At 35.9% G+C, this 72089-nt stretch overlaps 2 protein-coding genes across 2 annotated transcripts; both read left to right on the forward strand.

Annotated features, from left to right (window-relative positions):
- Positions 1 to 13477: 13477 nt before the first annotated feature.
- LOC123536937 (uncharacterized) lies at positions 13478 to 43027 on the forward strand. Its single transcript, XM_053528110.1, has 6 exons — positions 13478 to 15755; positions 25132 to 25228; positions 25574 to 25662; positions 26321 to 26522; positions 28631 to 28831; positions 40110 to 43027. The coding sequence occupies exons 1-6, from the start codon at positions 13695 to 13697 to the stop codon at positions 40193 to 40195; spliced, it is 2736 nt and encodes a 911-aa protein (XP_053384085.1). The 5' UTR covers positions 13478 to 13694; the 3' UTR covers positions 40196 to 43027.
- Positions 43028 to 66765: 23738 nt separating this feature from the next.
- On the forward strand, positions 66766 to 67819 carry LOC123537040 (uncharacterized). The gene has a single exon (XM_053528872.1). The coding sequence runs from the start codon at positions 66880 to 66882 to the stop codon at positions 67366 to 67368; it is 489 nt and encodes a 162-aa protein (XP_053384847.1). The 5' UTR covers positions 66766 to 66879; the 3' UTR covers positions 67369 to 67819.
- Positions 67820 to 72089: the final 4270 nt, after the last annotated feature.

A 72089-nucleotide genomic window follows, 5' to 3' on the forward strand; every position in this document is an offset into this window, starting at 1 on the left:
AGGGGTCAAAACTGGGCCAGTAGGAAAAAAAAAAAAAACCTTGGACCTCTTAAAGGGCCATTTTTTAAATGAGATCTTCATGAAAATTAGTGAAAATGTTCACCTTGATGATATCTAGGTAAATTTTAAAAACGGGGTCACATACCTCAAAAACTAGGTCAAAGGAAAAATAAAAAACCTTTGTTACCTTCTCTAGAGCCCATTTTTTTTTAAAATGGGTCTTCATAAAATTTTGGTCAAAATTTTTTATCTTGATTACTTTGGTAATTCAAAACGGGTAATGTAGTAAAAAAAAAAACACGCCCCATACCAAAACGGGGTCTGTGAGAAGAGGTGAGCGTTTCAGGCCCTTCAGGTCCCTTGTATTCTTTTATGGGAATGAAGAGGGATGCCTAAAATTTTTTTTTTTTAAAAAACACGGTGGTTGTTTCAGTGTAAAATGCATGACACAATGTCAATGATATGTTTTATGGAAACTGTAAGTGAATTTTTTAAAATTTAGCGAAGTCAAATTTTCGCGCTGTTGGGGGGAACGGCTAAAAAAATACTGAAAATGAAGGTTTTTCAATAAAAAGTAACTTTTATCGTTTTAAAAAATACCTTAATTGCAATGCACAAACACAGAAAATCTATTTACTTTTAAATAGACGTAACTGCATTCCATCTAATATTTCGCAGAAAGTTTGAAAAGAATAAAAACCCGTTTGAACTTGTGCAAAAATCATCTATTTTTTAAATTTTAAATTGCATTTTTTTATCTTTGCCTTGTCCAAACATCTATTTAACATATTTAAAACCTTTGATATATGGGCATTTGTCTGGTCGCCTAATTTTGAGGCCCCAACATTTTTCTGCTTTTTAAAACCATGTGGGACTTGAAACACACAAATTATCACCATTCCCACGTATACACATTTGGAATATTTTTTCTCAGGCAAAATCCTGTAAATATTGTCCTGAAGAATTTTCTCAAAATTTCCAAAGATCGCGTCAAAAAAGTGGAAAGAAAAAAAAGGGATAATAAAATTTATTTAATATAGTACGAGATTTTTTCCACAGTAAAAAGAAAGAAAAAAAAGTTTGTTCAACAGCATAATATATCTTTTTTTTTATTTTAAAAAAGACTTTAAACATATGAAACTTTATTAAGCAATTTTTTTTAAAGAAAAAAGGTTTTTATTAGTCCCGGGGAGAACTGTTTTTATACAACCGGTCCCAAAGTTCGGGCCATTCCCTATTTGATCGGTATTTGGTGTTTCAGATACTGCCAATTGTCTATTTTAGCGCTGCTGATACTGCGCTAATACAAGTACAGCATCTTGTTGAGAAATTAAGTTTATTCTTCTGAACACATTTTTAATGTCTTTACTTCAATTTTGATTAAACATAGTAAGGTAATATCATGATAAAATGTGAATCTGAAAAAAAAAATGTTGAAAATATAATCAGCTTATCCTTATGGTGATCATTCCTTTCAGATTTCATTGAATCAACCTCATCATGTCACTTTAGAAGATAAGAAGTGAGGGAGGCAACCATTATGCCTGCAGGAGCCATTCCATTCCCATTTGGTATTTGCAGGATTTGTAAGGACAGGGGGAACAGGGGTTCACTATGGCAGCCCCGGGGGAAGGTTGAAAATAGGGAAAAAAATCCTTTTTCACGGTAAGCACAACCTGTTCAAAATGAGCAATTTGATACCCATGTGCAGTAAAAAAACAATTTTTTCTTTTAAAACTGGTCACATTTTTTCCCAATCATATTGCAACTTGGGGCAGAATGATCGCTCGATGTCCGGCGTCTGTCTGTCGTCTGTCAACATTTTGCTTTGTATGTGAAGGCCTGTATTTTTCATTGATCTTTTTGAAATTTTGTCAAATGATTGCCTTATGAATTCTAGGTCAAGTTTTAAAATTGGGGGATTGGGTTCAAAAACTAGTCACAGGTCAAATCAAAAAAAACCTTTTGTAGGCATAGAGGCTGTATTTTTTTAATTGATCTTCATAATTGTGGTCAAATGTTGCCTTGTGAAAACTAGGTCGAATTTGAATTGGGGCATCGTGTCAAAAAGAGGCACAGGTAAAAACAAAGAAAACTTGTGTATGCTTTGAGGGGTTTATTTTTCAATTGATCTTTTGAAATTAAGTCAGAATGATTACCTTTAGAGATCTAGGCCAAGTTTGAATATGGGTCATCTGGGGTTAAAACCAGGGCCTAGGCAAATCAAAGAAAAACCCTTTTTAGGCGAAGAGGGTGTTTTTTTCAAGACTTTATGAATTGTGGTCAGAATGATTGCCTTGATGAAATCTAGGTCAATTTGAAATTGGGTCATCTGGTGTCAAAAAGTAGGGCACTAGGTCAAAACAAAGAAAAAAATTTTTGAAAACATAGAGGCTTTTTTTTCAATTTAACTTCAGAAATTAATCAGAAAGAATTTCCTTTTAAGACTAGGCCCAAATTTGAATAGGGCATCGGGATTAAACCCGGTCACAGTCAATCAAAGAAAAAACCCGTGTAGCATAGAAGCTGTATTTTTCCCCTTGATCTCATAAAATTTTGTCAAATGATTGCCTTTAGAAACAGGGCAAATTTTAATTGGGTTTTTGGGGTTAAAAAAATAGGTCCTAGGGGAGACAAAGAAAAAAACCTATGCGCGAATACTGTTTTTTTTTAATTGATCTTTTTGAAATTTGGTCAAAATATTGCCTTGATAAATCAGATTGAGTTCGAATTGGTCATCTGGGGTCAAAAAGTATTCACTAGGGCAAAACAAAGAAAAACCTTTTGTTGCGAAAGGCGTATTTTTTCCAAATTTAAACTTCAGAAAATTTTAAAACAGAAAAATTGCCTTGATGAAATAAGGTCGAATTGAAATTGGGTCATTGGGGTCAAAAATAAGGGCACTAGGATAAATCAAAGAAAAACCTTTTGTAGCATAGAAGGGGTTTTTTTTCAAATTGATCTTATGAAAATTTTTCAGAATGATGCCTTTATGAAAACAGGGAAAATCAAAGAAAAAAATTGTAATGCGATAGAATGTATTTTTCAGTTGATCTCAGAAATTTGGTCAGAAATTTCCTTGATCAAATTAGGTCAAGTTTGAATGAGGGCATCTTGCTCAAAACCCCAAATTTTTGTCCAAAATTTTTTTTTCCATGAAAACACTGGGCAAAAAGTTCACACTGTTTTTGGTGTGTTTCTCAAAGAGCGCCTAGGCCATTTTGGCCCTCCTTTTTTTATATTTGTGAGGGGGAATTTTAACATCAAAACTTTTAAGGACAAAATAAGGGGGATAAATCACGTACAAAAATCATGAAAAATTAGTGGTTTTTCGCTTGCACATTACGTGTGACAGTAAACTTTAATCTGACAGAAAATAACGGGTTTTAAAACACCAGAAAATTTGAAAAATTTTTAATTTTTGATAATTTTTACAAAATCAAAGAGGGAATTGAATCCCCCCTTTTATGTAGCAAGATTTTTTGAATTTTTGGGAAATTTAACTAACTGCAAATTTTAAACTATAGCTGTAAAGCGCGGCGGAGAAAATTTCTGGGGGGTTTCCCTTTACTATTTTGTTTTTCGGTGTTTTCACGATGGAGGTATTGTCATATAAAAAATGTCTCAATATTTCCTTTGGGTCGCGTCAATTATTTACTATCCCAAATAAGAATGATAAAAAAATTTTTTTGCACAAAAAACATGGGGGACCAATCTATGAACAAGTCCGCCTTTTCAAACTAGTGTTAAGGGGACAAAGGTTGCATATACTTATGCATCCCTTCAGAAATGGGGGTATTTTTGTTTTTTTTGGTTTGTGAGTCGGTTGGTCGTGGTCAATCTTTTAGGAAGGCCATTGGCAATTTTAAGGCGCAAACCTAAAACTGAAAAAGGGATTTTTTCCTAGACATGGTCGGAATACCTTTTTTTGAATCTATGGTCAAGAAATTTAAAGGGCATTTTTTAGACCAAAATGTTTATCACTTTTATTTAAAAACATAAAAAGCTCTACAAATTTTCTGTGGTCAGTAAATGCCCCCCTTATTTGGGGGGCAGGGTAAAGGTCAAGTCAAAGTGACCTTGCAAATTAAAACTTTTCTGATCCTTAGCTGGGGGTATCTTTTTTTAACTTATTTTTTTAGCTCATTTTATTTTTTTAAAAAAAATGAGAGTTTATTTTCATCACTTTAGGGTTTTTGGCGTCGGGGTCTGCGTCGGCTTTTGCGTCGGGGTTGCCTGGTTAAGTTTTATGTTTTGGTCCTTTTCCCTAAACTTTTCAAAAGCATTGCTTTGAAACTTGAATATTTTTTTTTTCCCCAAAGTACCCGTATAGCAAGAAACATAACTCCATCTTGCTTTTTGCAAGATTTATGGCCCCTTTTGTACTTAAAAATATCAGATTTCTTGTTAAATTTTTAGTTTAGGGCAACTTTTCCCCCCTTTAAAAATCAAAGCTTTTGCTTTTAAACTTGGAATACTTGTTCACCATCATAAGCAAACCCCCAAAATCAAGAAACATAACTCCATCCCGCTTTTTTCAAGAATTATTTGCCCCCCTTTTTGGGCTTAGAAAATCAGTTTTCTTGGTTTAAATTTTTTTGTTTAGGTCATTTTTTAACCTAACATCAAAGCTTTTTCTTTAAAAAAATTGCAACACTTTTTTCACCCCCATAAGCTCCCCGAAAAAGCAAGAAACATAACCCAACCTGCTTTTTTCAAATTTTTGGCCCCCTTTGGACTTAGAAAAAAATCAGATTCTTGGTTAAGTTTTAGTTTTGGGCAACTTTTTTTCTTAAAAATACAAAGCATTGCTTTAAAACTTGCAACTCTTTTCCCCTATAACTGACCCTGACACAACAACAAATTTTTCCCTCCTGCTTTTTGCAAAAATTTTTTCCCCTTTTGGACTTTTGAAAATCATTTTTTTGGGGTTGAATATTATTTAAAATCAAAATTTTTAAAACTATCAAAGCTATTGCTTTTAAAAATTTCAACAGTTTTTCCCCATCATAAGGGACATGTACATCAAGAAACTAACTCTTCCCGCTTTTTGCAAAGTGATGGCCCCTTTTAGACTTAGAAATCTGGGTAGGGCAATATTTGTTAACCAAAAAAAAATCGATGAGCGTCAGCACCCGCAAGGCGGTGCTCTTTTTAAAATTTTTCACTTAGTTTTTTAAAAGTTGCAGGGCTTTTTTTAAGCGGCATACTAGGGGGAGCCCAAATAAAAATGCTTCTTTTGGGGGGATTGTGATCTGACTCCGAAAAATCGAAATCGTTGCAAGTCATGCCGCTTCAAAAGATGCCTAGATGTGGGCATGTCTGTTGAAGGTAAGGGTATTTTTAAGGTGACTTTATATTTTGGAGAAATATACCAAGTTTGTTTGGAATATACATTCCTCAATGCCCTTTTTCACAAAAAGCTACAAAATTTTTTTAAAAGGGGGCCTGAAAAACCCGTTTGAGATGTTTAAAGCATCTTTTTTTTTATGTTTTTTAAAAAATTCAGTCAATGATAGGGATCAAATCCCGTTAAAAACCCCTCCAAACTATTTTTAGGGGGGAATTAGGAATCAGCCCAGTCCATCGCATTCTGTCAACATTCTTTCCTTTCATATCAATTCAGAGCTTATTTTGAAACTAAAAGCATGTTTGAGGATCATATAAGTCTTGTATAATGTAATAGAATAAGACAAGTCAACATACTAGACTTGTTTTGACAAATCTGTTTCCCCTTTTCACTTGGAAAAAGTCCCAAAATTTTCTGTTTTTATCAACTCCCAAAATTTTATGGAACCCAAAAGGTGTTATACAGATTTAAACCTACCCTTCATACTAACTTTTCTTAGTTTACCAGTTATTTGGCAGTCCTATCAGTCACAAATGGGGGTTTTGCATAACTTTAAAAGTAAAGAAATTTTTTTCCATGAAGGTTAACATGGGTAATTGGCAGTTTAGAGAATAAGTGATTTCTTTGTTTGTTGCTGTGACAACAGATGGTTGCATGGCAAAAATATCCCAGGTTTATGAAAAGAAATGTAGTTTTACTTAAAAAGTACAAAATTTTTTTCAGAAACCCGATTATATTGGGAGGATTTAGCGAAAATATGCAGGTTCTTCTATGAAATTTCAAGATAAACAATATGGTTCTTATAGCAGCAAATATACAAATCCTCAACTGGTGAATTGCTTAAAATTACATGGGAGAAAATTTTCATTTTCGAAAATTTTTGAAAATTTTTTTTCAGACAGTCAGGAAAAAATCAAGCACACACCCTTCCCTTTATGTGCTGAATTTTTAAAATAATTCTGAAGTTTTGAAAAATGAAGGTTTTTAAACAAATTCAAAATTGTAGAAAAAATTGATCCAAATTTCAAACTACCCTTAAACGCCCGGGGAGCATCCCCTACAGTTGTCCCTCTCTTAAATTTAGCAATTCTTTTTCCAATGTTCACAATACTGGGGTTTCAAATTTTAAGGGCAAATATCCACCAAATGGGTGAAAAAACGGGATTTTTCCCCCATTCTCATGTTACTGTTGAATTTAAAAATTTTTGAAAAATTGATAGTTTTTGGGAAATTTTGGAAAGTTTGGCCCCCTTGTTGTACTAATTTTTTCCAGTTACTTTTAAAAAAAAAGCATTAAATCCAGTGAAAGGGGGTTCTGTAAGCTTTTTGAATTCATAAAAAAGCCCAAGAACCCTCACTATTTATTAAATATAGTAAATAATAGGTACAGTAAGAAAACTTCAAGGGGGGACAAAAAAAATTATTATTAAATCAAAATTTAAAGCCCTTTCCTTGGTCTAGATGATCACATGATCAAGAAAAAAATCGTATTACCAAAGGCAGCCAAAAAAAACGTATTGCCTCCATCGTAGCATACGGTTTGACGTCAAAAAAATGTAATCCCTCACAATTTACCCGATAAAAAAATGACCAAAGGGGCAGATATTGTATTTAAAGTTTATAATTAAAAGGGGATTTAATAATAAAAATTGTTGCCTTTTGGTTGGTAGAATGTGGATTTTATCGACCCGATAAAAACAATACGACCTGCCCCTCGGGCTTCACTTTTTTTACACGTAAATCCGCATATCGACCTCAACAAAGGCAATTTAAAGAAAGTATGATTGTAATATTTTTTGTGGGATATGTATCAACTTTGTTGATTTGTTTCAACTGCTGAATGTAAAACAATTCTGCGGAAAAGCCAAATTTTTATAACCTTGGGGTTTTACCTTTGAAATGAATTGATTCTTTGTTTTTCCACATTTAACCCCTTGTCGCTGGCGGCAGATATTCGCCTTTGCGACCAGTGCAACCAAGATCAGCCTGACATCGGCATTGATCTGGCTGCACTGTTCGCTATTCGTGTAAATTTTTCGTGAAAACTCCTTTGAAAATAAGTAGTACTTCCCCAAATTGAAAAATGGACCAGTCCAATATGGGAAAAAAAACAGGGAAAGGGGGTTAAAGGGTCTATAAGTGAAAAAGGGAAAAAACATTTAAATTTATAAAAAGTTTATGGTCCATTTTATTTGGTGATATAAAATTTTTTTTGACTCCCCAGGGGAAAATTTTAAATACCCTTTTTTTCAATCATTTGGGCCCATTGTTACCCCCCAGATCTTTAATCTTTTTTATTTGCTGGTGAAAACTGCCCATTTAAAAATATTGATCTTTTAAGATATAAAAAACAATTTTTCAATTTTCAATGCCTATTATGATCTTTAAAGGCAAACCAAAAATTATCAATTATCGTGTTATTGCGGGCTGTACAGAATGTAGTTTAAAAAAATCCCAAGAGCTTTGCTTTTAAAATCACGGGGCATTTATAGTAAAAAATTTTGATATTTTGTTTTTTGTGGCCAGTATTTAAAAAGGGAAAAAAAAAAAAAGGGTGAAAGTGATCTTCCCTTTATGTTTTATACTTTTATTTGACCCGTCCCATGGGAAAACCAACAAAAGGGGGCTTTGCGACCAGCTTGGACCAGACCAGCCTGCGCATCCGTGCGTCGGGGTCAGGCCCCATGTTGTTCGTTTTTAAAACCTATTAAAAATTGGGAAAAAGAAACTGTTAGTGAACGCATGGTCCTGCCCCGACTGCGCGGATGGGGCAAGGCTGGTCTGGATCCTTTGCTGGTCAAAAAGCCACTATGTTGGTTTTCCAATGGCAGGGCCCAAAAATTATATAAAAAAATTGAAAAATTTAAAATGATTTTATCATGAAAAAAGGGTTTCCACTGTTAGGGGAATTAAAAAAATGGGTAAAAAAACATTTTATTGTGTTTCTTCTTTTAAATACTATCTCACGCTTCCAAACAAAACTATAATTAGATTTAAGGAAAACCCAGGGTTTTGAAATTCCCATTTTTCTTTTCTTGTAACTGGGATGGAAATAATTAAAATGAAATTTGGTCTTTTTAAAGACATTAAAAATTTAAAAACGTTTCCCCGAGAAAATTTTTCGAATTTTATCTTTTTTTTGGGGAGAAATCGGTTTTAAAATTTTAACATTGTTTGGCCTATGGGAAATATAAAAATTTCTTTGATTATGAAAACCTAAAGTTGGGGTTTCGAGAAAATTTTGGGGTTTAGAAAAGCGGCAATTTTTTTTTTCTGTAAAAATATCAAAAAAAATTTTTAAAAATTTCCCCCGTAGGGAAAGGAAAAAAATTATTATTTTCTAGTTTTAGGGGGGGAATACTATGAAAAAACCCAAAAGTTATCAGGGGAGGTAATCAAAAAGGGAAATTTTTTGGGGAAAAACTTTGTAAACTATTAATTTGCCCAATTAAAAACCAAATTTTCTTTGGTTTTCACATTTTCAAAGCTTACTTTATCAAGTTGTTTTGTAGCTTTTGGTGAAATTGAGGTATTCCCGGGTGGGTCACCCTTTAAAAATGAAGCTTTTCCAAAACAGGGCGTATTATAAAATTTGGCTTTGTGCCGGACTTCCATCCGTCCGCCCCCGTACATCTTAATCATTTTCGGGAGCAGGATTAAATTAATAACCTTGAGGTATTGACTTTAAATTGAGTTTTGGTAGATGGTGATGAGACTATGTGCAGAGCTTTTAAACCGTAAGTAGGTCAAAGATAAAGGTCACAAATTGAGTTAAAAGGGCCCCCAATAGTTTGGCCCCAAACTTTATTTTGTGGTTGAAGTTAATAAATTTAACCTTTTGAAAAGGTATTTGCCTTCAAACTTGGCCCCCCTTGTAGGGTAGGGTGGCGATGGAGGATGTGAAATGTGCATAAACTGGGGGAAGGGTTTTAAAGGTAAAGGCCAAAAATTGAGCTAAAGGTAAATTTTTTTCCCTTCTTTTAGTGTCTGGGAAAAATTTAAATTGCCTTCAAGATATTGTTTTTCAAACTTGGGTTTTTTGGTTTGGGGTGGTTGATGAGACAATATGCGAGTGCTTAAACCGGGGGGTGGTGGGGCCAAAGGTCAAGGTCACGAAAAAATAAATCTGCCTTAAATTTTTCGGTCCAGAGCACAATTTAAAAAACTTTTAAAAGGTATTGACTTGAAACCCTTTGGGAAAATGGGCTGGTGGGGGATTTTTAAACGATGTGCAGACTGCAACAATCTACATTAACTTCCCCCCCCACCCCTTTAAACCCCCCCCCCCACCCCCATCCCCTCCAAAAAAAATTTATTTAGTTTTTTAACCCTTTTTTTTTCCTGTCAGTACCACCATCGCAAAAAAAACCCATTTTTTTTTTTCCTCCCCCCCCCTCCGTTTGGTTTTTTATTCGGGTTTTTTGTCTCCCCCACCCCCTCCACCCCCCCAGGTGAGTTATTGTAATTTGCTCGATGTCCGGCGTCTGTCGTCCTTTTGTCTGTCAAAAATTTTGCTTGTTTTTTGTGACAGGGGCTGTTTTTTTCAATTGGTTTTTCATTTAAATTTTTGGGCAGAAATTATTGCTTTTTTGAAAATTTAGGCCAAAGTTTTAAAAAATGGGGCCCGGGGTCAAAAAATTGGTCACTAGGGGAAATTCAATGAAAAAACCTTGTGGATGCAATTTTTGGCTTTTTATTTTTCAATTGGTTCTTTATGAATTTTGGGCAGAATTTGGGTTTCCTTTTATGAATAATAGGTCAAAATTTGAAAAATGGGTAATCTGGGGGACAAAACTGGTCACTAGGTCAAACAAAGGAAAAAAAATTTTGTATGCGATAGGGTTGTATATTTTAAGGGTTTCATGGGAAAAATTTGTCAGAATAATTTTCCTTGATGAAAATTTAAATCGGCCCTTTAATTTTGGGTCATCTGGGTTTTAAAAACTAGGTTTCAAAATCAAATTCCCAAAAAAAAACCCTTTTGTAGGCCCTAGAGGCTTTTATTTTTCAATTGATCTTCATGAAATTTGGTCAGAATGATTGCCTCCCAAAGAAATTTTAGATCAAATTTGGAATATGGGGCAAACTGGGGGCAAAAAGAAAGGGCTAGGTCAAAAAAAAGAAAAACTTTGTGTATGCAATAGAGGGGGGTTTTTTTTCAAATTTATCTTCATGAAAAATTTTAAGAATGAAAGCCCTTTATGGAAAACTAGGTCCGTTCGAATATGGGTTTATTGGGGTTTAAAAACTAGGTCACTAGATCAAATCAAAGAAAAAAAAAAGTTTTGTGGAATAGAAAACTGTATTTATCAAATTGATCTTCCCTAAAAATTTGGTCAGATTGTTCCTTTATAAAATCTAGGTCAAGTTCGAAATTTTGGGTTTATTGGGGGGTTTTAAAAAAAGGGCACTAGGTCAATTTAAAGAAAAAAAAAAATTTTGTATGCGATAGAGGCTGTATTTTTTAATTTATCTTCATGAAAATTTGGTCAGAAAAATGAAATTTCCTTGATGAAATCTAGGTTTAAGGGTTTTAATTTTGGGGGCATCTTTGGGGGCAAAAAAATAGGTCATAGTTATATTTAAAAAAAAAAGTTGTTTAACTCAAGGACCACTTTTTTGGGCCAATTTAATTTAAAAATTGGCCGGATATTTGTTTCCATGAAATTTTATAGGTCCCAAACTTTTTTTACACGTTTTTGGTGGGGTTTCTCAGGTGAGGGGGCCCAGGGCCTTTTGGCCCTTTGTTTTTCATTAGTTTCTTGGGCCTTTTTGTTCCCCCGTCACCCCCCACTGAAAACAAAAACCAACCCCCCCCTTTTGCTTCCCCCTACCCAGGGTTTCCCCTGGCCCTAATTTTTTTTTCCCCCACAAAATATCGATGGCAGCGACAATTTTTAAAGGGGGAGGGGGGGGGATGTGTATTTTTCAACGTTTTTTACGATGAATTTCAAAAATTTTGGGCCTTTTTTAGTGTTTTTTTTTTTAATTAAAAATTAAAATTTTATTGGGGTGGGGGGGGCGGGGGCTCTCCCTCTGGGAAAATTTTTTAAATATTGGGATTTAAATCATGACCCCTGGTGCCAAAATTTTTTGGGCCAAAAATTTTTTGTACCCTCTTGATGGGGGGAGAGGGGGTTTAGGGAGAAAATCTTTAAATTTAAGGGGATGGGGAAAGGTGACCTTTGGGGCTTTTTTTGGTCCAAAAATTTTTAAATACCCTCTTGAAAGAGGGGGGGAGGGGGGGGCAGGGAGGGAAAAACATGAAATATAGGGGATGGGGAAAGGTGACCTCTGGTGCATTTTTTTGGGCCAAAATTTTAGTACCCTCTTGATGAGAGGGAGTGGGGGGGGCAGGGAAAAATCAAGAAAAATAGGGATGGGAAAGGTGACCTCTGGTGCATTTTTTTTGGGCCAAAAATTTTTTGTACCCCCTTTAAGAGAGGGAAGGGGGGGAGGGGGGAAAAAATCAAAAAATATTGGTATGGAAATGGTGCCTTTTGGGGCATTTTTTGGGGCCCAAAATTTTTGGTACCCTTTGATGGAGGGAGAAGGGGGGGCGGGGGGAAAATCATGAAATATTTGGTTTTGGAAAGGTGCCTCTGGTGGGATTTTTAGGTCCCCAAAAATTTTTTTTACGTCTTGATGAGAGGGAAAAGGGGGTCAGGGGGGGGGAAAAACAAGAAATATAGGTATGGAATTTGGGGGGGCCTCTGGTGCTTTTCCCGGCCCCTAAATTTTTGAAAAAAAAAACCCTTTAAAAAAATTATTATTAAATTTTTCCTTTGCCAAAACGTTTGGTGCATCCTAACTAGGGGAAAAGTGGGGGGGGTTGGGGTGGGTGGCGGGGACCGGGCCTGAAGCTGGACCTTGAAAAAATATTTCCATTAAAAAAGGGCTTTAAAAAATCAAACAAAAATACACAAATAAATTTTATTTTGCATTGGCAAATTTTATTTAAAATCGGAATAACCCATTTGCATTTTAAACGGAAATTTTGGGGCCCCGAAAAAAGTGTGACAAAAAAAAAATAAAAGGGAATCAAAACTGCATTAATTTATAAAATTAAAAAAAAGTAAATTTTTTTCTATGACCCGAGTTTAAAATTTTTACTATTGATTTTGCTTGTTTATCCCCAGTTTTTCTTGGAAATTTTCCAAAATCAAATTTCGATCATGATTTTTTTAAAAATTTTTGGAATTTATCGCCCGGGTGTCCCCTTTAGTCGTTATTCCAAAAATTTTTCTACAAAATATGGGCTTAGAAATGGCTACTTTTGGAAAACTTTCTTTTGTGATTCCACTTGTTAAAACTTGTTTTAAAAACAGCTGGCAGAGCTTTTAATTCAGTCCCCGAAACATTTTATTTTTATTTGGGGTTTTTCTATAAAAAGTAAACTTTCCTTGCCAAATTGCTTCAACAACGATGAAAGTTTGTTAAAAGGGGGGCTTATAATTTTGCCCCCCTTTAAAAAAAGTCCGCGTTCTACATCCAAACTGTCATGGGTTTTTCTCGTGTTTAAATTGAAAAATCAAAGATTTGAGAGGCAGTGGGGGGATGTTGGGGTAATTTTTTGCCCCAATCGCTTAAACCATCGGGTTTTTGACAGCTGTGTATTGTGTACATGAAAGGAAAAAGCCCACGGGAATATTGATTTTTTAAGCAAGAAAGAGGAGTACTTAAGACAGAGAAAAACAAATTTTAGGAAAAACTTTTTCGGCAAAAACTTTTTTCGGCCCAAATTTTTTTTTTTTTTACCATTTGGGGCTTTGGCGTTTGCGCGGGGAAAAAACCCCGCCCCTAACCCCTTTTAACCCCCCCCCCCCCACACGCAAAAGCCTCCCACCCCCAAAAAAAACTTTTTTAAATTTTTTAGCAGCTTGAGGTATGGAGTAAGAAAATTGTACAATAATGTTATATTGCTTAAGAATGTTTTGTATTTTCTGACAAGTATTAATACATAAATAAATTAAGTTATTTGGAGAAGTCTTTGTTTCTTTCAGCTGTGAGAATGGGAGTTTTTCCAAAAAATTTTTTAAAAAGGAAAAAACCCCTTTGAAGTAAATTTTACCAGGGCGGGGTCCCGATTTCAAAAAATTAGGTTTTTAAGTTGAAATGGGCTGGTACTGGGACTTATGATTTCAAAAAAAGTTTTAAAGAAGGAGATGCAAAATATACTAACCAGACTGCTTTACCAGACATAGAGTCAGAAAGGTCAATACAACAGGAACCCTCTTGGAATCAGACTAGAATTTCCCAGAGTGTGCCTAATAAGTTTGAATCTGATACACAAAAAATACTAAATGAAGGAAACAATAACCATTCATTACAAAAAGGTACTTCAATGCAAATGTCGAACTTTGCTAGACAGCATGCAGTCCAGGGATTTTCTAGAATTCATCCAGACTTAAGATTGTACCCAGCCCATCAGATGATGCCTGAACTGGTCCGAATCCCACCATGTAAAATGTCATCAGATAGTTCAGCAACAATTTCATCCTATGATCTCGCCAATTCTGATAAAAATATGTGTGCAGGAACTAACACAGAGGATAATTCAGGTTCAGTTTCAAAACATAACAGTTTTAGACAGCCTAATTGTGAAAATTTCAAAGTGCCTTTTGCTCCTTTTAAAACTTGTGTTGACCAACGGAACTTAGAAAGAAGTTTTCCTCAGTGGCATTCAGATGATAAAACTTTAGATAGACATCAAATATATCATCAAAATTTCAATTCAGATATCACGCAGTCATCTCATCTTTCACAAGATTTCAGTTCTTGCTCTACAGATTCTAACTGCAATGGAATTCAGTGGAGATCAGATCAAGAACCTGTGAAGCACATAGCTGATGGAGCTTTTAGCTCGCAGTCTGTGCAACAATTTTATTCCCAGACACAGCATCAGTTTGAACCTGCACAAAACCAGTCAACTTCACATTCAGACATGAATATGCGTTTTCAGCAGAATGTTCAGCCAGGAATTGAGGAAAAATTTAGACACTTTTTAGACAAACATAATCCTGTTGGTCCAAGTCAGATTAAGCACCAGATGCCGTCTGCTACTCAATCTAATGAGGCTTCAGAACAATGCTTTGGGTTTACATCAAGCAGTTTTTCAGCAAGGGAGCATGTTGCCATAGATACTGTAATGACACCTGAACAGTTGAGTGATGAAAGCACATTCCAAATGAGTGGAAAAAAATCAGATGAAATTTTGGATTTGACTTGGGCTGATCATTCTTCAGAAGCAAAAAATATAGTTGGAAATGGAACAGCAGAAGTAAAGAAAGCTGAGAATGAAAATGAAACAGTCATGTCATCTGCACTTTCATTAGATCAGTCAGATAATAAGTCCTTTGAAAATTTAAGGTGCTCTTCCCCAGGAAGTGTTATAAGTCGTGAAGGAAGTAACTCCAGTCAAAAAAGTCAATATAGTCCAGCTATTATTCAAATCCTTCTAGATCAAGTGCTTGACTCTAATCAGGGCTTTTTGTTTGCAGAAAATTTGAAACAGAAATTGGACCAGTCTAAAACTAATCATACTGTTCTTCAGCGAGTTTTGAATCTTATACACCAAGCCTCTGAAAGGCGAAAAAGCTCATCAGAATTGCCTGGAACTGGTGATAGTAACTTTGGTTTAAGCAAATTACCTGAAAATAGGTCAGAAGGTTTGAATCGTTTCCTTAATGATTTAAATGACAATTGTAATGAAAAAGAACCACCTTTACTGAGGAAAAAACGTTGCATAGAAGAAATGAATTTGAAGGAATCATTTGAAAATTTGGATGTACAAAGAGCTGTTAACGTTGATGTTCTTACTGAAATTCATGGACTTAATGACTCTTGTAACAATGCAAGTAGAAGTCCGCATGCATCCATGCCACAGCCAGATGGAAGTAGTCATGTTCACAATTCTTCTCAAGAGAATTCAAGGTCTTGTTATCCAGAAGTTCCAACTACGAAGATTTCTGTTAACCATAGTAATCAAACTGGGTCTCACACTATTTCAAGAATTCCAACAGTTCAAATTGCGTCATCCTCAGTTCAGAGCCCATCTCAACAAATTTCATCCAATCAGAATTTTCATTCCAACTCTCAGTGTATATCAACTAATAGAAATGCCCAGTACAATTCTCAAACTGCTTCAGACAACCAAAATGCACAATCAGTTCCAATTCAGAGTTGCTCTACAATGTCAGACATTGACATTCTACAACAATCAGGACTGAAAAATATGGAAGTATCAGACAATCTTGTAACAAGTACTGACTTAGTAGAAGAAGGAGGAGAAGAAAATGTGGAAGAAATGTTACAAATAATTGATTGTATGAACTTAGCAATGAAGATTCTCAATCGCTTCAAGCCAGAACATCGGGAGAAAATCCGCCTCTTTAAACAGGGACAGGTAAAATTACATGAAAGGCTTGATGACTCTACATCAAACTTGGTCTGTAGATTCATTATAAGGTCCTCTCCCAATCTTGTTCAAATGGGAACAATAGGCCCCTGTTTACCAGAGCTAAAATTTATAAGAAATGCCTTTAAACAACTCATAAACCACTTGATGGGTCTTCATCAAACTTGTTTTGTAGCATCATTATAAGGCCCTTCACCACCATTGTTCAGTTGGGAGCACTTCGCCCCATTTAGGGGCTGCTAGAGTTAAAAATAGTAATACCTTTAAATAACAGCTCATAAATTGCTTGATGGATCTTCATCAGATTTATTCGATTTGGGGCACTTTGCCTCTTTTAGGGGCCACTAGAGCTAAAAATAGCTTTGAAAGACTTGTTCTAATGAACTACTTCTCATGAAACCCTCAGTGGTTTATCAAACTTATTGGTCTGTTACTAAGCATCATTATAAGGTCCTCCCCAAAATTTGTTCTTGTAGGGGGCTCTTGGACCCTTTTAGGGGCTGTAATAGTTAAAAATAGAAATGCCTTTGAAGAACTTCTTCTATTGAACTGCTTGATAGGTCTTCATCAAACCTTGTCTGGGGCATCATTTTGAGTTTATTTACCATGTTTGTTCAATTATGGACATGCTGCACCACTAGAGCTTAAAAAAGAAGTCATTTACCTTTAACCCTTAGCCTGCTGCAGGCGAATTTAACAGCCTTTGCAAACAGCTTGGAACCAGATCAGACGCCGATTAAATCGGCGTCTGATCAGGTTCCAAGCTGTTTGCTACTCTGACAATATTTCTTCCAATTTTGGAGCAAATTGAATGAACTTTACAATTTTAGCAGACGACATTGCCAGCAGACGACAATTTATCTAGCATGCTAAAGGTTAAGGCACTGCTTCTCATGAACTGCTTGATGGATCTTCTGAAACTTTGTCTGTGACATCATTATAAGGTCTTATGCCAAATTTGTTCAGTTGGGGGCACTTAGACCCTTCAAGGAACCACAAGAATTAAAACAGAGATACTTTTAAAATGATTTCTTCTGAAGGTTAATTGTTTTTGGTGAGTGACAACAAAATATAGAAAAACCTTAAAATGACTTTTGTATTAATGAACAGCTTTAAAGGTTTTCATCAAGCCTAGTTAAAAGCAAAGTCAGATGGTTAAGGCTTTTTATCAGGTTAGCAACTTGGGGACCATTTAGGCCTCTTGTTTTGAGATTTCACTCAGCCAAACCAGAGTTATGGCACTGGACTTAGTCAAAATTATGTACAAAAGGTCATAAAGTTCGTGTTGCCAGCATCTCAAAATGTATTTGGCTTAGAGTCTTAAAACATTACATGATTTTATATAGCATGTGAGTACCTGGTGTATTTTTTGGGATTTCACTCAGCCAGACCAGAGTTATTGCCCTTGACTTAGTGAAAAATACACATTAAGTGCTTATTAGTTTGTGTTGCATATATCTTTAAAAGAATTGACCTAGTCATGAAACCTTGTAGGAATGTTATTCAGCATGTGAATTTGCATGTGAGTTTCGTTTTTGATTTTACTATGCAAGACCAGAGTTATGGCCCTTGACTTTGTCAAAAGTATGGAATAAGGGCATAAAAGTTTGTGTCACGTGTCTAAAAATGTATTAGAGGATTATTATATAACATTGTTGTGCACCTGGTGTTCTGTGTGGAATTTCACTCAGCCAGACCAAGGTTATGGTCCTTGACTTAGTTAAAAATACACTTTAAGTGCTTTAAACATTATGTTGCAGTTGTCTTAAAAAGTTTCACCTAGAGTCATGAAACTACGTACAGTGACAGGACGGATGAGGGGGTGTTGCAGGCACCACCAGTAACCTATAAACACCCAAAGTCATCTAGTTTATGAATACATGGTTATATCTTATATATGTTATAAATATCTTATCACAGCCATCCACCAAAACATGTCGCATACTGTGAAATTATTATTATTCGTGGGGGATTAATTTTCGTGGATTTCGTGGTTCAGCTCAACCTTGAAATTAAGTCCCAACGAACAAATGTCCACGATAATGTAAATTATACTCAATGTCGCAAAAAAAAGACACCATAGCCGTCCGCTCTGGTCCTTAGTTGTGTGCATGTGGCAGTAATAACCTGCAGTTTTCGTGTAGTTTATAGAGGCTCTATCAACAACAAAACATAGGTATGCATCGAAACAAAAACGACTATTTTATTAAGACATTTACCCATGGTTTGTGTATGACATTCACGTCAAAGTAAAAGTAGATACTAAAAACAGAAGTTTGACGTAGCGTCATGTGCCAGCCACACTATGCTGCGGCTGTTATTTGATTTTTAGCTCACCTGTCACAAAGTGACAAGGTGAGCTTTTGTGATCGCGCGGTGTCCGTCGTCCGTGCGTCCGTCCGTGCGTCCGTCCGTAAACTTTTGCTTGTGACCACTCTAGAGGTCACATTTTTCATGGGATCTTTATGAAAGTTGGTCAGAATGTACACCTTGATGATATCTAGGTCAAGTTCGAAACTGGGTCACGTGCCATCAAAAACTAGGTCAGTAGGTCTAAAAATAGAAAAACCTTGTGACCTCTCTAGAGGCCATAATTTTCAATGGATCTTCATGAAAATTGGTCAGAATGTTCACCTTGATGATATCTAGGTCAAGTTCGAAACTGGGTCACGTGCCTTCAAAAACTAGGACAGTAGGTCTAAAAATAGAAAAACCTTGTGACCTCTCTAGAGGCCATATATTTCACAAGATCTTCATGAAAATTGGTCAGAATGTTCACCTTGATGATATCTAGGTCAAGTTCGAAACTGGGCCACGTGCCTTCAAAAACTAGGTCAGTAGGTCAAATAATAGAAAAACCTTGTGACCTCTCTAAAGGCCATATTTTTCATGGGATCTGTATGAAAGTTGGTCTGAATGTTCATCTTGATGATATCTAGGTCAAGTTCGAAACTGGGTCACGTGCGGTCAAAAACTAGGTCAGTAGGTCTAAGAATAGAAAAACCTTGTGACCTCTCTAGAGGCCATATATTTCATGAAATCTTCATGAACATTGGTCAGAATGTTCACCATGATGATATCTAGGTCAGATTTGAAGGTGGGTCACGTACCATCAAAAACTAGGTCAGTAGGTCAAATAATAGAAAAACCTTGTGACCTCTCTAGAGGCCATATTTTCCATTGGATCTGTATGAAAGTTGGTCTGAATGTTCATCTTGATGATATCTAGGTCAAGTTCGAAAGTGGGTCACGTGCCATCAAAAACTAGGTCAGTAGGTCAAATAATAGAAAAACCTTGTGACCTCTCTAAAGGCCATATTTTTCAATTGATCTTCATGAAAGTTGGTCTGAATGTTCATCTTGATGATATCTAGGTCAAGTTCGAAACAGGGTCATGTGCGGTCAAAAACTAGGTCAGTAGGTCTAAAAATAGAAAAACCTTGTGACCTCTCTAGAGGCCATACTTGTGAATGGATCTCCATAAAAATTGGTCAGAATGTTCATCTTGATGATATCTAGGTCAAGTTCGAAAGTGGGTCACGTGCCATCAAAAAGTAGGTCAGTAGGTCAAATAATGAAAAAACCTTGTGACCTCTCTAGAGGCCATATTTTTCATGGCATCTATATGAAAATTGGTCTGAATGTTTATCTTGATGATATCTAGATCAAGTTTGAAACTGGGTCAACTGCGATCAAAAACTAGGTCAGTAGGTCTTGAAATAGAAAAACCTTGTGACCTCTCTAGAGGCCATACCCTTGAATGGATCTTCATGAAAATTGGTCAGAATGTTCACCTTGATGATATCTAGGTCAAGTTTGAAACTGGGTCACGTGCCTTAAAATACTAGGTCAATAGGTCAAATAATAGAAAAACCTTGTGACCTCTCTAGAGACCATATTTTTCAATGGATCTTCATGAAAATTGGTCAGAATTTTTATCTTGATAATATCTAGGTCAAGTTCAAAACTGGGTCACATGAGCTCAAAAACTAGGTCACTATGTCAAATAATAGAAAATACGACGTCATACTCAAAACTGGATCATGTGGGAAGAGGTGAGCGATTCAGGACCATCATGGTCCTCTTGTTTTTGGCCCTGCTCTGCAATGTTTATATTTACGGACATGTAGTAAACTACCACTATTTTGGAACTATTAAATATTATAAATTAATTGCTAGATTTACGTCCGATGCATTATTACCCAATTTACATCACACATTTCTCGGCAGAAAACATGTTCAGCAGCTTGTAAATCTAGATGCAGACGCGCATTCAACAACAGGCATGTACGGAACTTTCTTTCATGATTTGAAACCATTTATATTTTATCAATCATGTGCAAAAACACATTTTAGCAACATAAAATCAGTAAATCTATAATAGTTTTTAGCTCGACTATTCGAAGAATAGTCTAGCTATTCTACTCAACCTGGCGTCGGCGTCACACCTTGGTTAAGTTTTTGCATGCAAGTACATACAGCTATCATTTAAAGGCATATAGCTTTGAAACTTATTTATTCTTTTTCTAGGTCAATTACTAACCTCACTGGGTCAAGTTCCATAACTCTGACATGTATTTTGAGCAAATTATGCCCCCTTTTGCACTTAAAAAATTCTGGTTCAAGTTTTACATGCAAGTTGCTTTCTCCAAAACTAATGCAGATATTGAATTGAAACTTCACATGTGTCTTCGGGGTTATAAAACTAGTTGATAGCAGCAAGTCCCATAACTCTGACCTTCATTTTGGCCAAATTATGCCCCCTTTTGGACTTAGAAATTTCTGGTTAAAGTTTTGCGTGCAAGTACATACAGCTATTACTAAAAGGGATATAGATTTGAAACTTATTTTTTCTTTTTCTATGTCAGTAACCAACCTCACTGGGTCAAGTCACATAACTCTGACATGTATTTTGGGTAAATTATGCCCCCTTTTGGACATAGAAAATTCTGGTTAAGGTTTTACATGCAAGTTACTATCTCCAAAACTAATGCAGATATTGAATTGAAACTTCACATGTGTCTTCGGGGTTATAAAACTGGTTGATAGCAGCAAGTCCCATAACTCTGATATGCATTTTGGTCAAATTATGTCCCCTTTTGAACTTAAAACTCTTTTAATATTTAACATTTTGGGTAATATTTTCCTGCTTCTGGGACAATATTTCGAATAGTAGAGCTTGGCTGTCTTACGGACAGCTCTTGTTTAATTTGCAATACAAAAACCAGTTCTTGTTTGAAACACGATCAGATGATCAATGTGATGAACTTTATATTTGTTTCGGTTATGAATGCTTATTGTGCAAGACTATATCTCAGGTGCTACAGTTTTGACACTTTAATTGGTGCTGAATTTTCTTATTGAATATTTTACAGTTTCATTAAGTTTTGCAAATTAGGGGACTTATAATTATAGATAACGCGGTCAATGGTTAATTGGCACATGATCACTCACTAATATCCCGCGGCGTAGATTGCAGTTTCGGTAACCATGGTAGCGCTGTTCAACATGTGTAGGTTTTACATGTTAGAACAAAATGATATACTAGATCTATTCCTGTGGAAATTATGAAAAAAATTGAAAATCCATGAATTTACGTCCCCACGAAACAGCAGTTTCGCAATATGACCTATAATTGTGTGTGTGCAATGTTAAACCCATTCAGCTTGCTTACAGGTCTGTAGTTTAACCAGGTGCCCACCCATTATGAAATAATGCCTGAAGCTGGAAAGTAGCTGTATGACCTGTAATTGTCGATGTGACATTAAACCCAACCGAAACAGTGTTCTCATGAACAACATGATGAGTCTTCATCAAACTTAGTTTATAACATCATTAAAGGTCCACTCCACATTGTATTTAAATGGAGGAACTTGGCCACTTTTAGGGGCCACTGAAGCTAAAAATAGAAATACCTTTAAATGACTTATGAACAGCTTGATTAATCAGCTTCAGACATGGTCTATTGCATCATTATAAGGTTCTCTTAGAAACTTCTTAAAATGGGGGCACTTACCCCTTTTTAGCAGCCATTAGAGTTAAAAATAGAAAATTTCTACATGAACTGCTTTATGGATTTTCATCAAACTTGGTCTTTAGAGTCATTATGAGGTCCTCTTCAAAGTTTGCTCAAATGGGGTGTGCTACTTTTCTGTGGTACAAAATGGATGGTACCTCCAATTTTTAGGTGTATTTTGACATATCTGTACCTTGTAAGAATTTTTTCTTTTTGTTTTTGGTTAAAGCAGTGGTACTCAGTTGAGCGATATAGGGCCATCATGGCCCTCTTGTTAATGGTAAAACTTGTTTTCAGATCCTTTACATCATTTTGATTGTAAATGTTACTGTATATATTTATGTACATGATATATCTAATAAATACTGTTTAAACCAATGGTAAAGTGAACAAGTCGCTTCAAACAAAATAAAAGACACATCACTGTGACGCAGATTTAAGATTATGGTAAACAGATGATGATCACAGTGGTCTATTTAAGTTTCATTGATTGTAAATGGTAGATTTTGATTCAGGTGACACATGTTAGTGTAGTGGATCATATTCAATATGAATCGCAATTTTTAAGTCATTGATCCATGACTTTAACCGCAATTTAGCTTGATTTTTAAAATTAATAAATAGGCCTGAAAAGGTTTTAATGTATGTTTATACACCTGTATTACAATGTATTAACTAAGTCATGACCTAGAAAGCATTATACACATTCATCATTATTATTCACTATTATGAATATATATCAATGAAAATGGCATTGGTACATATCAGATGTCTCTATTTCAGTCAAAATATAAAAAATATACACAAAGTTTATTTCATAAAATTCATATATGTTTTGACAGCAAAGTGCTAAGGCACAGACGGACAAGCATGCTCTCATAGGTTAATTTAAAGGAAACCCCATTGCTTCATTGGCTATTTATGATGTGGTTTCCAAGGAAATCCATGTCATGTATGTAATTTTCAATTCAATGACCACAATACCAGTATAGCATTGATATTGTTTACAGCAAAACTAATGCATTGGTTGCTATAGCCCAGTTGTATTATGTTAGTAAGAATCTCTGTCATAGAAAGACATTGTTTACACTCAAAAGGCGTCACATTCTACCTGATCTTCATGAGACTTAATTAGAATGGCTGTTTAAAATCTAGGTTAAAATTGTATCTGGGTCACCTTGGAAGAAACTGTCATTTGGTCAAATGATAAAAAATCTTTATTATAACACTTTAATGACCCCCTTTATAGATCTTTGTCAGAATGTATGAAATCTGGGTCAAGTTCAAAAGTGGGTCACCTGAGGTCAAAAACTATGTCACTATGTCAAATCATTAAAAAAAACTGGTTAATGATCTGCCTGATTTACTTAAAACATGGTCAGATGTTTGTCTTTATCAGATCTAGGCCAACTTAGATACTAGATTATCTGGGGTAAGAACTAGGTCAGGTGAGCAATACAGGGCCTTCAGGGCCTGCTTGTGTTGTGTATTGACCCGCTTTTTATACCCCCACAAAACGAAGTTTGTGGGGGAGGAGTATATAGGAGTGAGCTTGGCGGTTGGTCAGTCGGTCCGTTGGTTTTCATGGTTTCCGGATGATAACTCTTGAAAGGCTTGACTGATTTAAATAATTTTTGGTACACAGGTGTAACATCAGAAAATACAGGTCAAATTCGAATTTGGGGTCAGTAGGTCAAAGGTCAAGGTCACAGTGACCCTGAACAGTAAAACGGTTTCCGGACGATAACTCATGAAAGGCTTGACTGATTTAAAAAAACTTTGGTACACAGGTGTAACATCATAAAGTTCGACTTTGAGATCTGTAGGTCAAAGGTCAAGGTCACAGTGACTCGGAACAGTTAAATGGTTTCCGGATGATAACTTGAGAACGCTTGGGCCTAGGATCATAAATTTTGGTACACAGGTGTAATATCATGAAATACAGGTCAAATTCTGCTTTGAGGTCAGTAGGTAAAAGGTCAAGGTCACAATGACTCAGAACAGTTAAATGGTTTCCAGATGATAACTTGAGAACGCTTGGGCCTATAATCATAAATTTTGGTACACAAGTGTAATATCATGAAATACAGGTCAAGATCTGCTTTGAGGTCAGTAGGTCAAAGGTCAAGGTCACTATGACTCGGAACAGTTAAACGGTTTCCAGATGATAACTTGAGAACGCTTAGGTCTAGGATCATAAATTTTTGTACACAGGTGTAACATGATTGAATACAGGTAAAGTTCGACATTGAGGCTAGTAGGTCAAAGGTCAAGGTCACAGTAACACGAAACAGTTAATCGGTCTCCAGATGATAACTTGAGAATGCTTGGGCCTAGGATCATGAAAATTGATCTGGAGGTTGCTTATGACCAGCAGATGACCCTTATTGATTTTGAGGTCAGTAGGTCAAAGGTCAAGGTCACAGTGATCCAGAACATTTAAACTGTTTTCGGACAATAACTTCAGAATGCTCGGGACTAGGATCACGAAACTTAATAGGGAGGTTGGTCATGACAAGCGGATGACCTGTATTAATTTGAGTTCCAAAGGTCAAAGGTCAGAGTGATCCATAACATTTAAACCTTTTTCGGACAATAACTTGAGAACGCTTGGGCCGAGGATCTTGAAACTTCATAGGGAGGTTGATCGTGACCAGCAGATGACCTCTATTGATTTTGAGGTCAGTAGGTCAAAGGTCAAATCAGTTCAGCTTTGACATTTGCTTAGTTCTGTAACAAGGCCATATTGTGGGGGTATAATTTGTCACTCCTGTGACAACTCTAGTTTGTAATTGTTTTCGCTTAAGATATTTTGCTGAATTTTGGAAATGTTACTTAAGTAAATGCACTTAGGTTGTTGGTCAGGTATAACTTAAGTTTCAGTTAAGTCAGATCCCATCTTGAACTGGCCAGTACAAGTGGGCAAGTGGCATTTTACACCTTGTAAATTGTACTGATAGATTTCATGATGAAATTCATTGGCTGACTTGTTACACTTCTAATCTTGACCCTGCTATATTTCTACAATGGACTTGTTCATCATTCAATTTTGGCATTCAAAGGGGTGTTCACTGAAAGTTTACTGACGGAATAGCCAACAGTACACTGCAAACCATGATCAGCCTGCACGCATGTGCAGGCTGATCTTGGTCTGCACTGGTTGCAAAGGCAGAAACACTTGCTACCAGCAGGCTAAAGGATAAGGACCATCAGATTCCTTAACAGCAACAACGGTCTTTGGTAGAACGGTCAAAGTAGGCCTTAAACTATTATAACTTCTAATTCTAGTGAAACTCTTGTGCTTCCAATGTAAGTTCAAGGCTTTCTAATGTGATGATATTTTTACAGCTTCATCTTCGTATAATGACAGCCAGTGACGAAGATTGTGCAGAGATTTATGAAAAATTAATGCAAGGAATTCCAGGCCTTAATGATCGCATTTTAGGTAACATTTTATATGATACTGTTACAGTGACCTTTTGTAAGCTTAATTGTGGCATCTAGGAATGTATTAATTTCTTAGATATGAATTTTTGTGTATTGTTTATCTCCATAAGCCAATAATATTTTATGAAATTGAAATAAATTTTATCTTGTTTATAGAACATAGATAGTAACTGACACATAAATAATATAGGCTCTTCTCAGGTTGAATCCTTACAGCCTCCAGATACATGTGATATAGTCAGGAATTTAGGAAGCCCTTTTGTTTATAGTAATGTAATGTAGTAATTTGCATGTTTGATCCCAAAAGATGTGAAAATTTCAACTGTTTTTATTGACTTTAAAGGTTTCTGTGAAAGTGTTCCTGGGTTTGCAGAATTAAGTAAGGAAGACAAAGAAAAGCTTGTGAAAAGATCCTATTATGACATGTGGACGGTAAGAAACTTTATAATTTTAGTTCATGGCAATTTGATGGGATGGGGGTTGGTGCTTTATGGATCAGTTGTTTAAGTTGCTGACTAAATAATTTGCATCGATGCACCTCTAATACATGCACAAAGAAAAAGACAAACAAGGGGTTCATGAATGTGTGAGTGTCTTGGCTAAACCATCAAATTACTTAAATTAATTGACATTTCAAAATATATTAAATGCCTTAATAAGTCATACATGACCTCATAATTATTACATAAATTTTGTTTTTAATTTTGTGTAATTATTTCAACAACAGGGCCATTTTTCAGCAAGCCTGAGTATGGTGCTCATGATGAGCTTTTAGAATTACTGGATGGATTGTCTGTCTGCCATCCACAGTTTCTTTGAAGAACATCTCTGCCTAAACTACCAAGTCAGTTTCAAGCAAACTTCACAAGAATGTTTCTTGGGTGGTGGCCTGATTTTAAAATAATTTCAAAGGAATGTTCATTGGGTGACCACCTATCACATTCCTTAATATCATTTTGTTTAGTTAAAAAAGCATGTCCGCCATGGGGTAGGGGGAACTAGTTTTACCTGTAAACCTACCCTAACCACACACATACACACACATCATGGCCATCTTGTTTGAGAAACCTTAAATTGATTTATATTACAGTTATCATATGCGGAATATTTCCAAAATGGAGAAAGTTTTTGGATACTTCCAAGTGGTGAGATCTACTCAGCTCAGGCCATGAGGAAAATTCTCAATGATGAAATGGTTGACACTATTATGACATTTTCTGATGCTTATAACAGGCTTGAGTTCACTGACCTGGAAACAGCTTTATTTTCTGCAGTTAGACTGACCACAACAGGTAGGAAATATATTAATTTATTATATACCTATATAAATTCTGTAAAAAAATCGGCTTGTATTTCACAATTAAATATGAACAGACAGAAAAAAATCCGTATTGTACCTTTTAAATTCTGTATTGTACCTTCCGTATTGTATACTGCCGGACTACTTTCGTAAATATGCATGACCTGACACAGTTCTATAAATAGCGCATATAAAAACTTGACTTAGTTCCATTTGAATATCAATAAACATTGAAGATTTCGTTCAATAACAAAACAACAAACAAAAAGGTAGAGGTATATAATGAAAGGGTCATTATAACAGTAGCTCGATCTGGGATTTTGTATTCGGCTCTCGTGGATTTTGCAAGGTTGGATCACACTTGGCACTTGCGCGCCAAGTGAGATCTGATCTGACAAAAATCCACTCAAGCTGATAACAGCATCCCAGATTGAGCTACTGTTATAATAACCCTATTGTATTAGGTGTCAGATGATTGACTTCAAGAGTTGTTGTTGAAAATTATTCAAGTATGACATGATGGTGTCTGTTCTCAGTCCATTTGTCTGTTTGAAACTTCTTTTCCTCTGAATAACTTAACATGTTAACCTATGATCCTCAAACTGATGGGCACACTGATAATTCATGCGGGGAAGTTGGCAGTTACTTGCGGAGAACAGGTTTGTACTGGTACAGAATCCAGGAACACTGGTTAGGTTAACTGCCCGCCGTTACATGACTGAAATACTGTTGAAAAATGGCATTAAACCCAAAACAAACAAACAAAAACACATTGTCTTGAGAATCCCTTGACTTATGATTGGCAAACCAGGCACATTGCTCATGGATGAAGAATGACCTTATTGAGCTTAAAGGTCAAGTGTAAGTACAAAAAATTGTTTCTCCTCATTAACTCAAGAACCCTTCAACCTACAATCTTGACACTTGGAAGAGACATTTCTCATAGGCAGTGGATGACTGCTTTTACTGTTGAACTCTGTATGTTAAAGGTCAAGGTTACAGTGACTGTTAAATAAAAACTGTTTTCCTTTTTGAAACTACTTGACCTATAACTGCAAACTTGGCATGTACATTACAAGTAAGCATTGAATGATCCCTAATGATACTGAGGTCTGTGGGTAAAAGGTCAAGGTCACAATAAAGGAGCATTTAGTATGTACCTCTCGGCTTTCAGGATTAAGGTCGATGTCTTAATTAAGGACTGTGGTCAGCATTTTTGAGAGGACAAAGTGCTTTATTGGCCAGTTTTTGTTTACAAACATCACTTTGACAAACATATGAGATGTACTTACGAGATGTGTGTATTTTACTGAATGATGCCTGGAAACCCTTCATTGTGATGTGATATTAGAACATTCGCCCTTTTTACAGCTGTTTTTGAGGGTTTTGTCATTTTAGTAATATTTAACTTCCAGAGTATGTAGAATTGGATCAGTGGAAGAAAACTGAAAGAAACAGAAAAACACAACTAAAAATATAAGATATGAACTGCAGATTGACTGATTTTGACACACTTTGTTGCATTTTATACCAAAATGAAATCTGGTAATTGTGCCTACCTTCAAAGATGTTGGGGTATATTGTTCTGCTGTTGTTGGTTAATGTGTCAGTCTGTTGGTTGGTTGGTCCATTTATAGACAATTTGGTTCTCAGTCAATATGTTGAGAAGATTTGGGCCAACAGTAGTCAAAGTGACCTCTAGGCTGTAAATAACTAGAGAATGCTTTTGCTTCAGAATATTGCATGTGGTCAGTAGGTTTGGGGATCAGTAGGTCAAGGTCACTGACTCTTTTGAGACTAAACTTGGTTTCTTATCAACTTTCAAACTTCAGTGTATGATTCTCTATGGTTAGTAAATAACCATGTTTCTAGTGTCATAAGGTCTAAGGCTAAGGTCACTGCAAGCTGGACGATTGAAAATTACTCACACATTAACCTCCTACAGGCCACCATGTGAGGCATATGCATTTTGTCTTTTATGTTATTTTTGGACTGTCATGAAGGATGAGCATTGTTTAGTTAACAATTTTAGCTCAAGCAAAGTAGAAAGAAAACCTCTACATTAGATTTTGATGTCAGAATTCTTTTAATTATCTTCAGCTGGGACAGAGATGGAGGACCATGCTAAAGTGGAGCAGCTGCATTCACGTTTACTAGATACCCTTGTATTTGAAATAAAAAGAAATCACTATGGTAACCACATGCGACTGGTGATAGAATTGTTCAAACTTGTACCATTAATTGAGGCAATAAACAGAATTCAGGGCGAGATCATTGCCAACTTTTCTGTGAAAAGATTTCGTAAGTATTGCAGAAAATTCTTACTGTATAATGTACTATACATAATCCAAATGTTCCTCATGTGTATATTTTTCTTTGAGCATAATTCATAATTTGGGCTTGTGGATATGTGTAATATTATAAAAATCGTGTTCTTAAAACACCCGGGGCTCTGTGGCTGAATGGATATGGTGGCTGACCTCAAATTACATGCCCCTGACTTCTATAACTGTACAAAAATTTACTTCGTGTGTAGGTCCTATTAGCATGAGGAAGCCGTCTAGCTGGGTTATGGAAGGTCAGTGGTTCTACCCAGGTGCAGGTCTGTGCCTTAAACAATTCCTGGAGGGACACCTGGGGTCTTCCTTCACTGTCAAAGTCTTGAAAGCTGCCAAATGACCTAAAATTGACTGTGTCCCAGCAGCAACAACAAATCTCAAGACACCAGTACTGGCTTTCACCACAAAATGGTTGCGAGTGATTGATATACTGGTCAAGTTCCATACTCCAGTTCTCAGTTATAATGACAATGCTACCGTAAGAGTTTCACTGAAGCTGTAGATTGAATTATTTGCTCTGTAGTAGAACACCTTCGGCAGATAAATCTGTCTACAGGGCTGACTGGGCCTCTGTTGCCGAGTGGTTAAGGTCGCTGACTTCAGATACCTTGCCCTTTTTGTGGGTTTGAGCCTCACTCGGGCATTGAATTCTTCATGTGAGGAAGCCATCCAGCTGGGTTACAGAAGGTTGGTGGTTCTACCTAGGTGCCCGCTTGTGATGTAATAATGCACGGAAGGGCACCTGTCTTCCTCCACCATCAAATCTGGAAAGACGTCATATGACCTATGATTGTGTCGGTGCGATGTTAAACCCAACAAAATAAAATAACAGGGCCGACAGTCGTCTGAGTTTTGGACAGATATATATTCAGATAACCCATTGAAGAGTCAGAGGAAGTTGGATACTTTAATCACTCAGTTGAATTTTATTAGTAAAGGTCACTAAAGGTACACTGTATACTTTTATCTCAAAAACACTTGACCAGGTTGGTTTAAAATAAGCTATTGTATGATACTGTATTATAGAAGACTTGTAAAAATAGAGAGTACATGCAGAGTACATAATTATACAAAAAAAAAATCTCACCCTACATTTCTTCTTACTTCAATACTGGTGAACCTGACTTAGCAGTCACCTGTATTAAACAGTCACTTACCTTAAGCAGCCAATCAGTTAACTTCCCAGATCAATTCTTTTGTCAGTTTTAAACTTGTCTGAAGAGACCACCTGTACAAAGCAAAATGATTGTGTTGCTCCCTTGGCTGGCTGCTTGATAGAGGTTTAGCTGTAAAATCATTATGTCTCCTGCCCTTTGGGGAAGACATATTGTTTTTGCCATGTCCATCAGGCCGTCCGTCCGTCTGTCACACTTCATTTCAGATCAATAACTAGAGAACCATTTAACCTAGAACCTTCAAACTTCATAGGGTGGTAGGGCGTATAGACTAAACGACCCCTATTGTTTTTGGGATCACTCTATCAAAGGTCATGGTCACAGGGGTCTGAACATGGAAAACCATTTCCCAGAATGTTGAAACTTCATAGGATGATTGGAGATGCAGAGTAGATGACCCCTATTGATTTTGGGGTCACTCTTTTAAAGGTCGAGGTGACAGGGGCCTGAACATGGAAAACCATTTCCGATCAATAACTTGAGAACCACTTGACCCAGAATGTTGAAACTTCATAGGATGATTGGACTTATAGAGTAGATGACCCCTATTATTATTATAATTATTATCATCATACCATTTATATAGCGCCCTTTTCATGATAAACATGTTCAAAGGCGCTTTACATATAGCAAACGAAGCCACACAGGGCGCGAAATTCATCCTGTACTAGTACAGACACAGAGCGATCTGACCAGAGGGACAGAGTAAGATATAGCCCCCAGAACAGAGAGGAATCCTTTTTAGATACAGGCTTGTCCGGCTGACTTAGCCTAGTTCTTTGCAAATAGTCTGGTTCTTTAACGTGCCTGGTGTAAAGCACCGATACACGCAAAGCCATCTTTCCTGGGAAGAACCAGTACAGCCTTCTTAATTAGGTGGGAGACACTCAAGAGCATCTCAGAAATTTCCAGTGCCTGGACCATGATTCAAACCCCAGACCTCTGGATTGACCATCAAGCGTGTTACCATCGACCCACCTAATAATATGACCAAACTTTAATTTAAAAAATAAAATATCATTGTAGACAAAATCTGGAGGTCAATGCATAACCAGATTATTGATTTTGGGATCGGTTTATTAAAGGTCAAGGTGACAGGGACCAGAACATAGAAACTCATTTCCGATCAATAACTTGAGAACCATTTGACCCAGAACCTTTAAACTTAATAAGGGCGATAAGACTTACAGAGTAGATGACACCTATTGCTTTTGGGGTCACTCCATCAAAGATCAAGGTCACAGGGGCCATCTGCCTGTCATCTTACATTTAAGTAGATGACCCCTGTTATTTTTGGGGTCACTTGAGCAAAGGTCAAGGTCACAGGGGCCTGAACATGGAAAACTCTTTCTGATTAATAACTTGAGAACCGCTTAGCCCAGAATGTTGAAACTTCATAGGATGATTGGACATGCAGAGTAAATGACCCTTATAGCCTTTGAGCCACTCGATCAAAGGTCAAGGTCACAGGGGCCAGAACATGGAAAACCGTTTCCAATCTATAACTTGAGAACCACTAGGCCCAGAATGTTGAAACTTCTTGGGATGATTGGACATGCCGAGTAGATGATCCCTATTGCAGCCAACCATCGGTGTCTCTTGGGCTTTTGCTCCTGTCCCCTATTGACTAATTGCCTGTAACTACTATGCATTGGGGGAGACATGCGCTTTTCTACAAATCATCTTCTAGCCCGCCCGCTTAGCTCAGTAGGTAAGAGCATTGGTCTACGGATCTCGGGGTCGCGAGTTCGATCCTCGGGCGGGGCGTATGTTCTCCGTGACTATTTGATAAACGACATTGTGTCTGAAATCATTAGTCCTCCACCTCTGATTCATGTGGGGTAGTTGGCAGTTACTTGCGGAGAACAGGTTTGTACTGGTACAGAATCCAGGAACACTGGTTAGGTTAACTGCCCGCCGTTACATGACTGAAATACTGTTGAAAAATGGTGTTAAACCCAAAACAAACAAACGAATCATCTTCTACTTTTCTCTTCTATTTCTCCAGTTTGGAAAATTCCCCTGTTTAGGAAAATAATGCATTCCTATCACCTGTTTAATTGAACAGTATATAACTTGTAAGTGTACATTAGATTATTAGATTAAGGTCACGCAGTATGTCTATAACTTGTAAGTGTATATGAAATTATTAGATTTGTATCAAGAAGCTAAGGTCACGGCAGTATGTCTGTTAGAGAGCTAGTGTATATTTCCCAATACAAGTCTATAATCAATAATTATTGACTTCATTTGTAAAAGAGTATAGATTTCTCCACGACTGTATGTGATGTATACTTTGATATGTATATCAGGAAATATTTGTTCATGAAACTGGTCCATTATCTGGCTGAGAGAGTAAAACTTCCACAGCTAATTATGTACATGATTTGATAAAGTAAGTTTTTAAGGGGTCTTAATGCCCAATTATGGCTTCTTGTAACAGCCCCATTTTGTACAGCCTGTCATATTGTAGTGTCACTCACTTTCTGGTGGACATATTTCAGGACAAGATATTAGTATAGGTGGATTGTTCTGTGTCACATTTTGAGCTAAATAAAGAAAAAAACCTTTAAACAACTCTTTCCATGAACTGCTCCATGGATCTTCACTGACCTTGGTCTGTAGCATTGTCCTAGAATAGACCTCCCTGAAGTTTGTTCAAATTGTTCTGCTTGACTGTACAAAGTGCCACCATAGCTAATAAAGCAAAAAACTTTTAAACCTGTTCTCATAAACAGTAAGATAGATTTTTACCAAATTTGGTCAGAAGCATATTATTGAAAGGACTATATTCCAGTTTATTTCAATGGCTGCACTTGACTGCTTCTTTCTTTTTAGGATCATATCTAATGTATAATTTGATATATGATTTTCATGTTAAAGGCACTGGCCTCCAGATTGTGCGACAGCAATAAAAAAATACAAAAAAATTAGGCAGCAGGAAATTAATGCTATATTCCTCTTAAAGCTTTGAAACTTAATTACTGACAGACTGTATGTTATGGAAACACATGAGAATTAGTTGCTTTACTAATTATGTCTCCCACCACAGTGGTGTGGGAGACATATTGATTTACTCCTCTGTGTGTGTGTGTGTGTGTCTGTCACAAAGCTTGTCTGCACTCTAAGTCGAACATTTCTCATCCGATCTTCACCAAACTTGAACAAAATGTGTTTGCCAATAAGACCTCGGCCAAGTTCAATAAGTAGCCAAATTGGCCCAGGCTCTTTGGAATTATGGCCCTTGAACATAATTACTGAACCATTCATCCTAATCCCCTAGACTCATAAAAATGCTGAACCATTCATCCTAAAACTTGCTCCAAAAACCATTCATCCTAATCCCCTAGACTCATAAAAATGCTGAACCATGCATCCTAAAACTTGCTCCAAAAACCATTCATCCTGATCACCTAGACTCATAAAAATGCTGAACCATTCATTCTAAAACTTGCTCCAAAAACCAATTATCCTGATCACCTAGACTCATAAAAATGCTGAACCATTCATCCTAAAACTTGCTCCAAAAACCATTCATCCTAATCCCCTAGACTCATAAAAATGCTGAACCATTCATTCTAAAACTTGCTCCAAAAACCATTCATCCTAATCACCTAGACTCATAAAAATACTGAACCATTCATCCTAAAACTTGCTCCAAAAACCATTCATCCTAATCACCTAGACTCATAAAAATGCTGAACCATTCATTCTAAAACTTGCTCCAAAAACCAATTATCCTGATCACCTAGACTCATAAAAATACTGAACCATTCATCCTAAAACTTGCTCCAAAAACAATTCATCCTGATCACCTAGACTCATAAAAATACTGAACCATTCATCCTAAAACTTGCTCCAAAAACCATTCATCCTGATAACTAGACTCATAAAAATACTGAACCATTCATTCTAAAACTTGCTCCAAAAATTACTGAACCACTCATCCTAGTCCACCTAGACTCACTAAACACTGAACCATTCATCCTAAAACTTACTCCTGAACTGTACTTTTTTTAGCTCACCTGAGCCAAAGGCTCATGGTGAGCTTTTGTGACTGCTCAATGTCCGTCGTCCATCGTGCATAGACAGTCGTGCGTCGTCCGTCCGTCAACAATTTCTAAAAAAATCTTCTTGAAAACCACTAGGGAGAATTACACCAAACTTCACAGGAATGATCCTTGGGTGGTCCCCTTTCAAATTTGTTCAAAGAATTGAATTCCATGCAGAACTCTGGTTGCCATCATTCATGGCAACCGAAATGAAAAACTTCTTGTCCAAAACCGCAAGGCCTAGAGCCCTGATATTTGGCATGTGACATAATCTAATGGTCTTCTATGAAAATTATTCAAATTATGCCCCTAGGGTGAAAAAGGCCCCGCTCTAGGGGTCCCAAGTTTTGCATAGACTTACATGTATATAGGAAAAATCTTAAAAAATCTTCTTGTCTAAAACCACAAGACCTAGGCCTTTGATATTTGGTATGTAGCATTGCCTTGTGGTTCTCTACCAAAATTTTTCAAATTATTACCCTGGGGTAAAAAGAGGCCCTGCCCTGGGGGTCTCAAGTTTTACATAGACTTATATAGGAAATTTTTTTAAAAATCTTCTTGTCTGAAATTGTAAGGCCTAGGCTTTTGATATTTGGTATGTTGCCTTGCCTAGTGTTCCTCTACCAAATTGTTCAAATTCTGCCCATGGGATGAAAAGAGGCCCTGCCCTGTGGGGTCCCAAGTTTATATAGGAAAAAAATTAAAAATTAAAAATCTTTTTGTCCTAAAGTTCAAGGCCTAGGCCTTTGATATTTGGTGTGTAGCATTGCCTAGAGGATCTCTTGTAAGATTGTTCAAATTACCACTGGTGTGAAAAGAGGCCCCGCCCTGGGGGTCACTTGTTATATGAGTTATGTAGGAAAAAGTACTTAAAAATTATTAGATCATAGTTCCCAGACTGTTTAATTATAATTACCTGATGACCCCAAGTGATTAGGGGTCACCTGACTGTGACCTTGACCTACTGACCTACTTTCTTGTTTTTTAAGATACAGCCTTGAAATTTGGATGTTGTGTACAGTTTAGCACACATATCTTAAAACTGACTTTCTGTGACCATGAAAATGACCTACTGACCTACTTACTTTATATTTTAGCATCAGTTTGCCATTTGAAACATTTGGCTCATAATACTCAGGTGAGCGATCCAGGGTCATCATGACCCTCTTGTTACTATTCAGATGATTAGGCAGTTGTGGGAGACATGCGCTTTTCTCAAAAGCATCTCTAGTTTTTACAATGAAAATCGTAATAATCTATTATTTAAAAGCATTTCTAATGCTTTACTAGGGGTAAACTGCCTTAATTATAAATATCTATATTTAATACGCATTAATTATATAATCCTGCGTAAAACAGCAAAAAAGCTTTTATTGTTGTGGCGGCCCGGGTTCGATTCCCAACACAGGCATCCTTTTTTTCTTGATTTGGCATTCTTAAGATAGTTTACAAACAAAATCTCATATTCTAATCTTCATAATATGACTAAACTTCAGTTTTAAAGAAAGATAATTTTTAGCCAAAATCTGGAGGTCATGTTTGCCTCATAAAATGAAGTCATTATTTTTATGATTATTATTATGGAACAGTATGTGGTGACACAAATTTAGAGTCAGAAAGTCAGGGTCATTAGTGACTTACTTAGATATTCAGAAATGTACAAAGGATACCCTGAAATCCCAAAAATAAGCCGGTTTTGAAAATAAGCCGGTCTCGAAAATAAGCCACCATTTCACTACAGGCAAAAAGGGCTCATAAATAAGCTGTACTCAAAAATAAGCCGTCTGCTTTTTTGTATCAGAAATTAGCACACCATATAAGATAACAAAACCTACCAACCTGTACACACACTTTGGACTAAAAACCGCTCGAAACAATGCTAATTTTTAAAAACCTGGACAATTAAAACTTTAAATTGATAGCACAATGGGGTGTTTATCACGTATTTTGTAAGTTATTCATACTCGATGGGTGATTTAATCATAGGTGTATTTGTTTTTTATACCAGAGAAAACTTTTTAATGGGTAATTATCAGTTTGCATCCGATTTTTTTCATTCATTAGGAAATTGTAACAAAATAGTTATGTCAGAAGTTGAAGTAATCACTGATGTTTTTACTTAAAAGCAAAAGATATGACATCCGTATCTGCAATATTTTGGTACTCGAAAATACGCCGGTTTTCAAACCGTTACCGGATATATGTACTCAAAAGTAAGCCGGACTCAATAATAAGCCACCAAATCCTTACGAAAATTTAAAATAAGCTGCAGCTTATTCTCGGGATTTCAGGGTATCCAGTTTCTTGAAGAATTCTAAAGTTATACTCAGTTGAAAAGTACAGAATTTATTATGATACAAGCTGTTTCCTAATGAGGGATTAACATCTGGTGATATATCCTGAGATAACAAGTATTTATTGATATTTTACATTAATGATACTGAAAACTGTACTTAAGATTATCTTCCCACAGTTCAGTGACCATGGATATTTATTATTCAGCCATAAAAGCTACTGTTGAACTTGTTTTTAGCATCCTCTCTATATAAACAAAAGGGGTCTTTTAGTAAAGCCAGGTATTTAACTAAGGCTTCTTTAGTATGCTCCCCCTTCTAATATAGGGGGAGACATATTGTTTTTGCCCTGTCCAACTGTCTGTCTATCTGCCCGTCTGTCTGTCCTACTGTCACACTTCATTTTGGATCAATAACTGGAGAACCTTTTGACATAGAACCTTCAAACTTCATAGGGTGATAGGGCTTATAGAGTAGATGAAACATTTTATATTTGGGGTCACTTCATCAAAGGTCAAGGTCACAGGGACCACTTGAACCTGAACGTTGAAACTTCATAGCAATGTTTGAGAAAAATGCATGAGATTTATTCAGATAGAAAACTATCGCATCTGAAGCTGTTGTTGCATGTTGTGCGTAAATGCTTTGCAACTTGGCTTTGGAGTAAGATTATTCACTTGCCCAGAAGACCACCAGTCTTTGATAAGGAAATATTTTTTAAAAAAGATTGCAGAACTGGAAGCAATGTACATGTCAAAATGCTGATTTTCACATTGCTAATGGCTCATTGTCACAGGGGCAAAAATTTTCAATAAGACTTTTTGGCATTTTTTTCTAAGAAAACATTATTATTGTAATATATTTAAGTGTGTATATGTCTTAATGCACTAAACTGTATTCTAAATATGTTACTTCCACCTGTGGTTGGCATCTTGAGATGACCTCAAAAGACAAGGATCCTAATGCTAGCTTTTATTTTGTCAAAGTAGCCCCTTTTTAATAAAATTTTGCATGTAAGCAGGTTTCTCAAATACAGCTGAGACAAATGCTTTCAAACTACATACATTTCTTCAGAATCATGAAATGGCCTCATGGGGTAAGATACATAACTCAAATTATGCCCCTTTTAAAATTAGAAATTTTGGTTTAAAGTTTTTCTTGTATTTGTGGGATTCTCAAAAAGTACTTGTCTAAACGCTATCACACTTTGACATGACTTCAGCACCATTAGATGAGCCATTTGGATAGTTACTTCAGCCTAGCTTTTATTTTGTTAGAATAATGCCCCATTTTAACAAAGTAATTTTGTGCCAGTGTTGTGTTTAAACATGTTTATGAGGAATTATCTGACTATATGTTTTCAGATTCTCCACATGTATTTTGCATTACAAAATGATCTCACTTGGCAAGCATCATAACATTGGCTTACATTTTATTAAAAGTACGGTCCTTCTTCAACTTTTCAAAATTTTGCTGAAGCGTTTACAAAAATGTAAGTAACTGTTAGGTGGAAGGGCTTCAATTAGTTGAGTGTGCTGTTGTTAGACAGTTTTTGTTAGTCACAAAGTCTACACACAATCAGTCTTGACATTCTTGTCTGAGGTATTTCTCAGCAACCACTGACTTGAATTTATCAAAACTTCATGGGAAGTACCATGGCAGTACATCTGGGTCAGAGTATTAATTGCGTTTTTTTCCCCCTTTGATTTGTAGACATAACATTCAGGTAGAATTCATCCTGAGATCTTTGTTTAGGCAATTTCCAAGCAGCCACTTGTTGGAATTCAGGGGAATGTCACTGGAGCTCCACTACCAGTTACATATGTGCATATTGTCAGCACATTTATTGCAGAATTATGGCCCATTTGAATATTAGCTCTCCTGAACAGGAATTCATGGATGTGACCTATCGTGATCATTCACTGTAGGTCTTCCATCCATTGGTCATCCCTCTGTCAGCACTTTTCTTCAAATACCATCTCTGAAACCATTTGGTGAAAGTTGATGTAACTTTGTTTTGATGATTCTTTATCAAATTTGGTCAAAGAATTATATGCCATGCAGAAGACGGGTCGCCATTGCAGCAGAAAAAAAAAGCTTTAAAAATCTTCTTCCCAAAAACTACAAGGCCCAGTGCTTAGATATTTGGTGCCTAGCATTGTCTATTATTTCTCTACCAGAATTGTTCAAACTTTGCCTCAGGGGTCTGAAATGGTCCTGCCTGAGGTTCACTTTTTGTACATGGACTTACGTGCACCTAATGTCTTAATCGAGAATTCACACAGCCAGACCAGAGTTATGGCCTGTTACTTGTTCAGAATTATGCATAAAAAGGGCCTAAAAATTAGACCAAAGTTAATGAAACATTTTAGGAATATTCTTTAGCATACGAAGTTATGCACCTGAGGAGTGTTTGCGATTTCAATTGACCAGACCAGAGTTATGGACCTTGACTTAGTAAAAATATGCATAAAATATGCATACATGAACCTTAAAACTTAGGGTCATGACTCATAAAAGGAATATTATTTAGCATGTGAAGTTGTGCACCGTGGGTTTTGTTTGGGATTTCTTTTGGTCAAACTTGATTTACTTAAAACATGCATAAAGGGCATACAAGTTTGTATTGTATACATCTCAAAAAAGTATTTCACTTAAGAGTCATAAAACCTAATACGATTGTTATGTAGTGTGTGAAATTGTGCAACTGGTGTTCTGTTTGGGATTTCATACAGCCAGACTAGAGATATGGTCCTTGACTTAGTGAAAATACACATATTTGATTAATGTTTGACCTTCATTAATTAACCCATGTAAGAATATTATTCAACACATGAATTTTTGTGGTTTTGCATTGAATTTCACTCTGTAATACCAGTTTTATTGGTGTTCTGTTGGGGATTTCGCTCAGCCAGGACAGAGTATATGTTCTTGACTTAGGGAAAAGTACACATAAATGTTTGTGTTTTAAATATCTGAAACAAAAATACTTACCCAGAGTCATGAAACCATGTGCAGTGACAGGAAGTGGGTGCACCAATGTCCTAAGGACACACATCTAGTTTTATATCTTTTTGTGATAACCTTGCATCTGTTTACCTAAATTTGAATTTTAGATAGAACTTAGTGGATGTACAAAGAAAGCAAGAACCAATATCCTTTCTTGAGTGATTGCATAATAATCTTCTCCCTACCTTTATAAGCATGACTGAGGTTTGTGTTGAAATTTGTTCAAAATAAACCCTAGTTAAAAGAAGTGCAGAGCATAAGAGGTATATCTCTGTCACTTGCAGAATTTATTCTGAATTGGTACATTTCTTTAAAAAAGCTACCTGCATATTATCACTATACAAAGAACCATCAGGGGAGCATCCATCAGTCCTACTGATATCCTTGTACACAATATGCAGAAATTGGGGCAGCTTAATGAAAGAAGTTGTTTAATAAAGGTGGCTGCTAACATAAGTCTGGTATATGTATATTTTTCTCTCGGTGAAACAAATTGTCTTCCAAAGAGCAAGTCCCACATCTCAGTATGGTAATCAAAGGTTATTTTCTGTTGATTAGTGAGCCAGCTCTGAGTACTTTCAACCTGATATTATATTTTCAAGAAGATGTTGTCTCTTTTATTCAAGTTTTATTAAGGTGAAGTATAGCAATATAAGAGTATTGTTTTGCTTATTTTGATTGTAGATAAGATTTTTGTTTGTATTTTATAGAGAAGAAAGCCGCTGATGCAGGAGAAGGAGGTCAGAGATCAGAAGAACCAGTCAAGCCAGTAGAGGTTCCTAGACAGTCTGTTTGATCTTGTTCCTGAATGGTTCAGTAGTGTTTCAGAAGATACCAGGTACCAGACCCTCAACCAGACTGTCCTAAATTTGTCAAACCTATGCTGGTTCCATGTACACATGTACTTTAGGTAATGAGAAACTGGGAAACAAGTGGAGGTGTTGTTAGCAACATAAAATTGAAATGCTGTTGAACAAGATTTGAGAGGCAGATGTTGTTTAAGTACTTTATGTGATTGTAAAGGTTGTTTCAAGTTTCATGCGCAAAATGCTAGGGTGAATGCTCAATGACGGTTGTACCAATGTATAGACATCTCTTCATACAAGAACACCCTCTCATTGCAATGAACCAATTATTCAGTGTCAGCAAGAATAATTGAAACACTCCTGCGGCCATTATAAATATAGCCGCATGAAAAGTTTGTAGGTAAAACAACAATAATTGTGTTAATTAATGATACAGCTGCTCATTTTGTGCATAAATGGCACTTGCAAGGTATTAATGTGCTATTTACATGTTCATTATATTAAATATCCCAGAAATAAAAGGTTGTAAGTGAAAAACAGTACTTGTGTGAAAGCAGGAAAAGTTGTATATTTTCATAATTTTGTTTTTACAAATTTCTCACATGAACTAGTCCTAGCCACATTTGTGCAACCGCATTACTAAAGCTTTTAAACACTGACAAGACCAACTTTGTTATATTTATTGACCTGAGGTTATTAAAAAAATATACATATACCTTTTTACAAATGTTGTAATGAAAGACATTTTAGCTATATATTTTTGCATGTAGTAGTTTATAGTATGCAATTCTACGAGGTAGTAAGTGGCATTTTGACTGTTCTTTTTGTTTTTCAGTAAATATTTTGAAAATTGAAAATTCATTGGTGATAAGTGCCATGTAGGGGGTTTTATGAAGGAAATGCCATATTTTGTTGTATTTTGTTCAATAAACTAGGTCTAAGAATTTAATTCAGTTTCAGGAAAGATGTAGGTCATGATAGGTTGTAAGTAAAACATGGATGTTAATATGGCTTGACAGATTTAAATATATTTTGGTACACAGGTGTAACATCATAAAATACAGGTAAAGTTCAACTTTGCCTACAAACCACCATTTTTGACATAGTTATGGCCCCTTTTCCATCTTAAAAATTGCCAGACTCATGGTTTCCGGACAATAACTTATGAAAAGCTTGACAGATTTAAATAAATTTTGGTACACTGTGTAACATCATAAAATACAGGTCAAGTTCGACTTTGCCTACAAACCACCATTCTTTGACTTAGTTAATGCCCCTTTCCAACATGAAATTGCACGTTCTTGTGGCCATTTCTTACTTCTGTGACAAGGCCGTATTTTGGTGGTAATATTCGTCACTCCAATGACAGTTCTAGTTTTTTTTTTAAATCTAGGTAAATATTAGATTCTTTATAGTTGTACTTTTTGGTTAATAGTAGTTTGTGATTTTTGAAAGTAATGTATTTCATGCAAAAATGCTTTATATTACACTTGAGATAATTATGAATAAGGCAAGAACTGAACTATTGTATGTTTTGCATCTATGCAGTATCATGACATCATTGTCTGTTTACGATGTAAATTTTTTGTGCTATTGTCATGGCCTTTTTGGGCCGGTTGTTATGAAACATCAAGCCATACAAAAAACATGAAAGTTTCTAGCACAAATTTTTACTATTTATAGGTGCTTATGATACCGGTAGTCATTTGAAGGTGTGCATTTAATTATGTCGGAAAGTACAGCAAGTTGCTGTATTATCTAGAAAATAGCTTGTGTTTTTATTTAATAAAATAACAAGCACATCTGGGAGTGTTAAAATATATATATATGTTCAGAAGTTGTTCTAAGGAAGTTCTTTATTAAACATTGTATTTAATAGGGAGGAGAAATCTGTTTTTGCGGAGAGCTGAAAGTATTTGTCCTTCATTTGTGTCTTGAGGTAGTTTTGCATGTATGAAAACTCAGAAGTCGTGGTGTAATATCATTTATCCCAATAACATATGATAAAACTTGGTGTGAGGAAAAGTAAATCATTCCATAAATAACAACTTGAGTTTTAAATGAGACATCATGGAATATAAATTTCTTTCTAAAGATTAGATATAATATAATTGTGAAATAGTCATAATTATAAGCAGCCTGTAATTTGAAAATGTCTTAAACACAAGACTTATACATTTATTTTTGCCACACAGTATAAAATATGAGGTTTCATAATGTACTCAGAATGATGACTTTCCATTACGAAAACCCAGTTGAGCTAAAAATATGTTCAAATTTGTCTACCATATCATTCAGCACACAAGTTCACAACTGGATTTTTTTTATTTTGATCAATTTTTTTTTAATATATTCTGAAGTTTTGATAAAATCAAGGTTTAATCAAATTTTGCTCGGTATAAAAAATTTTGATCAGAACATAATACTACCCTGTCAGAAGTTATAGGGTGTTTGCACCTGCAGACTATTTTATTTCTGTAGGTAAATTAAATTTTGATCCTTACATGCACAGCTACCTTAAAGGTATTGTATGTGGTTTTTGTTTTTCAAGATTTACTTACTGTAGTTATTTACTGTCAGGAAATCAAAGCAAATATTGAAATGTCTTATTGTTTTCAATATGCCAGCTGCTGTGTTTATTATGTTGTTGACCTCATTAAAGGCAATAAATTCTGAGCTATCTTTTGAACCAAATTATAATAGAAGTATTGAAGAATATTATAGAGGTATCCTATGAAGAGCAAATATTTACTTTCGTTACTGTAAATTACTGTGTTGTATTTATTATGTCTCCCACCACACAGTGGTGTGGGAGACATATTGATTTACTCCAGTCTGTCTGTCTGTGTGTGTGTGTGTCTGTCACAAAGCTTGTCTGCACTCTAAGTCAAACATTTCTCATCCGATCTTCACCAAACTTGAACAAAATGTGTTTGACCATAAGACCTCGGCCAAGTTCGATAACTAGCCAAATCCGCCCAGGCACTTTTGAATTATGGCCCTTGAATTACTGATTGGGTCCATTCATCAAAGCCATCGAGAGAAACTAGACATTTTTCAATGGGGTCCACTCATCAAAGCCATCGAGAGAAACTAGACATTTTTCAATGGGGTCCACTCATCAAAGCCATCGAGAGAAACTAGACATTTTTCAATGGGGCAGTTGTGGGAGACATGCGCTTTTCTCAAAAGCATCTCTAGTTTTATTTGTTTTTGTCATTGTTCAGTCTAGCATCACACCAACACAGTTTAAAATTGTGGTCATATGGCAGTTTTTTCAGTTTTTGGTAGTGGAGGAAGACCCCTAGTGCCGCTCTGGACTTTGTTTCAGGGATGGGCAGACACCTGGGTAGAACGACTGACCTTCCATAAACCAGCTGGAGGGCTTCTTTGCATGAAGAATTCTACATCTCAAACGAAGTTCGTTTTCAATTGACATCTGTGAGAGGAAAGTGCATAAATTGAAGTCAACAATCGTAGTCACTTAACCAAGGATTTCCCTGTATTTTTTAGTGAAACACAACAGATTCAGGCTGATTACAGTTGTTCAAGTTGTATTCAGGTGTGGTAGAAAGACAAAAAAAAAACATCTGAAAATTTTATACTTTAAATTTCATAAAACATTGTAGGCCATTATAGAACCTTAGTCACTCTGTCAGATGATAGAAATACATGAAAGGACTCTAGAAAGCGAATAAGGGGCATCATGGTTGGCTTGTATTAAAAGTAATTTCTAGCATCAAATTTCTTTCAGGATATTAAACTTTTAAAAGAGACCTAATTTATAGTTTCAGCTTTACTTCAAATTATGGAAGGCAATAAAAAAACATTTTTAGCTCACCTGTCACAAAGTGACGAGGTGAGCTTTTGTGATCGCGCGGTGTCCGTCGTCCGTGCGTGCATGCGTCCGTAAACTTTTGCTTGTGACCACTCTAGAGGTCACATTTTTCATGGGATCTTTATGAAAGTTGGTCAGAATGTTCATCTTGATGATATCTAGGTCAAGTTCGAAACTGGGTCACGTGCCATCAAAAACTAGGTCAGTAGGTCTAAAAATAGAAAAACCTTGTGATCTCTCTAGAGGCCATATATTTCATGAGATCTTCATGAAAATTGGTCAGAATGTTCACCTTGATGATATCTAGGTCAAGTTCGAAAGTGGGTCACGTGCCTTCAAAAACTAGGTCAGTAGGTCTAAAAATAGAAAAACGTTGTGACCTCTCTAGAGGCCATATATTTCACAAGATCTTCATGAAAATTGGTCAGAACGTTCACCTTGATGATATCTAGGTCAAGTTCGAAACTAGGTCACGAGCAGTCAAAAACTAGGCCAGTAGGTCAAATAATAGAAAAACCTTGTGACCTCTCTAGAGGCCATATTTTTCATGGGATCTGTATGAAAGTTGGTCTGAATGTTCATCTTGATGATATCTAGGTCAAGTTCGAAACTGGGTCACGTGCGATTAAAAACTAGGTCAGTAGGTCTAAAAATAGAAAAACCTTGTGACCTCTCTAGAGGCCATATATTTCATGAGATCTTCATGAAAATTGGTCAGAATGTTCACCTTGATGATATCTAGGTCAAGTTTAAAAGTGGGTCACGTGCCTTCAAAAACTAGGTCAGTAGGTCAAATAATAGAAAATCCTTGTGACCTCTCTAGAGGCCATATTTTTCATGGGATCTGAATGAAAGTTGGTCTGAATGTTCATCTTGATGATATTTAGGTCAAGTTCGAAAGTGGGTCACGTGCCCTCAAAAACTAGGTCAGTAGGTCAAATAATAGAAAAACCTTGTGACCTCTCTGAAGGCCATATTTTTCACGGGATCTGTATGAAAATTGGTCTGAACGTTCATCTTGATGATATCTAGGTCAAGTTCGAAACTGGGTCCCGTGCATAAAAAACTAGGTCAGTAGGTCAAATAATAGAAAAACCTTGTGACCTCTCTAGAGGCCATATTTTTCATGGGATCTGTATGAAAGTTGGTCTGAATGTTCATCTTGATGATATCTAGGTCAAGTTCGAAACTGGATCATGTGCGGTTAAAAACTAGGTCAGTAGGTCTAAAAATAGAAAAACCTTGTGACCTCTCTAGAGGCCATATATTTCATGAGATCTTCATGAAAATTGGTCAGAATGTTCACCTTGATGATATCTAGGTCAAGTTCAAAAGTGGGTCACGTGCCTTCAAAAACTAGGTCAGTAGGTCAAATAATAGAAAAACCTTGTGACCTCTCTAGAGGCCATATTTTTCATGGGATCTGTATGAAAGTTGGTCTGAATGTTCATCTTGATGATATTTAGGTCAAGTTTGAAAGTGGGTCACGTGCCCTCAAAAACTAGGTCAGTAGGTCAAATAATAGAAAAACCTTGTGACCTCTCTGAAGGCCATATTTTTCACGGGATCTGTATGAAAATTGGTCTGAACGTTCATCTTGATGATATCTAGGTCAAATTCAAAACAGGGTCATGTGCGGTCAAAAACTAGGTCAGTAGGTCTAAAAATAGAAAAACCATGTGACCTCTCTAGAGGCCATACTTGTGAATGGATCTCCATAAAAATTGGTCAGAATGTTCACCTTGATGATATCTAGGGCAAGTTTGAAACTGGGTCACGTGCCTTAAAAAACTAGGTCAGTAGGTCAAATAATAAAAAAACCTTGTGACCTCTCTAGAGGCCATACTTTTCATGGGATCTGTATGAAAGTTGATCTGAATGTTCATCTTGATGCTATCTAGGTCAGGTTCGAAACTGGGTCAACTGCGGTCAAAAACTAGGTCAGTAGGTCTAAAATTATTAAAATCTTTTGACCTCTCTAGAGGCCATATTTTTCAATGGATCTTCATGAACATTGATCTGAATGTTCACCTTGATGATATCTAGGTCAATTTCGAAACTGGGTCACGTGCCATCAAAAACTAGGTCAGTAGGTCTAAAAATAGAAAAACCTTGTGACCTCTCTAGAGGCCATATTTTTCATGAGATCTTCATGAAAATTAGTGAGAATGTTCACCTTGATGATATCTAGGTAAAGTTCAAAACAGGGTCATGTACCTTCGAAAACTAGGTCAAATAATAGAAAAACCTTGTGACCTCTCTAGAGACCATATTTTTCAATGGATCTTCATGAAAATTGGTCAGAATTTTTATCTTGATAATATCTAGGTCAAGTTCAAAACTGGGTCACATGAGCTCAAAAACTAGGTCACTATGTCAAATAATAGAAAAAACGACATCATACTCAAAACTGGGTCATGTGGGAAGAGGTGAGCGATTCAGGACCATCATGGTCCTCTTGTTGCTATATAATTATGGTGTTGTAAAAGATTTATTGCTAGGATACTGTTTCACTGTTAAACAGGACAATTTTATATATGAGAAGAATTTCTGTTTTGTTGGAGAAAATTTATTCCTCTGAAAAAAAAGGTCATTAGGTCGTAACGAAATATATTCTAAACTGTAAACTGCAGTCCAGAGCTCAACTTAGTAAGCCTTCTTTTTGTATATACATGTACATGTACAAGCAGTATGGTGCACTCGGAAATCATAGTCTAGTACATATATGTTTAAAATTTTAAGTCAATGGATATAGAATGACACAGAACTAGCAGCTCTGTCTTAAGCACTAGTATAATTTGCACAACAAAGGTGGAAGAGTTACCTTCACTATTCTGGGTCAATGTCTACACTTTATTTATTATAGTTTTTCACTTTTCTGAACAGTTTATAATTTTTCTGGTAACAACATTCACTTAGGGTTATGAATTCCACTGTTTTTGTTTTAACTAATTTATTTTTCATTGCAATAAAGATTTTATACCTTTGAATGTGTAGATTAAATAAGAGTCTTGTACATTCGAATTATTGACTGCGTAGTTGTTGAATCTATTTACTGGAATCTTCAGTATGTTAGCAACATCTGTGTAGTCAATAGTTGTGATTTGCTGTGACATCCTGATGATCTGAGTTAACATATGTTAGATATGACAAACCTTTGTTTTTCTGTCATATCTTTGTTACTATTGTTTATATATACTGTAACTTCACGTAAACATTGTCCAGCGTACAAACAAAATATTTGCAGGGGCTGGGCCCATTATACAAAAGGTCAAGGTCACCAAGGTGTTATACTTAGGTTATTTTTAAGGTTAAAGTTTTTCGGCAACCTTTGTTTTTCTGTCATATCTTTGTTACTTTTGCTTATATCTTACTGTAACTTTACATAAACATTGTCCAGCATACAAACGAAGTATATGCAGGGGCTGGGCCCATTATACCTAAGGTCAAGGTCACCAAGGTGTTATACTTAGGTTATTTTTAAGGTTAAAAGTTTTTTCGGCAACCTTTGTTTTTCTGTCATATCTTTGTTACTTTTGCTTATATCCTACTGTAACTTCACATAATCATTGTCCAGCATACAAACAAAGTATTTGCAGGGAGTGGGCCCATTATACAAAAGGTCAAGGTCACAATGGTGTTATACTTAGGTTATTTTTAAGGTTAAAGATTTTTGGCAACTTGTTTTTCTGTCATATCTTTTGCCCCATGTGGTTCTGAGACGATCTGTGTATGAAAAGAATTGGAACCAGTGCCTTACCCTTGCATGATCATAAGAGGCGACTAATAGGGTCTTAACACTTGGTTTTGCAGTAACTCTGTGATTCCAGCAGGTATGCAAATTTTGATTCCATACCTCATGTTTTTATTTCGATGTAAATGAGAAGTGAAACCAAAACTTGTAGTCCTGTTTGGCGCCATATAACCTATACTGTGTTGGTGCGCCGTAAAACCCAAATAAATGAATAAATAAATTGTTACTATTGCTTATGTCTTACTGTAACTTCACATGATCATTGTCCAGCATACAAACAAAGTATTTGCAGGGGATGGGCCCATTATACCCAAGGTCAAGGTCACCAAGTTGTTATACTTGGAATTATTTTCATGTTAATTTTTTTCGAAAGCTTCGTTTGTAGACATATCTTTGGTACTTTATAAGGTAATGACTTGAAATAAAAACTATTTCTTTATAATCATCATCTGCATGTGTGGTTATAATCCCCATAACTCTAATTATATTTTTGACAAAATTATGCCCCTTTCATACAGTTTTTTGGCAATCTTTGCTTTCTGGATATAACTTAAGTACAATATAAGATAATGACTTGAAACTTAAAATGTATCTTTATCATCATCTTTCTGAGCAATTGTGATTACCTTTTTGTCATCCTTTGTTGTTGTCTGTATTCAGCAATTTGAATGTTACAATTTTGTCTCAGTTTTAATGTAACTTGGTTATAACGTTTCCCTAAAAGAAATCTTGCTTCCTTCTGGCTTCCTAAAATGAAAGAGTTCTGCATCCTTAGCAAGGATTTATGCTCACAGTGGTGAGGGACAAGTATATTGTAAATTGTAAAGACGTTGGGTCAAGTTTCACAGCCTGAATATCATAACTAACAGTTTGCAAATAGAATGACCAGAATAAATTATATTTAGATGAATTTACTGTGACACCGAAGTGACAGATGATCTTGTGCCTTTGGCATTCTTGTTGTAGTTTTACAAAATCTTTTATGTTGTACTATAAAGGAAGTTTTTGTTTTTGGGTAAAGGTGTTGGAATTGTTAAGTTGTTTTGGGGTAGTGTTTATTTTGTATCGGGGGTACTTCTAAGGAGGTATATTTTCCATATTTGTTGTGATACAATGTTTTGTAGTTTATGCAAAATATTATGCTCATGTTGTTACTGTTATTTAAATATTACATTCAAAGTGTTCTAGAAATATTTCTCTTTTGCTCATACTGTGAAATCATTAGTATTTACTGCTTGTACATTTCATGGTTGTGTCTGTCCACGAAATTAACCTTTAGCCTGCTGGCGGCAAGTGATTCAGCCTTTGCGACAAGTGCAGACTGTTGGCTGTTCAGTCAGTAAATATTTAGTGAACACCCCTTCAAATGATAAATGGTACTGTCCAAACTGAATGATGGACCAGTCCATTTTAGAAATTTAGCAGGTTCAAGGTTAAATCTCAAAAGAACAAACAAAGCTGTTACTCATGTTATCATGGAAGGTTTAAATCCATGAATTGTCATACTAGCAATGCCAACAAAATTTTATGTTCATGAAATTAAATGATTTCACAGTGATTGTGATTAGAAATGACATGTTTTTGCTCATTTTTTTTTTTTTTTTTTTTTTTGAACTTTGTTATCCGTATCCGTTGTATGTTCTCTTCTATTATACTTTTAAACAATCTATTTAGATCTATTTATATTTGTACAGTGTTTTCATTCTGCACAACTTGTGTAATAATGTGATATGTACATGTGAAATCTCAAGTTCACTGTTAAAAGGTTTTTTTTTGTTTGTTTTAACTTGATTGTTTGAAAAGTAAGGATGGATATTGCATTTGCCCAAATGTAGGCGTCCGTTAAAGATTTTTATGAAGTCCATTATCTTCTTCATTACATAAAATATTCAGTTGAAACTTGCTTGCTTGCTCATAGTGACAGTGTACATAAATGTGTCAAGTGTGACAAGATGTGTAACTCTACATTCAGTATTTCTAGAGTTATGTCCCTTTTTAACTTAGAAATTTTGGTTAGTTTTCAAAAGTACAAAACTGTGTTTTTTACCATGGCAGATACTATGTTAAAACTCCACACTCTTTTTTTTCCAGGTTATAACATTGCTACAGCATCAAGTCCCATGACTCTTAAACGTGAATTTTAACAAAATTATTCCCCTTCTTGGACTTAGACAATCTAGGTTCAAGTGTTTCATACAAACTCCTCTCTCCAAAGTTGTCCCATTTGATCACTCTCATCTTGTGATACTAGGTAGGTTATAACCAGCAACAATATTTCATGAATTAATCCCCCTTTACTTTTGTTGTGCCTTCATTCTATCTCTTACTACTGAATTCAAACATTGTTGCTCAACATCATCTGCATCATATATGACAATGTCCTTGAAGTTAAGATATGCAGGACATTTTTATTTACTTTTATTTATAGATTTTCAGAGATGATATTTCAAATCCAAACATTCTGCATAATAGCACATTGTATATATAGCAGTATATTGTACAGACAGTTGAAACTCAGTATCTTGAATTCCAAGGAACCGAGGTTTTACTTCGAAATTTGTCTTAAAATGGTATTTAATGCACATGTTTTTTTGCAGCTGGAATTTTGAGATTAGCGAGTTAAAGATGACCAGTTTCAACTGTACATCATTGGCATATATCAGATCATAAGGTTACATTACTGTTGCAGCTGAGATAATTAGTTCTTTTATTGTAGGGATTGTACAGTACTCCATTCTCTAAATGTTGAGGTATGACTGGGGGATTACAACTAAGCATTGTAATAAACAGGTACCGGGTAGTTTTCATAGAGACCTAAGTTCAGTTGGGTTACCTTTATCTAGATCTAGGTCACTGCTATTAAAAAAAAAAGAAAGAAAAAAAAATGATTTAAGGGATTTTCGGTAAATATTTAGTTTTGAATTAGATACAAAACTTTACACTTAACTTGATTCTGTTTAGATAGGTCTTGGGAATTGAGACCAAACTTGGTACAGTCAACATCGTACTTACGACCACCTCTATTAAGCAATTTTTGTATTAAACGACCGGTCAAAATCCCTCCCGAACGTTATCAGTACATAAATTCATTCCATTAAACGACTTTTTATTAAACGACTAGCGACCACATTAATGTAGTCCCGACAGGTAAAATATTTGACAGAAGTATCTATTAAGTGACCGGGTACCAAAATTCTACCGGGCATTCATCTGTGTAATTAGCGAGTACGTTTTGCACGTGACTGAATTGTATCAGTCGAACTGACAAACAATCTAGCCATAATTTCCACGGTTTGTGGACTTGTGGTAAAGTGTTCACGATGTTAAAACAGATTTTTAAAATATGCATGTATGTTTATAATAAATACAGTTACATTAACAGTTAAAAATAACTTTTCTATTCATTTGACTGAAATTCATTAAGAGACCATTCCATTAAGAGACCACGTCTTAGCAGTACCTTGGGTGGTCTCTTAATACAATGTCGACTGTATACAGTTATCTTGCATAGAAAAAAAAGTTTTGTTAAATTATTCAGTAATTTAGTAAGATTTTCAGAACCGCAAGATGTACTTTGAAAAAATCAGCTGGACTGATATTTTCTGAAAGGGACAGTCACAATTTTGATGACATTTTGTGTATAGAAAAAAACAGTGATGTAAAATTTCATCATTTTGTGAATTAAAAGGTATAGGTCTGTATGCCTAAATTGTTTATAGATATTTTACTGTGATTGATGATAAAACATGTGACATTATCATATGTCAATATTCAGTCATTATTATCTGATGTTTAGTGCCATACTGTTACCTATCTATTGACACATTCTGGCTATATTCCTTTGACTATTGAGAAGGTTCTGCACATATCTAAATCAATGGAGTGAAAAAGAGTAGGATTCTGGAATAAGTCTGGATGAAACAAGTCCTGGTACAGACACATCTGACCTCAGACAGACTCCTAGCTATCTGAAAACTGTTGTGTAACAGGCCATAGAGGTATATACTATACCCTGGAATGTATTGGGGTGGGTTTGGGGGAGTATGGCTTATATGGCAGAGAGAGATTTGTTTTGAAAGATATTATTGACAGATGCCACTTTGGTTCAAATGGAAAATACTTTTTTATTTGACACTCTTGATTTAAGACGTGATGGTATATATTTTGGCTTTTCTATTCAGGATAGGATTTTCAACTTTTTTGTTGCTTTGATACAGTGTGTCATACGTAATATTCAAGGTCAGGTGTGTTATTACCAGCATGGTCCTCATGTTTTCTGGTGCAATAATTGTGATATTTGTAAAATTATATATTATAAGAGAAATATTTTGGTATATAGTTTTAAAAAAAAAATGTTTATTTACATTCTACACTTTTATCATATAAATATGTTAATTTTTATTAGAAAATATAAACTTTTGTCTGGCGGCATAAGTAGAGTATAGTTATAAGGGAGAATAAATGATATCAGTGATGATATCTAGATCAGTCAGTGGGCTGAATGGGATCAGAATAAAGCCAAATGAAAAAAGTCAGCATACAGGTAAAAACTACCATTAGCACACCAGAATACAATCTCAGTAATTAATTAACTGATTATCATTCCTTGATTTGTATCGCAATCTTATATGACAATTGCATATCTTTATTAAAAATATTCTATGTTTAAACAGAGTTAGAAGATTCCTGTAGAAATAAGGAAAATAAATCTTGATATATTATGATTTGTTCTTTTCTTGGTAAATAAAACATTTCCCCCTACGATATAAATGTGCATATACCATAATTTTCAGTTCAAAGTACAGTCAACATTGTACATGCGACCACCTGACTGTATTAAGAGACTTTTTTTATAGAACAACAACTTCAAGTCAAGCTGGGACAACTTTATTACATAAAATGCATTATTTTAAATGTCTTTCATTTTAGAGACATTTGACATATTTCAATGAAGTAAAACATGTTCATTATGTTTAAAATAAATATTTTTGATTAAATCGAGTATGAAGGATTATTAATCCCCCGCCGTGGCGGAGGGATTATAGGAATGGTCTGCGTCCGTCCTTCCGTCCGTCCTTCCTTCCGTCTTTCCGTCCTTCCGTCTGTAACAAAATCGTGTCCGGTCCATACCTCCTAAATCCCTTGAAGGATTTTCATGAAACTTGGGTCAAATGATCACCTCATCAAGACGATGTGCAGAACCTATGAGTCAGCCTTGTCGGTTCAAGGTCAAGGTCACAACTCAAGGTCAAAGGTTTGAGCCTGCCATTTTGTGTCCGTTCTATATCTCCTAAACCCCTTGAAGGAATTTTATAAAACTTGGTTCAAATGATCACCTCATCAAGACAATGTGCAGAACCCATGAGTCAGCCATGCCGGCTCAAGGTCAAGGTCACAACTCAAGGTCAAAGGTTTGAGCCTTCCATTTTGTGTCCGCTCTATATCTCTTAAACCCCTTGAAGGAATTTTATAAAACTTGGGTCAAATGATCACCTCATCAAGACAATGTGCAGAACCCATGAGTCAGTCATGCCGGCTCAAGGTCAAGGTCACAACTTTGGGTCAAAGGTTTGAACCTTCCATTTTGTGTCCGCTCTATATCTCCTAAACCCCTTGAAGGATTTTCATCAAACTTGGGTCAAACGATCACCTCATCAAGGCGATGTGCAGAACTTATGAGTCAACCATGTCGGCTCAAGGTCAAGGTCACAACTGAAGGTCAAAGGTTTGAGCCTTCCATTTCGTGTCCGCTCTATATCTCCTAAACCCCTTGTAGGAATTTTATAAAACTTGGGTCAAATGATTACCTCATCAGAACGATGTGCAGAAATTATGAGTCAACCATGCCAGCTCAAGGTCAAGGTCACAACTAAGGGTCGAAGGTTTGAGCCTTCCATTTGGTGTCCACTCTGTATCTCCTTAACCCCTTGAAGGATTTTCATCAAACTTGGGTCAAATGATCACCTCATCAAGAACTCATGAGTCAGCCATGTCAACTCAAGGTAAAGGTCACAACTGAAGGTCAAAGGTTTCAGCTCTGTATCTCCTAAACCCCTTGAAGGATTTTCATGAAACTTTGGTCAAATGATCACCTCACCAAGACGTTGTGCAGAATTCATGAGTCAGCCATGTCAGTTCAAGGTCAAGGTCACAGCTAAAATCAAAGGTTTTACCCTTTCACTATCCATAGCAGTGGCGGGGGATTTAGCTGTCTTTCAGACTGCCTTGTTCATAATCTGGTATTCTAACATACTGCATTAAGAAACCTAAGCAACAAAATTTTGGTAGTCCCTTAGGTGGTCGTTTAATACAATGCCTACTGTATACCTCACGGACCTGGAACACCAGGGGTCATCTACTGACTACATACAAAAATGAAAATGATAGTACGGTGGACAGTAACATTAAGCTACACCACTTTGCACATGATGAAATTAAAGGGGCCATGTTCTGTATTTCCCTTTTCCAAAACGATAGACTACAGAGATTACAACATTCTATTTTCTACGTTTGTTTACACAAATCACGTTATGTTAAGTACAGGCTTAGGGGCTGCTAGGACTAAAAATAGCAATACCATCAAACAACTTCTTTTCATGCACTGCTTGATGGAGCTTCATCAAGCTTGGTTTTAGCATCAAGGTAAGGTAAAATTCAACCTGTGTACTGGGAGTAGTGTACAACAATGCAAAACATGACAAATCAAGGGCTATAACTACTGAAAATCACTGAACTGGAATATGTAGATTATATGCATAACTATGCTTAGGACTGAAAATTCTTGTAAGGTTTGGTGGAAATCTGTCCCCCCCACCCCCCCAAAAAAAAAAAATCATAAAATCTGAGAAGTAAAGGGTTGTAACTTTCCTGAAAATCACTGCACATGCTGATAACATGCATTATGAGACTGGGAACTGATCAGTCCTGTAAGGTTTGGTGGAAATCTGCCCTATTATATAAGAGAACAGGCTTATATATTATCAAATTTGATGAATCAAAAGCTACAACTCCACAGAAAATCATTGAACCTGAACATGCAAATGATATGTATAACAAGGCTTGGCACTCATCACTCCTGTAAGTCTACTCAAAAATATAAGAGAAGTGGCCAAAACATCATTAAATTCGATGATTCAAAGGTCATTTCTCCAATGAAAATCATTGAACCAGAAAATGTTGGCAATATGCACAGTAAGGCTTAGCAATGGTAACTCCTGTAAGGCTTGGAGGAAATCTACCAAATACAAGAGTTCGTAGAAACGGATTGGTCTACATACTGACCGCCATCTACAAAACAATTTACTCCTCCTTCTTTGAAGTGGGGGGGGGGGGGGGGGGGGGGAATAAAAATAAGAGAACTTAAACTTGATGAATCAAAGGTCATTACTCTGCTAAAAATCATCAAACCAAAAAATGCTGACAATATGCACAACTAGGCTTGGCAGTGAATTTTGGTTTAAGTCCCTCCAGCCGTGTCTGAGGAGTTGCAGGAGACAATTTCTTTTGAGATCTTTTTGAATCTATTGACTGTGAAGTGCTATGTAGCTCCTTTGGTGTGATATGGTTTCGAAGTGGAAAGGGCTTCATATCACATCGGAACTGCGGAAAGGGCTTATTACATAGAACATATAAAACACACTCGTAATGCTTTCTGTTCTTTTATTGAAAATTGATTATCTTTAAATATACAATAATTTGTTACATTCTAAAACAAGACTAATGGTGGACCAGATGCATGCTCCCTAACAGGGCTCTCGAAAAATCAGATATATGTATGATATAGATCCTTTAAAAATAAACCATACAAGAACTTGTGACAAAATTATAGTTCTTTTGATATGCATTTCCTCGTATTGTAGTATATATTACCAGCACATTTCAAATTAATCTTTTTAATATTTCTTAAGATTTGTCATAGACAAGCCTTATACATGCTGATTAAAAAAAGACAAAAAGAAGACAGTTCTGCAATAATTCTAGGATGAGTTATGGTGCTTACACTCTATACTTCTTCTCATTGTCATCAATAATGATGCTATGTTTCTATTAATTTTATTAAATACTTGCAGATTAGCAAAAATTTGGAGAAAAAAATTTAGTATAACAAGAGGGCCAAGATGGCCCTAGGTCGCTCACCTGAGAAACACACTATAACAGTGTAAACATGTTTAACCTACTGATTTCATGAAAACAAATATTTTGGTCAATTTTCATTAAAATTGGACTAAAAATGTGGTCTCTTGAGTTTAAACAAGTATTTTCTTAGATATGACCTAGTTTTTGACCCTAGATGACCCATTTTCGAACTCGGCCTAGATTTCATCAAGATAATCATTCTGACCAAAATTCATGAAGATCAGTTAAAAAATACAGCCTCTATCACATACATAAGGTCTTTCTTTGATTTGACCTAGTGACCTAGTTTTTGACCCCAGATGACCCCTTTTCAAACTCAGCCTAGATTTCATCAAGGTTATCATTCTGACCAATATTTATGAAGATCAATTGAAAAATACAGCCTCTATCGCATACACAAGGTTTTTCTTTGATTTGACCTAGTGACCTAGTTTCTGACCCCAGTTGACCCCTTTTCGAACTCGGCCTAGATTTCATCAAGATAATCATTCTGACTAATACTCATGAAGATCAGTTGAAAAATACAGCCTCTATCGCATTCACAAGGTTTTTCTTTGATTTGACCTAGTGACCTAGTTTTTGATCCCAGATGACCCATTTTCGAACTCGGCCTAGATTTCATCAAGATAATCTTTCTGACCAATATTCATGAAGATCAATTGAAAAATACAGCCTCTATTGCATACACAAGGTTTTTCTTTGATTTGACCTAGTGACCTAGTTTTTGATCCCAGATGATCCATTTTCGAACAAGGCCTAGATTTCATCAAGGCAATCATTCTGACCAGTTTCATGAAGATCAGTTGAAAAATACAGCCTCTATCGCATACACAAGCTAAATGTTGACAGACGACGGACATCGAGCGATCAGAAAAACTCACCTGCTCAGGTGAGCTAAAAATGGAGATGAATATTCATTCAAGTCAGAAGTACAGTTCTTGTTTTCTGCACTTTGTGTAATCAATCTTTATTATAAACCTTTATAAATTCTGTCAAAAATATGGCTTGTATTTTACAAGTAAAATGAACAAGCAGAAAAAAAATCTGTATTGTACCTTTTGTATTGTATGTTGCTGGACTACTTTCATTTAATATGCATGACCTGACAAAGTTCTATAAATAGTGCACACAAAAACTACACACAGTTTTATTTCAACATCGATAAACTGTTAAATCATTGAAGATTTTAATCCATAACTAAACTAGAGATGCTTTTGAGAAAAGCGCATGTCTCCCACAACTGCCCCTATGATAAATGTCTAGTTTCTCTAGATGGTTTAGACGAGTGGATCCAATTAGATGGTTTGGATGAGCGGATCCAATCAGTAATTCAAGGGCCATAATTCAAAAGTACCTGGGCAGATTTGGCTAGTTATCGAACTTGGCTGAGGTCTTCTGGCCAAACACATTTAGTTTGGTGAAGATTGGATGAGAAATGTTTGACTTAGAGAGCAGACAAGAGTAAAAAGGCGGATTTTTCGGTAATTCAAGGGCCGTAACACCAAAATGCCTGGACCGATTTGACTAGTTATAGAACTTGTTCAAGTTTGGTGAAGATCGGATGAGAAATGTTCGACATAGAGTGCGGACAAGAATGAAAAGGCCGATTTTTCGCTAATTTAAGGGCCGTAACACCAAAATGCCTGGACCGATTTGGCTAGTTATCCAACTTGGCCGAGGTCTCATGGTCAAACACATTTTGTTTAAGTTTGGTGAAGATGGGATGAGAAATGTTCGACTTAGAGTGTGGACAAGAATAAAAGGGCCGATTTTTCGGTAATTCAAGGGCCATGACTCCAAAATGCTTGGACTGATTTGGCTAGTTATCAAACCTGGCTGAGGTCACATGGTCAAACACATTTTGTTCAAGTTTGGTGAAGATCGGATGAGAAATGTTCGACTTAGAGTGCGGACAAGAGTAAAAAGGCCGATTTTTGGTAATTCAAGGGCCATAACTCCAATATGCCTAGAGCTATTTGGCTAGTTATCAAACTTGGCCGAGGTCTCATGGTCAACATTTTGTTTAAGTTTGGTGAAAATCGGATGAGAAATGTTCGACTTAGAGTGCAGACAAGCTTTGTGACAGACCGACACACACACACACAGACTGGAGTAAATCAATATGTCTCCCACACCACTGTGTGGTGGGAGACATAATAAACAAAACAAAAAAGTGAAGGTATATAATAAACTGGTCATTATAACAGTAGCTAGATCTGGCATTATGTATTTGACTCTTGTGGATTTTGCCAGGTTGGATCACACTCAGCGCTTATCAAACCTGGCACAATTCACTCGAGCTGAATACAGCATCCCAGATCAAGCTACTAATAATATTAACACTATTATATTCCAAGTTTCATTTAAATGTTTCTAGCACATTTGGACAAAGAAACAAGTAAGTAAAAAAAAAAAGGAGAAAATATGATAATAAAAACTAATCAATACAGACATATAATGCTTACCCTATGCACTTCTTTTCAAACTACTTTCTACTTAACCTTTTTCAATAGTCTGGAATTACATCCCATACAAGGAAAACAAGTACATGTACAATTGCAACAACTATCGTATTATTACTTTTCCCTTTTGGGAACAGAAAAAGTACAATTTCCAAAGAAACAATACAAACAATGAAAGCACAAAATTTACAGAAACAAGAGCTAGTAGAACACGAAATGCCCCCCTTGATACATTCAGTAATTGCACAAGAAACAGAAATTATTTGCTCACTGTAAACAAAAGTTCTACTGTTCTGGTTCAATGTGACCTTGACCTTTGACCTATTGACCTCAAATTCAACAGGGGTCATCTGCTGGTCATAATCAACCTCCCTATTAAGTTTCGTGATCCAAGGCCCAAGCGTTCTCAAGTTATCGTCCGGAAAGGGTTTAACTGTTCCAGGTCAATGTGACCTTGACCTTTGGCCTACTGACCTCAAAATCTATAGGGGTCATCTTCTGGTCATGATAAACCTCCCTATCAATTATCATGATCCTAGGCCCAAGCGTTCTCAAGTAATTGTCCGGAAATGGTTTTACTGTTCCGGGTCACTGTTACCTTGACCTTTGACCTACTGATCTCAAAATCAATAGGGGTCATCTGCTTGTCATGATTAACCTCTCTAACAACTTTCATGATCCTTGGCCCAATAATTCTTCAGTTATCGTCCGGAAACCATTTAATTGTTCCTGGTCAATGTGACCTTGAACTTTGACCTAATGACCTCAAATTCAATAGGGGTCATCTGCTGGTCATGACCAACCTCCCCATCAATTTTCCTGGTCCTAGGCCCAAGTGTTCTTTAGTTATCGTCCAGAAACCGTTATACTGTTCCTGGTCACTGACCTCAAATTCAACAGGGGTCATCTGCTGGTCATAATCAACCTCCCTATTAAGTTTCGTGATCCAAGGCCCAAGTGTTCTCAAGTTATCGTCCGGAAAGGGTTTAACTGTTCCAGGTCAATGTGACCTTGACCTTTGACCTACTGACCTCAAAATCAATAGGGGTCATCTGCTGGTCATGACCAATCTCCCTATCAACTTTGATGATCCTAGGCCCAAGCGTTCTTGAGTTATCATCCGGAAACTGTTTAACTGTTCAGGGTCACTGTGACCTTGACCTTTGACATACTGATCTCAAAATCAATAGGGTCATCTGCTGGTGATGACCAACCTCCCTATCATCTTTGATGATCCTAGGCCCAAGCGTTCTTGAGTTATCATCTGGAAATGGATTGGTCTACAGACCAACCGAGCGACATCTGCAAAACAATATACCCCTCTTTCTTCGAAGGGGGGCATAATAAAATATACACAGACATCAGTATGAAAAGCTTAAAAGTGACCATATTTAAGCAACATTTTATGACATTTTTCAGTATTCATATATTTTGTTAGAGATTTACTTTAGGAACAAAAAGACCAATTACATAAAGTAAGAGCCCTACTGGAAATATATATTTCATTTCTTTTCATGAAAATTGTAATTACCTCCCTGTAATGTAAAAGTATTTAAAATGTGGCCTATTTTCTTAAGATTTTTAATAAAACTTCTAGTTTAACATTTGCATCAATATAAATATTGGGAAATTTCAACAACATGAAACATAGGGCAAGTTTTAAAACAGTGTGTAGCTTCAGAAATCATCTATTTTCACTCTATCTTGGTTGCGCAACCAAGATATACAAAGGGAGGTACAGTGAAACACCGCTCGCTCGAGGTCGCAAGGGGATGAGCAAAATGCTCCAGTTATCCATGGTTTCGAGCGACCCAAACATTGACCAACATACGAAGAAAATTTAAGTTTGGTTTACCAATTGTCATCGAGACCATTTGCAGAGGAAACGGTGATGTGTAATAATAATACACTCGTGACATTTTCAAAAGACGTATTACAAACGTTATTTATGATAGATAGTAAATGGTAAATGTGAAGAAACAGCTAAAACATTTTTTTATTTGAAATACTGTAATCGAATTTGCAATTTTCTTCTCCAAATTAAGATCTCATAATTATCGTCTCAATTTTATGAAAAGGCTTTATTTGCATGCAAACGACTGTTGATTAAAATATTAAGATCTCATAATTATTTTCTTGATCCCGCAGAAAAAAGTAATAATTAATAACAATTTTGTTCAATAAAATGTTTCTTCCACCTTTCATCAATAATTTATCTCATTATCAGATCAAATATACCGACAAACAAACATTTAAGATAGTCGGGGAATAGACCATGCAATTCTCACGGCGTGCGAAAATTTAAATTAACCGATACATTCTGACCGCCGAAGGTGTGAAAATTTTGACAACTTTGCTCGAGTTTGCCATAAGCAACAAAGAGTAAATTAATACACAGGGACCAGGTGACATGCTCGAGCGATCGAGTTATCGATGCTCGACCCAGCCATGGTAATTTCACATAGAAAATAGAAGGAAATCGGCCGGGACCACATGAATTGCTCGAGCGAGCCCGGTTGTTTGAGTCATCGATGCTCGAGCGAGCGGTGTTTCACTGTAATAATAATTTTATGAACTTGCATTTCTAATGCATTTTGGATATATATTATATGTTATTAAATAAGTGATTTTATATTTGCCCTGTTATTTGTCTGAGGGCAGTCGTATTGGCCAGAGGCCGTAGGTCAAGGGCAAATACGACTGTCCTGAAGACAAATAAAAGGGCCAATATCAAATCACTTATTTATTGACAATTTTATTAAACAGCTACATGTACTTAAAGGATTAAAAATTTAAACACTCAATTTATTAATTGAAACAAAGAACAACTTCAAAAATACACAACATATTTTAAACATTTTTAAGGAAATACTAAGTGAAGTAATCAAAATATATATATCACAGGGTATTTTGACTTCCAGCTGCGAACCTATATCATTTTTGGCCCTGTCTAATTAACCAATCAAAGTCCTTAAAATGTGGGCTTTATATCTATATCACTTTTTGGCTCGGGGCCGCTGACTGATATAGATATTGGCACTGTTATAGAGGAGGCCTTTGTATTATCGGACGAGGCAAATGCTGTGTTTAAGGGCTAATAATTGATAGTTATTTAATAACTGTCAATGCAAATCTTTGAAAAATTTAATATAATAGTGCTTATATTTATATAATTCTTTAAGCAAAATATGCTTATTAAATTTATACTTATGCTAAAATGACGCTTGGCTGGGCAACACAGATTACAAATTAGAAATACTTACAGTGAAAATGTACAATTAAGAAAATATTTTTGTGTAACTGATCATTTGTTAAAGTTTTGAACAAATCCATTGGTTGACCAAAATCTGATTAACCACCTTTAATGGAACATAGGTAAATGATTACAATACATTTTTTCCTGCTATGTGATAAAACAAGTTCCAAGATCACCACAAGCTTGTGCCTGAGTTAAAAGAAGTTATGGTTCTTAACCTTCTAGTGACAAAAAATGTATAAAGTTTCAAAGCTAAAGTATTAAAGAAAAGTAAACCTAAACAAAAAATGACCAAGAAATATCAATTTTCTAAGCTGAAAGGACCATAATTCTTAAAAAAAAAAACAATATAAAGAGTTATAGTTCTTAACATACTTATTATATAAGTGATAATAAATAAGAAATAAGAATATAAAGCTCTTAAGTATTCATGAAAAATGTACCTAAACAAAAATTTTAACCAAGAAATTCCAATTTTCAAAGTACATAGTATTACATCAAGGGCTATATCTGAGCAGGTGCATAATGTGTTCTCTATAAGATCTACTTTTATAATTATATGGAATAAATGTTATATCATCTACTTGTGTTTCTTATAGAATTGGTAACAATACATGGCATCGGAAGAAAACTTTGTTGATTTGACAATTTACCTTTTTTTAACATAATAATGGATTTAGCTTGAATAGTTAACCATCGTGCATGTGCTGTGAGAAAGCTAATTTTCCCAACCAATTCACCTGCAGAACATATATGCAGTGGACCTCAGAGTAAAAGAAAAATCAGAGGAAGAAAAGCTTTCAAAGCTTCCAGACAACGATGACCAAAGCTCGTTGGACTTTGGTGTTTCTGCTTCAAGGGCTCTTCGAGGCAGGAAGAATGAATGCTTTTCGGAAAGTTTAAGACTTTTGCAAGATATGAGTAAAGATTTTAAAAAGTCAGAAGAAATGGGACCCTTACTATGACAAACATGTGCCTTTATACTCTAAATAATTTGATGTGATTTTTTTACCCCCACCCCACTCTGGATCCGTACATGCTTTATATGTTTTTTTTCTCTCTTCAGAAAGTGAAGCTGATCTCACACCTAATTTGCAACTCAGCTGACAGCAAAATTCTAAAAATGCTTCTTGTGAAGCCAGTTGAAGTGCTTGAAGAGCTTTCTGACTTCCAGCTGGTATCTAAATCTGTAGTTTCTGGTAAAAGAGCTTCAAAGAAAACTGACAGATTGAAGGAAAGTGAAAAACAAAATGAGGAATTCAGTCCTGCAAAAAAGAAGAAAAAAGCGGCGGAAGTTGAAAGGACAGAAAACCGAGAGAAAGCCTTGAACACAGCCTTAAGTAATATATCTAACTCTTTATACATTCAAACCTTTATGTTGTATTGTCAAATACTGACTAAGCTTTCATTTCTTTATTTAGCAAATGCTTGTGGGTGATGATGTTGAACAACTATTTAAAGTTTGAATCAAATCCATTTAGTATAAACAGAGTTAGAGAGAAAGTGCATCAAAACTTTAACCTGAAATTCTAAGTATAAATGGGGAATAATTCATGAAAAAACTGTGCCAGAGTTATGCATCTTGCTTCATATGATGAGAGGGTGATGATGTTGAACAACTATTTTAAGTTTGAATCGAATCCATTCAGTAATGACAGAGATAGAGTGGAAGTGCATCAAAACTTTAACCTGAAAATCTAGATGAAAAGGGGGGATAAATAATGAAAACTTGGTACCAGAGTTATGGCCCTTAGATGCAGGTGATGATGAGGAATAACTATCTTAAGTTTAAATCAAATCCATCAAGTAATTACAAAGAAAAGTAGAAAAAAAAGAGAAAGTGTAAAAATAACTTTAACCAATGTGGGGATGCGGAAAGACGTCGACGCCGACACCAGGTCGAGTAGGATAGCTCTCCTTATATTTCGTATAGTGGAGCTAAAAATGATTTTTTAGTTAAATACAGTATGATTCATTGAGCCAGATTTATTTTTACACATAAATAGATTGAAATTCTGAAATAAGAAAATTTGGTATTTTATGCATTTTTCTCATGTCTTTTTCTGCAGTCAAGGGCAAATAAGTCACTTCACAGGCAAAGCACAGAAAAATCCCCATAATTCTGCAATGTCTAGTCATTAACAAGTATTCTCAATAAATGGGATTTGTCTCTCTTCTTGTGTCAAGAAATGTTGTGGTTTTCCCCAAAGTTGGTAGATGCAAAATGTGTAAGATTCTACAAAGTGCATATGAAGTGGCATATTTTTGTAAAGGTATGCTGCAGAATCATATGTCCTACATCATGTCAGTATGTGTTTAAAGTGTATACATTAGACCCCTTTACTTTTAGTTCAGCTGATATAAAAACATTGAAATCCACCTATTTGTTACGTAAGGCAGGACAAGTATGGAATTACTCCACCTACACTTAAGACATAATTCTCTAAAAACTAAAGCTCCGATTGGCTAACTATTTCCGGGATGTAAGGCCCATTCATAAGGCTAACTGTTAGCAAAAATATATCAAAATCTGTTTGTTGCATGAAAACAGCCTTATGGAGACCACCCCTTTCTTTAACTTTCAGTATGGCCGAGTTTTCACAACTGATTGGGGATGCAGGTGAAATTGACAGTTTCTGGAGGAGAATGGGCTTCAGGATCAACCTGCTTCTAAGGCAGGACTGGGACAATTACCCGGTTAATCGGATCTGATTTGATTACTAAAGTGGTGAAACCGGTTTCAATTTTGCAAAACCGCTATTCGCTCTCAAAACATTAAGCATCACGAATTGTACTTTATCTTTATACATTTCTTTGACCGGCACATGCAATATGATAGACCCGCAGTATATTTCCGCTAAAACACGTCAACTTGAACGTTATCAAAGTCTTGGATTTGCCTGTCATGATATATTTAAAATAAAATACACCAAAATATGACTTATTAATAATCATACTGCTTGCAAACGATAAAGTCCGTCCTGATTACGTCAGCTGCTGGAAGTACCTTGATACAGTCATCAGGAAAGAAAACAGCATTCTAAATATGGCAGCCGATTAACCGGTACGATTCGATTTCATACAAACGATTAACCGGTTTCAAAATTTTGAAATTGTCCCAGCCCTATTCTAAGGAAAGGCCTCTTTGGCCTGAAGTTTTCACCATGTGCCTGGTTACAGGTTGTCAGGCGGGGTACGCAAAATTCTGCCTGTTCCAGCACCACTGGGAGCAGGTACACCTAGAATAAAAGAAGGCATACACATGTCCTTGCTTTGGGCATAAGTTCTTCAGAAAGGATTGGGGAACCCACCATCTTAGGCTCAAACAGAAGATCGTAGCCTCTCTTCAAGAGACCGAGGAGAAAAATGAACGCGTCGTTGACCCAGGTGAGAAGCTGCCGTTTAGAGCGAAACATTGTCTGAGGCTAGCAAACAAGCGCCGCCGAGAAGTGACACTGGGAGATGCCCTCGTTATGGAGGGGGCGGATTGCCGCGAAGAAGTTGTCACGTATGATGCCAAAGAGCCGGCCGGCCAAAAATCTGACTAACTGGTCAGTTTCTTTCCCTATCAGAAAACTTATTCCAAGGGGGGAAAAACAGACTAGGGGGAGGGAAGAAACTGACTAGTCAGTTTTTTCCCCGGGGAAAGAACTGACTCTAGGGGGAAAAACTGGGCTGTTACTCCGGTTTCTGAGGCTCAAAATACGAAAAAATGGGCAACTTCAAACCTTCACATTTTCTCAATGCGTTAATTTTTTTCTTAGCAATTAACATGTGCGTAAAGGTCTATCTTAGTACTATTCAGTAAAGGTATCACACAGGCTTAAAGGTGGGCTCCTTGGGTCGGGCCGGCTCGAACTTCGGTACCATGTCGCGGCCCCTGATTTAGCAGTAAAACCTCCATTTTTTTCTTTTTTTGGGCAGAAAATATATAAACTAAGCGCTGAGAAAGCCTATAACTGTAGCTAGACATTACCTCTATCGAGTGACCTACATAGAGTACAGGTGCTGTAGAACACTAAATTCTTGCGTTTTTAACGTTTTTTTTTTTTGGTCAAATTTCATTAACTTCAACACGCTGTAAACAATGGTTGATAGTGGTAACCGGACATGTAACCTTTCCGCTTGTTTTTTTTAGCCATGCGGTATTTATTGGGTATGTGATAACATGTTTGACTGTCTTTCAATCTGTCAGGGACTAAAATTCCAGTCTCGTGTGTCTTTAACCCTACTTTGAGTTTCGATATTTGTCAGACACTGAAAGGACAGCTTTCTATTTAGGAAGTGTCTAGCTGTCCGGTAACCGCATGCCCAGCTTGTGTTCTACTAGCACTCCCGTAACCGGATGTGTAACCTTTATCCGCTTGTTTTTTAGCTGTGCGGTAATCAAATGCATTTATGAATTACCTTTTTTTTCTGTCAAAATATTGCGCTTGTAATTTAGATAATAAATTGCTATCCTTCAAATAATCAATATTTGTGCTGAAATGCAGATGTTGCTTATAAATTAAAATAAAATCATTTAACATGTTTTTCTTATTTCTCTATTTTAAGGACTGAAACCTGGATATGAACCGCTTCTGGCAACAGCAGTACCTAGTTTTTTTCCTTGGACATCAGCGGAAGGGGAGACAGCAAAAAACAGGAAAGAAAGAGCTTTGAAGAGAGATTACAGAAAAAGTGAATTGGATAGGTCTTGTAAAGAAGACTTGGAGATAAGTTTTACTGAACATGTTGAATGTGCAGAAGAAGTAATAGAGACTGAGACATACACAGCAACTCCACTATTTGAAGATGAATTCACTGTAAAAAACTGTTAACCCAGACTGATGAGACCCCAACGTTTTCAATTGAGAGATTTTCTTCAAACAATAAACGGATACATTTTTATACAGGTCTGGAGTCATATGCTAAATTTATGTTTGTGTTGACTTCTTTGGGACCTGCAGCATTCTGTTTGAAATACATATACTTTCAAATAACTGGTATATCAGTTGAAAATCAGCTATTTATGACTTTGATGAAGTTAAGGCACTATTCAACAAACTTTGAACTGTCAACTTTTTTCTCAGTTTCTGAATCAAGTGTGAAAAATATTGTCTATACGTGGATTATATTTATGTCAAAACAGTGGAGGGAAGCAAATATATGGCCAAGTCAGAATCTTGTGAGATATTTTATGCCGTCAGATTTCAAATTAAAATTCCCAAAGACAAGAATCATTATTGATGGAACCTAAAGCACCTAGAGCTCAGCAGTCAACATATTCAACATACAAGAACAGGAACACTATAAAAGTTCTTGTTGGCTCAACTCCTGGTGGATTAGTTAACTATATTTCTGAAGCTTATAGAGGGTCTACAAGTGACAGACAAATTGTTGAACGGTGTAAAATTGTTAGTACCTGTGACCCCGGGGATAGTGTCATGGCCGATAAAGATTTTAACGTTGAGGATTTATTTGCTACAGCGAATGTACGAGTAAATGTACCAAAGTTTTTCAAAAAGAAAAATAGGATGTCTGGGAAAATAGTTCTTAAAGACAGGAAAATATCCAGTAAAAGGGTACATATTGAAAGAATTATTGGACTAGGAAAAACTTACAAGATCTTGACATGTCCTTTAACGGGCATGGAAACAAAATTGTCGTCTCATTTAACTTATGTCTGTTTTATGTTGTGTAACTTCAAAACATGTATTGTTCCAAAACATGCTTAGCACATAACAACATAGTTTCTGTTAACAGTTCAATGTTGATGTAAAAGAAAACCTAACACTTTGATATAATCAATATATATAATATATAATGATGCATACTTTCTACATTTTTATAATCAAACAAGACATTAAAAACAAGTTAAATAAACAATTTCAAAACTTCATTTTGTGTTTATTCCTGAAGTTAAACTTGGAACATGAATACTTGATGTAGCATCAGTACAAATTTGAAAGATTTATGACGGACCATTACTAACCATTACTAACTATTTACTCCTTTTGATACCATGATATCATTTACATGATGGACAGTGAAGATACTAATAGAGGAGCAAGTAAGGGCATTGCAAACTGACCTAGATAACAATAATAGGAAGCAACCACACTGCAACTGTACCACCACCATGGAAAAGGTATTTGCGTCGGTGCTGCACTCTGTTGTGTATGAGAGCAGTGCACCACCATTGGACTTAAGTGATATAGACACATCACAAGTACAGTCATTACAGCCTGACCCCCATGCCACCGGTACAGCAAACCACTACGCCAATGCAACATGTACTCCCTGTCTTTCACACACCTACGTATAAGTAAAAAGAAAGTTGCCTTCGAACACGTCTTCAATGAACCAGTAAGTATTACTTTTCTTATTTCAAACCTATCACTGATTGCGGGCCATGTTTACCACCATTGTCACCTTTTCAGTGTACTTTGTATTTCATGTACAATGAGGGTACAGTACTGGCTCTTCTTAGGAATGATGGTTAGGCCACTACCCGCCTGATATGACTGAAAAGTTGGAGAAATTACGCATAATAAGCACGTTTTATACTAGTACTCCACGTTTGTATTTATCTTATCTTTGCGTTTTCAAATTTGTACCGTACAGTTGCTTTCGTATTAAAGTGATACTTTGGTAACATATAGGTTTTATATACTTTAAGCGCATTCTTTAATACTTTTCTACTTTCAGGATATAAACTGCCGTTGATTCCCTTCCGAACGAGCTGCAAGATAGACTTCCACCATTTGCGAAACAGATGAAATGTGCCAGCAGGGACAGACTTAATACTGTCCAGCGAGCCTTTGTTAAGTCCAAGGTCAATGAACTGATAAGTACCAATCAGAAATTAAGTGACGCGTTCATTAATTCAATGATAAAGGAAGGTGTTCAAGAGCATATTTGGCAATCGGATTTCAAACCCTCGACCGATGTCACCTTCTTTCAATACCTTTACAACAGAATAAACAAGAGGGCCAAGATGGCCCTAGGTCGCTCACCTGAGAAACATAACATAACAGTGTAAACATGTTTGACCTAGTGATTTCACGGAAACAAATATTCTGGCCAATTTTCATTAAGATTGGACCAAAAATGTGGTCTCTTGAGTTAAAACAAATATTTTCTTAGATATGACCTAGTGACCTAGTTTCTGACCAAATTTCACGAAGATCAATTGAAAAATACAGTCTCTATCAAATACACAAGGTTTTTCATTGATTTGACCTAGTGACCTACTTTTTGACCCCAGATGACCCATATTCAAACTCAACCTAGATTTCATAAGGCAATCATTCTGACCAAATTTCATGAAGACCAATTGAAAAATACAGTCTATATTGCATACACAAGGTTTTCCTTTGATTTGACCTAGACCTAATTTTTGACCGCAGTTGACCCATATTCAAACTCGACCTAGATTTCATCAAGGCAATCATTCTGACATAATTTTATGAAGATCAATTGAAAAATACAGCCTCTACTGCAAACACAAGGTTTTTTCTTTGATCTGACCTAGTAATTTAGTTTTTGAACCCAGATGACCCATATTCTAACTTGACCTAGATTTCATCAAGGTAATCAATCTGACCAAAATTCATGAAGATCAGTTGAAAAATACAGCCTCTATTGCATACACAATGTTTTTCTTTTATTTGACCTAGTGACCTAGTTTTTGATCCCAGATGGCCCATTTTCAAACCTGGCCTAGATTTCATCAAGGTAATCATTCTGACAAAATTTCATGAAAATCAGTTGAAAAATACAGCCTCTATCACATGCATAAACTAAATGTTGACAGACAGACGCCAGACATCGAGCGATCACAAAATTTCAGGTGAGCTAAAAATGAAAGAAAGGTACTGGCCAAAGAAGAACTTGTACAAAGTACAAACGAATCACTGTCAGCTTATATCAAGGACGCGGCCAGCGTAGTTAACGAGAGTTCCCGGGATGACTTAATCGAGGAGGACGATTAATTAGCATGGTGTCTAGTGAAGTACACTGACAGAAACTGTATATGTTTTTTTTTTTCCGTTGATTTATTGTGATTTGTTCTTACCCTCTAAATACGTGCAATACATTTGAGCCACATTGAACAGATAGGACTGTCGGCTAAACAGGGAAAGTGCAATATTTTGGCTACATAGGGTAGATAGGACTGCGGGCATTGTAAATACAAAGTATCTTGTGATTTATTGTGATTCTGTTACATGTTACTGGATTAATAATCATTTCAAATCAAAACTTTTCCTCCTCTTGTCTGACATTATAAAAACACCTATGCATGCACAAACTAATACGTGCGCATGTAAAACCCTTTACGTGTGCACGTATTACTTCATACGTAAGAAGATGTTATTTTATAGTAGTACGTGCGCACGTACTAGTATGTGCGATGATGTTTTTTGTACTAGTACGTGCCCATGTATTGGTTATTATGTGCGCACGTAATACTTTATACGTACGAAAATGTTTTTTTATACTAGTTGTAAAAGGAGCACAATGGCCCCTTCTATTCCAGGGAAGCTGCAATGACAAAATGATGGACCATGATTAATTGTTCCATGTGTTAGGGGATACATAACTAGCTATAAAGACACTTCAGTCTTGTTAGATAGTCAGACAATGCCAAAGTGTAACAACTGCAGAAACGATTTCAAAAATTACCAAAAATTAAGAAGACATTTTACGTGCCTCTAAAGTGACATGTTACACACTTTTTTCCACTTAGGTAATGTGAGACTACTATTTTTATTTCGTTTAAACGAAATCATTTCATATAAACGAAATAACTATTTCGTTTAAATGAAATCATTTCGTTATAACGAAATAACTATTTCGTTAAAACGAAATCATTTCGTTTAAACGAAATATTTATTTCGTTCAAACAAAATCATTTCGTTTAAACTTATTTCGTTAAAACGAAATGATTTCGTTTAAACAAAATAGTTATTTCGTTTTAACGAAATGATTTGTTTTAAACGAAATAGTTATTTCATTTAAATGAAATGATTTCGTTTAAACGAAATAAAAAAAGTCTCACATTACCTAAGTGGAAAAAAGGTGTGTAACATGTCACTTTAGGGGCACCGTAACATTTCTTGAAATACGTGCCATTCTATTTTGGAAGTTTTATTTGTTTAACATGTGAATTCAGATTTGATACAGAATTACAGTTGATCAGACATTGCTTTAAGAAAAATCACAAAAGAAGAACACAGTGCAAGTACTTTGATGTGACGCAAAGAAGACAAAAATATTTTTTAAATCACAGTAACAAAACATTTGGGTTTAACAGTGGAACTTTTTCAGACGAGGACATTACGTATTTGATAAATCAAAGTTTTAAAACAAACATTGACATTGAAAGCACAGTGTACACAACAGAAAAAGAACTAGATCTGTGTGGTACCCAAAAGGCTTCTTCTAGTGATGGTGTCGTGTCTGTCTCACCAGCACTAAATGGCAACGGTAACTTTGAGCTGCCTACGTTCACAGATCAGCTAATGTACACAGCGATTCAGCTGCCTGTGACCAATTCTGAACACTCTGAACACCAAACTCAGAATAACTGTGATCAGGAGGATTTCCTCCCATCGCCTCCTACCATTCTTAAGAGGAGATTGCAGACAGCCACTCCACTAATGGATGAGAAAGAAGACAGTAATCCTTGCTGTTGTGCAAAAATCATCAAACTTGAACAGGCAGTTGCTGCCCATTTCAAACAGCTGGAAAACAAAATGGAACAACATCGACAACAGATGCTTGATGCCTTAGACAAGCCCCTCAGATATCAGCATCGTCTGGGGTTAAGTTTGCAACACCAGATGAAAGAAGTCGGCTCCGGAGTCACAAAAATGCAAACTTTTGAAGCCCACCATGAAACTGTTTTTGAAACAATCAGAATTAAGTGAATTACCATGCACTTTGAAAATGGGAATGTATTGTAGACTATCGGTTCATATGGTTTTCTGCTGGATTACTTGTTTTTTCTCAGTTTTTTTTTTCTGTGTGTATGCCAGTGGATTAACTTTTTTTGGACAGCTTTATCTGTAAATAAATGATGCAGTTAATCTTTAGGACAATTTTCTAAAACTTATTTCTTTAAGTAATAATGATGTTGTATTTCTCAGATCTTAGTATTAGTAAAGTCAGTTCAGTTATGAGTGTACTAATGAATGTGTCGTTTTTAAGTTTTGAAGCCAGGAGACTTCAAGCTGAGGAGGGGGCAGTGTGACAGTTTTTAGTTTATTGATTGTGGAGATTTATTTTACCTTTAATCATAACAGGGACTTTAATTTCTTCTTTAATTTCCTTCTCTCTATATTAAATACAAGTACATACTTAATTTCATAAATAACATGTAATTTGGAGTAGGTGTTAATTGCACTTTCAGGTATCCATAAGTCAGTCTGCTAAGCACAGTACCTGAGGTTGT

This window comes from Mercenaria mercenaria, chromosome 17, assembly GCF_021730395.1.
Source record: "Mercenaria mercenaria strain notata chromosome 17, MADL_Memer_1, whole genome shotgun sequence".
NCBI classification, from domain to species: domain Eukaryota; kingdom Metazoa; phylum Mollusca; class Bivalvia; order Venerida; family Veneridae; genus Mercenaria; species Mercenaria mercenaria.

Coding starts and splice junctions, on each gene's coding strand:
- LOC123536937 (XM_053528110.1), top strand. CDS start 13,695: ATGCAAATGTCGAACTTTGCTAGACAGCATGCAGTCCAGGGATTTTCT. Junction 15,756..25,131: donor GCCTCTTTAAACAGGGACAG/GTAAAATTACAT, acceptor ATATTTTTACAG/CTTCATCTTCGTATAATGAC. Junction 25,229..25,573: donor CCTTAATGATCGCATTTTAG/GTAACATTTTAT, acceptor TTGACTTTAAAG/GTTTCTGTGAAAGTGTTCCT.
- LOC123537040 (XM_053528872.1), top strand. CDS start 66,880: ATGGAACCTAAAGCACCTAGAGCTCAGCAGTCAACATATTCAACATAC.